The sequence below is a fragment of the Malaclemys terrapin genome, chromosome 9 (assembly GCF_027887155.1).
Source record: "Malaclemys terrapin pileata isolate rMalTer1 chromosome 9, rMalTer1.hap1, whole genome shotgun sequence".
Taxonomy (NCBI): Eukaryota; Metazoa; Chordata; order Testudines; family Emydidae; genus Malaclemys; species Malaclemys terrapin.
Genome location: NC_071513.1, coordinates 104,745,622 through 104,815,412, shown reverse-complemented (window position 1 = coordinate 104,815,412; position 69,791 = coordinate 104,745,622). Strand labels below are relative to the sequence as shown.

The window sequence follows — 69,791 nt, the reverse complement described above, 5'->3', positions numbered from 1 at the left end:
GGGAGTGGGATCAGGGGCCCGAGCCAATGGGAGTGGAGGGTGTTCAGCATTTCATAGGATGGTTTTTGTGTAAGGGAGCTATACTCCGGGCACGTGGCGTTGCTGGAAGGAGAGTTATTTGGTGGCATCTTCATACAATTCTGAGTAATTAAAGACCATCTACAAGGCAAGGTCTTCAGGAACTGTTTACTGAAATGTTTAAAATTACAAGTACAAACTATGGTCTTTATACACCGTGTCTATCTAATCCGCCCTGGTCTAATGACCTAGAGCCGAAATTCAAATCTGTTTCCCTGACCGGAACTCTTTATTTCAAGCTGAACTTCATGGACCAGATTTTTAAAGGCGCCTCTGCCCACTCTCTTTTTAAAATGTGTGTGTGAACCACACCCAAAGACTTTACACTTGGATCCACTATTTTTGCAGGTGCAGTTTGCACTCAGAAGAAGGGAAGCTGTCCTTCAAAAAACTGCTCCTGCATCTCTGTAATGGATCAAAATTCCAAATCCAAACAATCCTGAATCTGCCAGGTTGAAACGACCATTTCCTGTCTTTTGGGGGTTGTGTGTGTGTGTGTGTGTGTGTGTGTTTGTGTTTGTGATTGTTTGGTTTGCAGAGCGCAGTCATGTGTGTTTAATATGTGATGTCCCTTCTGTCTGTAGTGCTGACTCATTAATTGCCAGACAATGAGCAATGGAACCCAGATGTTCCCGTTTGGTGGCCTCCCATCCTTCATGAAGTTTGTACCGTGTGAGAAAAATACAAGAGGAAGTGCCTTTTTAAATGTTTGCATTGCTGCGCACTTTACTTCCCTTGCCACAGACAGGCTCAAAGCCTCTCTCAAACGCTGGGCCTCATCGTCACCCACATCTGACCTTGCAGTGTGTGGCACCAGCAAAGAAGTTCAGGACAATGGGCTGGATGTGGGGAGACGTCAGAAGAGAAGAGAGGCAGAAGAGGGCATTTCTTTCTCTCTAGGAGGGTGTATTAACCCCACGGTGTTTTCCAGTGTCAGAAGCACTGCTCCCCCTCTGTCAGGCTTAGGGTGACCAGACAGCAAGTGTGAAAAATCGGGATGGGGGTGGGGGATAATATATAAGAAAAAGCCTCAAATATCAGGACTGTCCCTATAAAATCGGGACATCTGGTCAGCCTAGTCAGGCTCAGGAACTCACATCAGCGGCAGAGCGACATGAATACACTTGCAGTTCTAAGCATTATTCTTAGGTGGCCACTCCACTGCAGACTGGTACAGCCTGTGAGATTTAGGAACGTTCTGTAAGGTTAATCCTTTGTATTTGTGCAGCTTCTCTCCTGGGGAAACTCAGAGCACTTTACAAACATTAAGTAATTAATACATTAATCTTCACACAATGCCTCTGTGAGGCAGGAGAGAGCTATACCCATTTCTAAGGTTAGTTAAATGGATACCAGAAAATAGTTTGACCAAGGCCGCATGGGAACTCAGTGGCAGAGCTAGGAATAGAATCCAAGTGTTCCCTGCTCTGACCATTAGACCACACTGCCTCTTGTAATACTACACAACAGAGGGCTGGGTTGGTGACTCTGTTTTCTTCCTGATCTTTAGTGATTGGACCCCACTGCTCTGGAAGGCTCCAGAGTCCTTCAGAGGAACAGGTATTTGGCTGACCCAGGAGTAGGTTGGGCTGCTTGGAAGGTGAGTCACTAGCTTACTCGCAGGTTTCACATTTGAAAAAAAGAATCCATTATTTCAATAACCAGCGAATGACGTCTTGGCTTCCATGATCTCTCAAAAGTGTCAGCACCGTAGACCAATGGTGGATGTAATTAAGACTTTAAAAACATGTGCTAAGCTTCTATGCTGCCTTCAGGTAATTCCCCAGAGAATTCTTAGAGAATAGGCTGACCCAGGGGACTCTGTCATTTTTTAATTATTATCATTGCTAAATAAAACAATGTAACTTTGTAACAGGCACAGGTTTATCGCTCCTCTCTCTATGGCCAGGGGCTAAACAACCATATTTAAATACCATGTGGTTTTTAAAAGCTATAGCAGAAAGGTGATGTTAAAGCGCTGGGCTGGCATTTAGGGGCTGAGGGTTAATTCCCTGCTCTGCCATAGACTTCCTGTGTGACCTGTTCCTATTTGTAGTGTTCACTCCTCTAACGATTACAAATTATTTCTTCATTTCCCAGGGATCGTCAGAACAAGCTTTACTGGAGAATACCCCAGGTTAGTCTATGGGATGGCTTTATTGTTAGTAATATGGGGGTTGTAATGGATTATGTTGTTGTACCATCATTTTTTAAAGACATGTATATAACAGAGTGCATAAGAATTTGACCAACACATAACCTCTTGTAAGGTTTCCGCATCACATTTTTAAACAGGAAAGGAATATGATACCAATGCTATACGAATTATGATCTGATAAGTTTTCCTGGCACGTTGTCACATTAACTGTTACTGTCTTTCTTTGACATTAAAATTTGAAACCTTTCTACACAATGGATTTAATCCTGAGACTTGCCCCCTGGGACGACGTTACTATTCGTTATTTCGTCCCTGCATCTTCTCTCAGCAGCTTTTCTCATCGATTCCTAGGACTCTGTTTCACCCCGCGCATGTCAATGGCTGAGCTGGGATTTCCCAGTTGCCAGTAGTCTGGGGGGAGATGCTCTGGGGCTGGTTCCGTTTTCAGGCAGTGTCTTGGGCAGTTTTGTGATCTAAGCACCACAGTGTTGGGACAGTCGCTCTTGCTGCAGTGTCCTGCAGGCCGTCACCAAACACCAGACGGGTTCAAAGGAACTAGAGTCCTGATGAGACCCTGTAAGGGAGCCCCAGGATTCCGAAGGAGCTGAGATTCAATAGGACGGACCAGCTCGTCAGTGGCTGCGGCCTGGTTCTCAGACACGGAGGGATGGGCAAGAATCGGGAGAGGCCTGCACTTTCAGGCTGAGTGCCCACAATCTCTGGGCCCTCACAGTGATTCCTCAGTCCCTTGTAGGGGGCAGGGTGGGATGTCTTGCCCATAACCCGGCAGATCCTCTGAGCCCAGTGGAGATAGACTGATAGAGACCCATCTGGACAGAGGCCTTGCTCCTCCACGTTGGCTACCAACCCCTCAGGCCCCCTACAGACCATGGCAGCAGGGAGCTCCCTCATGTTGACAAGGTCACAGAGGGGTCTCTGCACGGCCTGGGGAAGGCGGGTATGATCCTATGGCAGTGGCACGCCCCTGGCAGAAATCCATTGGGTTTTCATCTCCACTCGCAACACGGCCAGCAGAGCCCCTTGCTGGGGCTTGTCAGGTGGTTTGGTTCATACTGCTCAGCCAGCCAAGGCCCACGTACTGGACAGAGACCCACAGCGCGGGAGAGCAGAGACCTGGGGTAGTTCGGAGGGACAGGCCTGCCCCACTGACACTGGGCTTTGCACTAGTAGTGGGGCTGGCCGCCGGCATGGAGTGCGTGCGTGTGGGCGGGGGTGCGTGCACTGGTGCGTGTGCACATCTCCTTCTCCGATGTCTTGGCTGCAGGCTCGATGAGCGAAACCCAGCTGCCTTCTGGCTGGGGAGCATCCACTTGGAAATTGAGGAGGAGCTGACAATCCCTGAAGATTGGCTGCACATACGGCCAAGCAAGAACTGCTGGCTCCCAGCCTAATTCACTGCAAATGTTCTTCAAATGTGGTTCTAATTTGTACCTCCCTCCCCTCCCTTGGCTCTGGGAGAGCGCTCCGGTCGCCAGCGTGCTGTCAGACTGCAGGGCCGCCTCACATTTCAGCTGGCGGGGGATGGTGCATGGACCAGGAACAATAAATCCTCAGGGCTCACCCAGCTCAAACCAGTGACCGGTGGGCCATCTCCAGACAGGAAATGACAGCTCCTACTGCATGCTGCTCGTTACCAGAAGGACTGGGCACCTCTAAGCATGTGTCCTGATTTGAACATCCACAGGGCCCAATCCGGTGAGACTTTGAGCACCCTCAACTCTTGTCGAGTTCAGGCCCTTTCTTGGTAAACTCTTTGTGGCAGGCTGTAAAGATCCTAGTGGACCACTGGTGCTGTTCAAATAATGGCCAACTCTAGTTCTAGCTGGGCTCAGACATGAGGCATATTCTTTCCATGATTTTGTCCTTTATTTGCATGACTAGTAGGGCGAACACAGGACTGGAAGCCAGGAACTGTGGAGTTCTTATTGTACTTAATTGCTCTGTGCCTCAGTTTCCCCTCCTGTAAAATGGGGCTGAAGACATCTCCCCACTTTGCTTTGTGCCAGTTGGGCACAGCCTGTTCTGCCTCCCACAGCTCCCAGGCAGGTTGGTGGGTGGAGGCTGCACCTTCCTGGGTGCAGCTGATTCTCCTTCCCGTGCTGCGTGTGGAGCCAGCCACGCTGGCCGGTTCAATGGGGACCTTTCCCTGCCTGCTCTCTGCTCCCTTTGGGGCACCGTGCACCCCCAGGCGAGCAGGGCTGGGGCAGCCCCTGCGTTCTCCAGAGCCTGATGCTATCCTAGTGGGGAGAAGGGTTCCTGATCCCTCTCACTACACTCAGCCAGGCAGGATGTCCCCTGAATGGACCCAGGCCAGGCAGGGCATTATTCTCATCCCCATTTCAGAGATGGGTAAACCAAGGTGCATAGGGGGGAGGGATAGCTCAGTGGTTTGAGCATTGGCCTGCTAAACCCAGGGTTGTGAGTTCAATCCTTGAGGGGGCCACTTAGGGATCTGGGGCAAAATCAGTACTTGGTCCTGCTAGTGAAGGCAGGGGGCTGGACTCGATGACCTTTCAAGGTCCCTTCCAGTTCTAGGAGATGGGATATCTCCATTATTCTAGAGGGGCATGACGTCCCCAGGCGAGTCAGTGCCCCAGCTGGGATGCAGCCTGCTCTGGTGACTGCGCTTCTCTTCCTGGCGCTGCCACTGATTGGCTGGGTGACCACAGGGAAGTCACTTCCCTTCTGGTTCCCCTCCCAACCCTTTGTCTTGTCTGTTTACACGGCATTGCAAGCTCTGTGGGGCAGGGGCCGTCTCTCCTGGCGTGATGTACCGTGCGCTGCACACTGGGGCTCGGATTCCTCTAGGCGCTACCATCATGTAACTAATAGTCTCTTGCATCGCAGCCCTGAGCTTCAAGTGCTTCCCGCCAGCCTGGCCTTAGCTCCATGTCAATGTTGCATCATGTGCAATGTCAAAGCTCAGCAGACTTGTCTGAGGTGGGGTTGTGAATTAGTGTCCCCTGTGCTTCAGAACGCACGGCCTGCAGTGTGCTGCTTCCCTGTGCTCTGGGGGCAGGAGGGGCGTGTGTGTCAGGGACAAGCAAACACCACAGAGGTCTCTTGAACACTGCACATGTTCTGGGTGACTCAAAGGGATGTATCACGAGATAATTGTATAATGGTGGTATGGGGGGAGAATTCAGTGTCCGTGTCCCTTGTGCTCACGCCTTACACATGTGGAGGGAGGCAACCTACTTATAGCTCACTAGGCAGCAATGTAAAAGCTGGCTCATACTCTTCATTTGCATCCAGTTCATTTAAAGGAATGAAAAATCATTTCCATTGGGTGGGCTGGCTATCTATCTCTGTATCTCTCTATCTCCAGCCACCCCCTCTATCTATCTCTCTATCTCTCTATCTCTCTATCCCCAGACACCCCCCCCCCCTCTCTCCAGCCACCCCCTGTATCTATCTCTCTATCTCTCTCTCTATCTCTGTATCTATCTATCTATCCATCCCCAGACACCCCCTCTATCTATCTATCTATCTACAGCGCAGTTTGTGAGGCTCTCCCATGATACAATGCACAATAATGGGGGAAGTACCAATGTATGTGATGACACCGGACACCAGAGTCCTTAACTCACACAGCCAAATGCAAAGCTGCTGTGGTTTGCTGGTTTCTGCAATCTTTAGCAGCAAGGTTGGGCAGAGTAGCTCAGACAGAACAGAGCCTCCCCTTTCCTGCAGAACTGTTCAAACCAAAATCTTAGCTCAGACCTCTCTGGGGAGCTGGAGAAGTCTGGGGAGCTTTTCCCCAGTGCAGTCTGCGTAGTGCTGGGTGGCTTGAGACCTAGCGACTCCTGAAACAGCCTCTAAGCTGGAATCAGCTAGACCGCTCAGCTCTGAACAGCTGGCAGAGAGTATCAGCAGTGAGCGCCTTTGTCTTGGGAATTCTCCCGCATTGTTGCCCTGAAGGTGCTGATGTCCCAAGTTGGGTGGTTTGTGCTTCGGTCAGGGTGGCTAAGCGTCCAGCTGTGGGGTGTTGAAACTCGGCCCCTGGACTTGTAATGGGCACATGAGATACACACACTTGAGCACCCCCTTTGCACACTTGTGTTCAGGCCTGTGCTCCACAGGCACATGCCAGAGAAACGCTTCTCCTGCTATTTCCAACCCAGCTGGAAGCAGCAAGGGCCAGACTCTGGTGAGGTTTCCAGCCCAGATTTGCTGACTCGGGAGGTTCGGCTACAGAGTCAAGTCCAAGTGAACTGACCCGAGCAGATGATTACAGGTTTTGGGGTGCAGATAGCTGCTGGCTGAGGGGCCCTGGGCTTTAGGGGGCCCTACAAATAAATTTTCATTTAAAACACAAAATATCGCCTGTCACCTTTTTGCCTTGAGAGCGCCTTGGAAATGGGAGGCCACATAGACCCACCGCTGGCCCCAACGCTAGCCGCAGGGATTTCCCTGAGCCAAGTACTCGGACCTGAGGGTGCTGCCCGGGTGGCTAGATAGAGATGGCGAAGCACAGGTAGCAGGGCTGGCCTTAGGAGGAGAGGGACCCAGCTACCGGATCCGGGGGGACTCCAGATGAATTTGCAGCTGCGGCCAAAGATGCTCAGGATGCCAGGTTCTCCCAGCCCACCGGCCGTGTGGCCTCTGACCACCAGCCCGGGGGGCCCAGCGGCGTGACTCAGTCCAGACAACGGACAAAGCGCAGGGCACAGAGGATGGGGCTCCTGTGCGCTGATCTCCTCTAACAAGACACTGCAGCACACACTTCACTTGATACCTTAGGCTTGTCAGGGGAGAGGGCCAGGGGCGGCGCCAGCCGCTTCCTGCTGGGGGGCTGAGGTGGGCTGGACAGAAAATGGGGGGGGCTTTGCCCCCCCTTGCCACAAGGGCCCACGTCTCTCTGTGGTCCCATTCCCTGCTCCTCCTCAGTTAAGTGCTGGTCCCGCCCCCTCCACTGAGGCCCCGCCCCCTCCACTGAGCCCCCGCCCCCTGGGCAGGTCGGAAGCTGGAGCTGGGCGATACGGGGCGGCTGCTGCGCTGGCTGGGGTCCTGGTGCGGGTGGCTGCGGCTGCTGCTCTCCCATCTCCTCCTCCTCCTCAGTTCCCTGCCGCCCTTCGACCGCTCGCAGCCCATACGAGCTGCCCAGGCAGGGGGACCCGGCTCTGGGCTGGCAGAGCCCTCGGGGAGCATTGACCGTGGGGCCCAGGAGCCCGGGCCAGAGCGAGTCCGTTCAGGCTGCTGGGGGAAGCGGTGCCCTCCGGCGAGTGGGGCCACAGGCTAGGGGCTGCTCTTGGGCCTCCCGGCTCCCCGGCGGGGCTTGCTGGCGCTAGCAGGGTGCTGCCATCACTGCTGGGCAGCCGGAGAGCGCCCACCTCTGGCGGCAGCGCAGAAGGAATGTTTGACCTTTGCACCGGGAGAGGTGGCTATAAGGGGGACGATCTTCCCTATCTCTGCCAGTGTCCATTGTGCCAACCAGTGCTTGTCTGTAAGGTTCTGTGTACGTGTTAGCCTTCACCAGGATCCCTCTCATGCACCCAGCTCCTCCGGACAGCTGTCATTTAACGAACTGTTTGGCCACTCCTCGGGTCCCCTCCTGCCGTTCCACGGGGTGTCAGAGCCCCCTCCTCCCAGTGGTGCTGCAGCTGCACACCCACTGTGTGAGATAGGGTGTCACAAAGACTCACTACGGGGGACAAAGCACTAAGAACTGCCCAGGAATCCTTAAACAAAAAACACCCGTCACCTGATGTCTGAGCGCCTGGCTTGTGAGCTGCAGGGCCTAACAGTGGGTTTACATGGCTTGGGGCTCTCAAGACAACAGGACTAAGAGGGGATATGATAGAGGTCTATAAAATCATGGCTGGTGTGGAGAAAGTAAATCAGGAAGTGTTATTTACTCCTTCTCATAACACAAGAGCTAGGGGTCACCCAATGAAATTAATAGGCGGCAGGTTTAGAACAAACAAATGGAAGTATTTTTTCACTCAACGCACAGTCAACCTGTGGAACTCCTTGCCAGAGGATGTTGTGATGGCCAGGACTATAACAGGGTTATAACAGGGTGTTTGGCACTCTGTCACTGGGAGCAGGTCCCATTGTGGCAAACACCCTTGTCTGCGCGTGGGCAGTAACAGAAGGAAGGAGCGGCGTCGCTGACAGCTATGCTAATGTATTTCCCCAGGGTCCTGGGGCACAGTGGGGTTTCTCTGATCCAGCCTGTGTGTTCAGTTAAATAGGGACATTCATATTTTATAGTCACATAAGGTCTTCCCTCTGAGGATCTCTATGTGCCTTGGGCCCATTAATTAACCCCCCTTATAACACAGACAAGCACCATTATGCCTATTTTAAACCTGACTGAGGTACGGAGCATTTCCATGACCTGTCACAGTCACTCAGCGGAAGTGGGGCAGAGCTGAGGTGGAGAACACTGGGGTCCCGAGGCACCACTCCTTTGTACTAAGCTGTTGACATTGCTAATGCTTTACCCCTCCGTGTTCATGCCACTTGAACGTGCTCGTGCCTCTTGAAAAAATAAAATACTTGACCCATAGTGCCAAGTTTCAGCAGCTCTCACATTTTTTTATGGCTGGGTTAGAAATGCCTGAATATCTGAGTTCTGAATGGAAACCCTGACACAAAGTTAACTCTCATGGTATTGAAATAAAATTGCCTCAGACGAATACAATTCTTCTCCGGTTTCAGGAGGGTCAGGCTCAATTGGCCAGGAGTCTCCTAGAGCGAGTGCAGCTTGGGTGAGCCAGCACCTGCAATAACATCTTTCATGTCATTGTGCTGATGGCAGATACTGCAGGAACGGAAAAGGAAATGAGTAATAAAGGAGCTGGGAGCAGCAAAGTGGAAGGGAAAACTCAGCAAGAGAACTGTGAATTCCCTCCCCACTGACCTGGCTAGAAGGGGATTTGTTAATGATTATTTTGCCAAGTAATTTTAGAGGAGAACCCCCCTCTGCAATATATCCCGTGTATGTGGTTAACTCTTGCAGGCTCACTGCTGTCTGTGGGGTGAGGGTGCATTAAAGATCCCTTCATCCTGGGCAAATCCAGAACCTGGTGATTACATTCTACCTGCCTAAAATTCCCCATGCAGTTTCAATTGGATATAGGAATCTACTTGACTTCCCTGTCCTAAATTATTGCATATTATTGTTGTGTGCTGTGAGCAGACACCCCATTCCACTCTCTGGGTGGCTGCATTTCCATAGTGGGCGATGGAATCAGACTTTCAGAGTATTGGGTTTGGAAATAGTTGGTCCAAAACTGCAGTCTTGCTACCAAAGCCTATGTAATTTCAGCGAGTTTGGATTCCTTTGTAACCCTTCTTGTCCCTCCAATTTGGCCTCTGACAGATTGCTTGGATCCAGAGTCTAAAGAGAGGGATCCATTTTCCATTTTTGGTTGAGATGCTGCCATAATCTCTCAAGAACAGCTGATTGATCCATTAAAATGTCTCCCATTTGGGGATGAGATCTCTAAACAACTTGTGACATTTCAGTATCAGTGGTTTGAGCATTGGCCTGCTAAACCCAGAGTTGTGAGTTCAATCTTTGAGGGGGCTACTTAGGGATCTAGGGCAAAATCAGTACTTGGTCCTGCTAGTGAAGGCAGGGGGGTGACTCGATGACTTTTCACGGTCCCTTCCAGTTCTAGGAGATGGGATATCTCCATATTAAAAAAAAAGTGCCTGTCAAGTGTTCAGATGCCTCTCTCTGTATTAGGCCAAACCCAACAGCCAGAGGTGAAGGCCAGCAATGGGACAGTTTGGATCTGGATCAAAACTCAGTGTGTGGTACCTGCCTTGCATTTACATATGCTAATTGTATGTGTTCATGTCACTTTGACTGGGAGAGCAGGAAAAGGAGAAATCCAGTTAAAACTGTCCTTTCTTTAAATAAACCACTGATCTGGTGCAGCTCTGCTGGGATTGTCCTAGTGAGAGAACAAGACCCCGGGTACAAGGAAACACAGGGCTTGTCCTTTTAAGATCAGAAGGGTTTTTTAATTGACTTTAGCTCTGGTACACTAAGGAAAACATAGAGAAGGGTAATTAAAGTGTAAGAGCAATGCTGGGTTTGCCTTTAATGGCTTGCAGCTGCAAATATTTTTCTGTCTTCCCTGGCCCACTTGTAAGACGTCTGGCTGTATTTCTCATCCTGACCAATTAGATTCCCACGTGTGCTGCAGGAGTGAAAATACAGAAAGTGAATAATCCTTCAGTTCTGCTCCTCATCTCAAAAGTCTTTGAACCTCTCAATATGATGGCTCTGTTCCATTAGAAAACATGTTGTTTCTTCATTCTGCCCCCTCCCACCACTCCCCTACCCCTTCCCTTGTTTAAAAATGTTCTTAACCTTTAGCAAAGGTACCTGGGCACCACCATTCATCTTCAAACCCTTCCAATCAAAGCCAAGGGCTTTTCTTTTCTTTTTTCTTTTATTTTTTTTGCTTAGTTTCACAACAGTTTTCCCTTTTTGTTGTTGGTTTTCTGCCAAAATTTCCACGCTGAAATCAAAAGGACCCATCCATTAATAGACAGCATCTGTAACAAGTACACTAGTGTTTTGTCTCTTTCAAGGTACCCTGTTTTTTTAGTAAACTGGTAGTGACTTGTAACCTCCAAAATGGGGAAAGGGGGAAATCAGTGGCTAAAATCCGAGCGGAGTAGAAGCTACAGTAGCATAGGGGAGTGTGTGTGATAGGGATGATTTTGGTGCCAGGGTGGCTCACAGGGTAACCAGTAGCCTGCGGTTCCTAGGATAGGGTGCTGGGGGTCCGCTGTGACATGAGGGTCTGGTCACCTTTGAGTTCCTCTCTTTCGGGCAGCTGCCCCCTTCTTTGCTCCACCCGACACAGACACGAGTAGCCAGAGAGGGCTACGGAACACCAAGGACCAGCTCATTCTGGGGAACCCAGGACGCAAACGTGTGTGTGTGTGTGGGGGGGTGTGCAGATCATGTGACCCAAAGCCATGGGCAAGGCGAGGACTGACACCCCACTGAACCCCAGGGCAATCCCAGCACAGGCAGCTGCTGCAGCCTCTTCTCCACGCAGCCCACGAGTGTGCGTCTGTCCTAGGCCACAGAGCCCAGCCCTAAGGCGCGGAGGCATGGGGCAGTCTGCGAGCTCCCTTCCGGTCCTGGCCCCTCCCCGCCCCCTTGTGTGCGTAGCTCAGGATTGTGTCTGGCTTGGCTGGCGAGGGAGAAAACAAGACAAATCCCCCTTGGGAAAGGGGTGGGGCACAGCACCCTCCTGTGCTTAGCAGCATCTCCCAGAGGTGCTCCAGCCTGGGAGTGCAGCACTGCCCATCCCAACACAGGGCTCTGCCAGGGCACCGTCAGCCCTCGCCCGGCCAGCCCCCAGGAACCTGCCAGCCTTGTTCATCTCTGCAGTCAGCGGGGCCGGGGCATGTGGCCAGCCCAGAGCAATGGGTTCCTGCTTCAGCAGCCGGGGGCTTCCCGTTCCCATTTGCTGCCACCTCCATATTAAGTTCCCTGGGAAATATATTTCCAGCCACACGCTCCCCTGCCCACCTGCTGCAGGTTTAGGTGGTGCCACCTGCTAAAGTAGCCAGGCTCCAGCGCAGGGCACGAAAGGAAGCAGACACCAGAGAGAAGAGCCGATAGGGCCTCCCTGTGTTTGGAGGGGGTCCAGGCAGCCTCTCTGGCTAGGGCATCTCTGAGCCACATGTCTAGGGCTAGAGGGCAGCGTCTGGCCTATGTCAGGAGAATGACGGGGCGGGAGCAGTAGCAGGCAGCTCTCCAGCCCGTGGGGGGAGCGTGGGTAGGACACCGGGAGACAGGCCATGACAGGGGAAGGTGGGAGGCGTGCTCTGAGCTAAGCTCAGTGCTGGACCATTAATTGAAACATTCCTGACGTATTTGTGTGTGTAAATGGGCCAGATTCCACCCGGAGACTAGGAGACTGCACAGGGGTCACGGGGTGGAATTTGGCACAAACAGTGGGTCTGATCCTGCTCTTATTTACCCCCGGGGTGAAGCAGGAGCAGCTCAGCTGAAGTCAGCGAAGTTGCACTGGTGTAAAATCTGCAGGCGTGAAAATCAGGTTAATTTCTGCTGGTGGGGTTAAATCCCAGGGGGCAGCAGCGATGGGCCCAGACTGTACCACTGGCTCTGAGATCTGAGTCCAAATGAGCCGACGTGAGTTTCAGCTGCTAGCAGGCTGGAGAATGCCCTGAGTTTGGAGGGAGTCCAGACTCACATTCGGATCTGAACACTGCAGCTTGAGTCCATCTCTGTAGAAACCGGCAAACGTCTGACGTACTCCTGGTTAGGCTCAGCACAGCTCAAAGGGGCCGTCTCCCGCCGTCTCAGCCTTGAGAATCTCCTGCAAAGCAGAATGGTGAGTGTCTAATAAATGCCAAGTAAAAGCGGCGTTGAGTGTGAGAGTGCCTTGTCAGTGTCAGGAGCCGGTGATTAATGACCCTCTAATCCCGCTCGAAATACCTGACCAAACCCACTGGAGCCGGGCAGCAGAATAAACCTCGTTAGTCCCATCAGCCCCCTTGCAAAGGTGTGGGCTGCGGCTGCTCCGACCGGTGCTGTGGGCCACTCAGCCCTCTTCCCTCGGGTTTTTAAGCTTGTAGAAGAATGAAGTGCATACAATGGAAAAGGAACTCGGTCTAAAGGAATAGGCTGTGCCATGAATAAACATGCAGGTTCCTGTGTTGGTATTTGGGTGAATGCCTTGCTGAGGGGGTTGAGATGCCCCAGTTACCCCCATTGTGTGAGGGGAGTGACTCTCCGTTTGAAGTCAAGGTGAGGACACGCTGAGGGCAGATGGAACCTGCTCTGTTTGTGAAAGAGTTTTTCTGCTATTTATGCTAAGCAGTGGGAACGCTTCTCAAGCATCGCAGATGATTCTGTAATGAGGCCGGCCTAAATATGCCCGCATTGTTTGTCCAGGACAATTAAAAACTCCCCCTTGCCACATTAGCGCGCTCTTTCTTTCCAGGGAGGCACTTGGAGGCTGAAAGAGGACAATGAGGGGAGAGTGAAAACACCACAAAGACCGACTTTTGTTTTGTGTTCCTTTGAATCTTCTCCAAGAGCCTATTTCAAGGGGTGTCCTTTGTGGGCTTTTCAGCGGTACTGAACCCAGAATCGCCTGTTGTTTAGCAACACAGAAATGGGACCTTAATTGACTCTACTCCTGAGTGAACTTTGTAAATCATTCCTGGCCCAGAGTGGAATTTGGTGAAATAAAACTTGGCTTTGGTAAATCTAGGTAGAGTCATTTCTTTACAGTTCTCTGGCAGGTCCATCCAAGCAGCTGAGAAATACAGTAGGATGCTATAGGACTTTTATTAAACACAGGGTCTGTCATACAGAGCATATCTCAGAAAGGCTCCACAGAGGTAGACAATACTCTGCACCTCCATAGCACCCACTTTCCTGGGCTCTCAATGCCTTTACAAACACGGAAGAATTAAATCCCTGTGAGAGAGTTTCAGACTATTACTCCCAGTTTACAGCTGGGGAAACTGAGGCACAGAGCAGTCGGGTGGGTTGCCTGTGGTCACATGGTAAGAGTGGTGCAGAGCTGGGAACAGGGCCCATGTCTCCTAGATCCTGTCCTGTGGTGGAGGTAGGGTGACCAGGCAGCAAATGTGAAAAATTGGGATGGGGTCGGGGGTAATAGGAGCCTCTATAAGAAAAAGACCCAAAAATCAGGACTGTCCCTATAAAATCAGGACATCTGGAAATTGGAAAGCCTGGGGGAGGAGAGGGATGTGTTTCCTGCTTTGATTTGAGGCGAAGCAAAGAGATATCTGGAGGACGTTTCAGGTGACAGGAAGGGCTGAAGAAGATAAGGTGAGAGCATCAATAGTGACCAGACTGTGAGCAGGGAAAGACAGGAGCCCGGTGCTACAGCCGATGTGTGTGCATGCGTGCATGGGGAACTGTGTTAGCTCACGTGCTAGCTCGCCTGCAGGAAGCTATCCTCTGTCACAGCAACGCTGCATGCTGCTGCAGGTCTTCACTGCACTGTGTGGTACTTGCAAGCATCTAGGTGCAAAAATTACAGTTTGCTGCCCAGGGGAGAGAAAGGAAACATCACCCCCCCCCCCCACTGCCATGTTCCCAGAGGTCCAGACTCAGTTCCACTGACTTTCTTGGGAATCCTGCGGCTCCAAGGAGGATCAGACTGCGGATGTCTGGGCCGGGACTCCAACTCCTGATCCAAACGCTCCTGGACTGTGAGAAAGCTCAGCTCTGGTTGGGACTCTGATGCTCCAGCCCTGGAGTGTCGGTTGGGAATTTCTCCGGCGAGCCAGATACCTCTTGGCATAATCAATGCAGGTGTTTTTCAGCCTCCCTCCCCAGGCGCTGTATTTCCACGTGTTGGGTTATGAGTGATGGCTGCTTGTCACTGGGGGGCTGGCCCTTTGAGGGGAGATGGGGCTCAGCCCCTTCCCAGGGTGGGAAATGGGTCCTGTTGCTCAGTCAGGCCTGAGGGACGGAGAAGGAGCGGCCTGGGCGGGAGAGAGCAAGAGAGATGTGTCAGCAGGGGAGAGCAGGCCGGTTCTCTGAGGCACCAGGGGAGCACCGTACCAGCCAGGTAGGGCTGGGAGCCGCCGGCCACAGCTGGGCAAGGCTTCCGGCTGGAGGGCCTGGGAGGGGCTTGATGACGAGCAGGGAATATGGGAGCTGTGAGGACCCTACTGGGAGGGGTCTGTGATGCTCAGCCAGGGACAAGCCTGTGGGGAGTTTACTGAAGGGCCTTGAGGAGAGGGATTGAGGGCAGGTGCCTGCAGGGTGACCCCAGGCCATGAGGGCTGCTCGGGGGCTGTGACCTGTTACGCTGCCCCTAACAGAAAGAGGGGGGATGTTAAGCAGTTTGGGGCTCCCTCCCCTCCGTTCCTGTCCCAGCCCCTTCCCTGCGCCGTGTCCCCATGAGCGACGGCAGCCATCACTGTTCCAATCATTAAGTCAGGAAGACAGAGCCACCTTCTCTCTGGTCAGCGTAAGCTGGCATGGGGGTGACAGTGTAACGCCCAGGAGCTGAGCCAGTGGGCTGGCAGCCGGAGGACATGGGCGAGAAATGAGCCAGGCCTCATGGTATGAGGACTTCTTTCACCTGCGACACTCAGACACCTTGTGGCTTCAACACTGAAAGTGGTGTTTCCGAGTGGGAGTTGCTTCTCCTTCTGTCTGAGATTTGAGCAGGTTGTTACATCTCGTTCAAATTGAGGTGGGTCAAAACTGGAACCAATTTTCCAAAAGCTCCAACTTCTGCGGGTCGAGATCTGGACCCACCCCTGCTTTGGCTGGTACCACAAAACCCAACCAAACCAGGCTTTTTCAAATCGCCCCCTCTTGGGGTCGTCTCTCTCGGGGATGTTGGTAGCTCCCTAGTGTAGTGTGTTGTACATTATGGCATCAGGTCTTTCCGTTCCTGGTCTCCAAAAGCGCTTAGCGGACGTATTTCTACGTGGTCCCCATTCAGACAGATCCGAGTGCTAGAACAGAGGGAAATACGGCTCTTTACGTTCATTCCCCAGGATTCACTGGGTTAAGGTTTTATTGCAAGGAGAAATTAAATGTGGCAAGAATGTAACAAAGGCCCTCTGTGAATGACTGGCAGTCACTTAACCAGACAACTTGTTTGTATGATACCAGGGGCCGTACATTAGCAGATATAATTTGTAGGCTCCCGAGGAGAGGTTAAGGGCTGGGAGCACAGCTTCCTTTGAGCTGGCTCTGCGACTCCATGTCATCTGCCCCTGTCCTTAATCAAGTTATCATATCAACCAACGCCTCCCGGGCCCCGTCACTCTTTTCAATGAGAAAAATTTGCAGACAAATTTCTAGCAGCAGGAAGTTGGAGCTCTCCTGCCTGGCTGGATGAAAAGTACCTGTAACCTCTGCACGGCCTCCCCGCTCTCTCATGCTGAGAGATCGCTTCAAGTTAGCACCATGCTGCTTCCCTTATTTGATTACGCCTCTCATGCCTTCAGCTGTGCATGCATGTCCATTCACTAGCACGACCAGTGCGTCCTGCGAAGCTAGCCTGAGAGCTAGCCTTTTGTTAGACCCTGCCGATAGCAAGTGGGACATTGCAGATACAGGACGTGCACTTAGATTAGGGCGAGAGCTTGGTACTGAATTGCTCACATTGCTTTAGAGTCTCTTCCTTATAGTTTGTAACGAGGGCTGCTCGTGATATTGATTTTTCACCAGACCTCCCTAACATCAATGGCAAAGGGGGACTGGCAGAGAAACAAAGCCTCCGCTATATACCTTGTTATTTATTATACTCGATGATGCCATTACTATTATCCTGTTACGCTATCTGGGTGTTTTAGTAATTAAGAAATCTCAGCAGTAACTGATTATTATAATCTAGTCCTTTCTGGCCAGCAGACCTGTGCACACACATTCCCCCTCCCCAGCTTACGAGTGCCGGTACCGACAGTTCTCCAGTCATATGTCTGCATTTTGGCTCTTTTCCTCCATAGTTTTTCTTACATTGTCATTCGCTTTAAAAGACGTGACCGAGTACTAACCCCAAAGGCTTTACTCCCACAGGGCCCTGTCAGGCACTTGCAAGTCCCACGGAGATCTTGGGGCCCTGACTCGGTGCCACAAAATTCAGCAGAGTCTTTCCCTTGTTCTGCAAAGGGCTTTGGGCCAGGCCTTTAGTCCTTAGGTCAGGAGGGACATTCTGAATCTCCAACTTGATCTCAGGCAAACTCCCCTGGGACTCATCACTGAGTCAGATCTTCAGGATTCGCCCCTGTCATTTATAATTCACCTTTCACAATTTCCTACATTTCATCATTCATAAAAAGGTGTTCAGGTAAGAAGTGGTTTGGCTGGAGCCCTCTTATCGTAGCTGGGCTTTGAAATGGCTTGTACTGGGCTCAGCTTCATAAATTAATGAATAATCATCGGGGCTCGTTAGAAGTGGGTTTGAAGAGAAAAAATATCCCAAGTGCAGTTATTCCTGTGACTCGGGAAATGGGATCTGAAACGGATATTGATCTGTGAGCTTCCAAACCGGGGAACCAATTGTCTCCCTACTCGTTAGCTTTTGATTGAGAGAGGGGCTCTCAGCGCAAGTTCCCACAAAGCCTTTAAAGGCTGAGAGGAGGGGCTGGTGGGGGAGAGACTGCAGCTTTTCGTTTGTGCAAAAAAGGCATCCCGCCGCATTGTGTGCTGGAATCTCAACAGTTAAAGATCCCTCGGCACAAAGAGCTTCCAGCTGTAATCTGAAAATAAATTTAATTTTGCGGATTCCTTGGCACCGGGCGACAAAAGCTCAGGTATGGAGCCTCGGCGGGGGATGACCTTTCGGAGCTGCAAGCAAACCCGCAGCGAGCTGTCAGCACAAAGGGGCCCTGGAGCCGGACGGACCAATGACTTTGCCTGCCACAGCTACCTGCTGCTCCACTACAATGGAGCCTGAGTCCCCAGGCCTGCCTTCTCCACGGATGAAAAAGGGCCTCAGAGAATAACAAGGCAGGCCTTGTTCCAAGGGGCTTGGGGTGGCCATTTCATCTGCCAAGAATAAGAGATGTGCCCCCCAAAAGCCTAAACATTTTGGAACTGCTTTTGACTGATTGCCTCCCCATTGAGGGTTAGTAACACCTCCCGAGCAGAACTAACTGATTAGAGCCACTCGGACGGGAACAGAGCTAATAACCAGCCCTGGAAATGGAGTGAGAGAAACAGAGATGCCAGAGCTGGGGGCTCATTAACCGGGACCTTGAGAAGGGAAAGAGGGACAAGCTGCTCCACCCCATGGGATACTACTGGGGTTGATGGACCCCTTACCCTGGCAGGGAGAGGGGTCACAGGCATCTGGAGGAAACAGCTTGGGCCACCCCAGGTGAACGGCTTGCTGCTGGGAGAAGCCCATTCCTGCCTCACCTGAACTTCAGGAACGGTGTCTAAGCGTTAGAGCAGGGCCTGGGGGTCAAGACTCCCAGCTCTGCCATTGACTGGGCCGAACCACTTTGCCTGCCTTGTGCCGCAGCTGCTCCATCTGTAAAATGGGCATAGCAATCCTTCGCTCAGTAGGTGCTGTGAGGGGGAGCTGTGGCAACGCACTCCGAGATCCTCCAGTAAAAGGTGTTCTCTGTGAGGGCAAGAGTGGAGTCGTGGTTGAGGTTAAAAGAGGTTAAGATGTGTAAAGATAATTCAGAACAGTACGGCCAGCCCCAAGCACTAAAAATCACAAGTCAGGCCCGTGAAATCACGAGACTGCCTCAAAAATAATCCACGTGGATCCCTTCTGGGGGGTCACTTACCAGCTTTTCTTCACCACCACAAGGGCTGGAAACTTACTTTTTCTTCTTCAAGTAGATGCAGCTGTGTATTCTATGTGGGGGTGCGCGCCCTGTGCACCGGAGCTGGAGAACTTTGCCTAGCAGTCCCCGTGCGGGCAGTGCTCACGGCCTGTGGCCACCGACCCTCCTCTGGCTGTCTAACAGTGGCACCGCCCTGACCCCTCTGTTCCTTCTCACTGCCTGTGGCCTGGTGTTGGAGGCTGGAGCTCTGTGCGGTGTCTTCACCTCACACGTCCGTCTCAGTTTCTGAGAACTCTTTCCCGTACATGGTAGCAGTAGTAGCAGGACCTTAGGTTTAGTTAAGTGCTAGGTTAGTGTTAGAGTTGTTGGCTGCCCGTGTGATGCCCTCACCAGGGTCCAAGCATTGTCGTATAGGGGACCATCCGCAACAGCGACCCCCACGTGAGGTGCTTGTTGTGTCTTGGCGAAGGATGTGGTCAAGAGCAGTGCTCCGGCTGCCAGTCGCTCCCCAAGGGAACCCAGGGGCGAGAGACATGCGGTTGAAGCAGCACCTTCCGGAGCAGGCCAGGAGGCCCGCGTTGGCACCAAGGCCCTGGTCTGATCAGCCGTCACCTCCGGACCTGCTCTGTGTCAGGCTCTGGCGTTTCATCGTCCTCAGGTGTGGCCAGGACAGGATCCCATAAAATGAACCGGGCCCCTTCCAGGGCTTGGGGAGACTCCTCCCACTCTTCTAAGAGGAGAGCTGACCAGTACCATGCTCCCTCTGGCACATGGGATGGAGTAGGTCCGTCCGACCGCTCCCCAGTGCCGTGCCGAGAACAGCGAGGGCCCATACCATTGGCTCTGGCTCCAGCCATGGGGAGTCTGTTGAGGCTGGTACCAATGACATTGGCACCAGCGCCAACTGTCTCCATGCCAGTGGCATGCCAGGCAGCATCGGGCCTGTTTTGCCTCTCAATCCCGGACTCTCCACACGTGGGTCTTCACCAAAAGCATGGTAGTGATGACAGCTTACCTCAGGAAGAGGGGAATTAATATCTTCCCGTATCTGGATGACTGGTTACTGAGGGGAAAGTCCAGAGAGGACATCCTCTATCTTGTCTAGTTCACACTACATCTACTCGATCATCCGAGTCCCATCCTGAAAGATGGGATGTCGACACTGTTTCCAACTTGAAGAATCGAGTTCACTGGGGCCCTGATAGACTCTACGAGTTTGAGAGCATTTCTGCCAACCAACCGATTCCAGGAGATTCGCTGCGTATGTCTGAAGCTGCAGTCCCAACCCTCAGCCACAGCCCGAGTATGCCTGAGGTTGCTAGGCCATATGGCTGCATGTGAACATGTAGTCCAGTGTGCCAGGCGGTGCCTTTGTCCTCTTCAAATGTGGTTGAAGTCTGTCTAGCATGTGTCATCCCTTGGACAAACTGGCCTGTCTTCCCTGCCGATCCTGGCAGAAGGTTCCTGGTGGAAGGACATGGTGGGAAAGGGCTCCATCTCCACTGATCAGAACTCTTGTCACCTGTGCCTGCTAACAGGTTGGGGAGCATATCTGGAGTCACTGACAGTTCACGACCTGTGGTTGGAACAGGAAGCTGTTCTGTCTTTCTCTGCTAGATATATCTCCCTATGTTATTATTATATAACCTATCTCATAGAGCTGGAAGGGACATTGAGTCCAGCCTCCTGCCTTCACTAGCAGGACCAAGTACTGATTTTGCCCCAGATCCCTACATGGTCCCCTCAAGGATTGAACTCACACCCCTGGGTTTAGCAGGCCAATGCTCAAACCACTGAGCTATCCCCTGCCCCCCTCCCCCAGCTCCTTAGACACAGGAATCGAGCTGCCTCTCAGCCATCTCTTTGCGAAGCTGAGCACACCTAGCTCTCTAAGGCCCCCACTGCACAGAATTTTCTCCAGCCCTCAAATCTTTTTTGTGGCATCATCTCTTTCAATGTCCTTTCTAAAATGGGGAGCCCAGCGCTGGCTGCAGGAGAGCAGGATCTGTCTCAGCAATGCCGTACGCAGAGTTGTGATCTCCTCTCTGCTCTGCTCACTGCTCAGCCAGGGGATGGGGAGTGACGCCCTTCAAGGCCAGCATTGGGAGACTCAGGTCCCCCATGACCAGTATCAATGGGCAATGTGACTTTCCTGCACCAAATGGCCAGTGTCTCCATTAGAGCCGGGCAAACCTCCCAACTCCGTCCTTCCTGGGGACCCGCAAACACTTCCTGCCCTCTCTGTCGGCTTTGGGCTCATGCTCCCCATCTTGAGTATTGCACAAACAATCCCCCAGCCCCAAGTGAGACTCAGGGCAAACTGGCAGCGTGGGGTGGGTAGTGGTCAAAACACCAGGCCGCTTTGGGCTTTGGGTGGGCTGATGCAGGGTGTCTGGGATCCTGAAAGAATCCTGGCTGGTCTGTGGCTTTCTCCTGGCTTCCTTAAGGCCTGTCTGAACTGGGTTTCTAGACACTGGTGTAGACCCCCTAGTGCAAACACAATTTGCACTGACACAGATGATTTGCACTAGTGCAGCTTCCCCCCCCGGCTTGAAACTACAGCAGAAGCTAAAATCCCAGTGTCAGCAAGTCCTTAAAGAGCATCTTCCACTCCCTGCAGGCCGAGCCTGCCTGCTGGCACCAGAGACAAGCTGGGTTACTGGCAGGAGCAGCGAGTCAGGGTAGCGGCCAGCTGCAGATGGAGCGTGGTTAGGGGCAGAGGCACTCTGGATCAGGGAACCGGTCTGTCTAGGGTGTCCTGTGCCGGTGGCCAGCCATCGCCTGTCCAGGTTCGCTGGAGGAGTTTATCTAGGTGCCTTTCACTGGGCTGGGTAGAACACTGAGTTTGGAACGAAATGTCAGTCTGGCCGTGGAACATTCTGGGGTGTTCTTTTCTCTCTCTGTGCGCCAGGGAAGTGTGCAGGCAGCCAGAGACATCTGTGTGAAGGCTGCCGTTCGCTAGCAAATGTTGGACCTCAGCCCTACCTCTGTGATAGTCTGAACAAAAATCCCAAGCACCCCCAAAATCCTGAGGGGCTTGGGCTCCAGGTCTGCCTGCCTTGGCTCCATTCCCGTGAAAAGGCATTTTTTGCTGTGCAGTAGAATTCCCTCTGGCTCCCTGTACTCTGCTTCTGTCCAGGAGGGAATTCTAATTTTGTTCTCTGATCTTTTTGGAGATTTTTGCTGCCTGCTGCCCTGCTGATCCCTTTGCATTCTTCTTGCACGGGTGGAAAAGTGCCTTTTTCTGGACTCAGGTCACTGCACTTTAGCAAACAGGCTCACTGCAAAGTTATGAACAGAATTTCCTCCTCCGCTTGTGCTGTTATGAATGGAACCTTCAGCTGCACTCCCTTCCTATTGTCCCAAGGAGATAATTGGAGGCATAAATGAACCAAGGGTATAATGAATTCTTCACCTATTCAGCTGGAGCTCAGAAGCAGAAAGTTATCTGTGCTAGCACTGAAGTGCTGAGGTTGCTACACTCATTCTGGGGAAGCTCAGGAAGGACGACCCTCTTTTGTAGGAGCTCTGAGGGTGAGATTGCAAGCAGCATCTGCAGCTTTATCCTGTATGTGCAAATACAATTTTAAGTGCTGTCAGTCACAGCTGTGAAACAGATTCCATTGGAATCTTCCCCTCAAGAGCCTCTCAGAGACCGAGTCTGAAATGAGGGCAGGAGGCCAGCTAGCATCTTGGAGTTTTCCTGAATAAACCAGATGAGGAAGTGAGACCCTCACACCCAGGGTGAGTGCAGGAAACTCAGCATCAGAGCATAAAAACGGCCATACTGGGTCAGACCAAAGGTCCATCTAGCCCAGTGTCCTGTCTTCCGACAGTGGCCAATGCCAAGTGCCTCAGAGGGAATGAACAGAACAGAACATTGAGCGATTCTCTCCCTGGCGTTCACTCCCAGCTTCTAGCAAACAGAGGCTAGGGACACCATCCCCGCTCATCCTGGCTAACAGCCATTGATGGACCTATCCTCCATGAACTTATCTAGTTCTTTTTTGAACCGTGTTATAGTCTTGGCTTTCACAACATCCTCTGGCAAGGGGTTCCACAGGTTGCCCGTGCATTGTGTGAAGAAATACTTCCTTTTGTTTGTTTTAAACCTGCTGCCTATTAATTTCATTGGGTGACCCCTGGTTCTTGTGTTATGAGAAGGAGTAAATAACTTGTTTACTTTCTCCACAGCCATCATGGTTTTATAGATCAGAGGCCTGGGGGTGCAGCCCACCTCCATGGAGCAGACTGTGGGGGTTCAGTCCCCCTGGGGCTGCTCCCCTAGATTGTAACCTACTCCCATGCAGATGGTCCTGGCCACTGGGTCCCTAGACCTGGAACAGGATAGCACCCAATCCCCATGCTAGTGTCTGTGAAGGGTGAGTCGTAAAATGGCCTATTCTCACACAGCTGGGCGCTGGAATTAATATGGAAGCTTTCTGTGTCCTGGAGTCCACAGGACTGACATATGCGTATTGTGATGTCCCATCTCCTACAGGGCTCCCCATTGACGGCTTGCCCTCCTTCCACCCAGCTCCGGCACGGGGAAGCCCTGCCAGGCCTGGTCGACCCCCATTCTCACCTCCTCCAAGTTTTGTTCAAAGCTCCCTTTTCTGAGAGGGCAATAAGCCCTCATCTTCCCCCACCAAGGAAGCAAACAAAGGCCTTGAAAAGGAATCCTGACCCTAATCAGATACCCTCTCCACTGCCCTGCTCAGCCCACGTGGCGTCCCACAGCATCCCACCCATTGGGTCAGGGCAGGGCCAGCTATGGACCATGTTGTGCCAGGCAGGGGAGAGCTCTTCTGCTCTTGTGTGCCTCCACAGGGGTCTGGCCCAGCGCGGTCCGTGCGCTTGCCTGCAAAGCAGGGTTGGCTGGTTTGTCCCTAGCTGGCCGGCACTGAGAGTCTTGGAGTGTGGCCCACGGAGGAGCGAAGGGAGGACATGGGGAGAGAGAGAACGCTGAGGCTGACTGCTAGGGAACACCTGGTGGGGGGTGGAGCAGCCTCCCAAGGGAAGGGGTGGGAACCCCACGGCTTGGAACATTTAAAACTGGGCTGGAATGTGGCACGGGGCACAGTCCTGCTCTGGCTCCAGGCAGTGGGTTGGAGCGCTCAGCACCTCCTCTCGATTCTCTGGATAAGCGACAACCAGACTCCTGGCCGGACACTCCATGGCTGCCAAGCAGGAATCATGAGGTCCAGCCCCCTATCCGCTCTGTGCTAGCCGGAGCCCAGGCTCTGCAGATCCTCTCTCATGCTGCTGCAGGTGGCCTGCAATCCTGAGACATCTTGTATGGCTTGGCTAAGCTTTCCGCAGCAGCTGCCAAGCTCTCTGTGGGATGCTGCAGCCTTGTGTGATTTTTCCTGGTAGGTGCCTGTGCAGCACCAGGCCTCTGTATTTCCGTGCAACAGCTTCCAGCAGGCTCCAGCTAGAGCCAAGGGGGCAGGTGCCAAACCTGGGTCCCCAGAATGAATGGACATTCTGGAGAACTTGGCCTAAATGGCTTTCCCGGAATTGCACAGCGAGTCAGTGTCAGGAAGAGAAACTGAGTCTTTGGGCTCCCAGTCCTGTGCTCAGTCCACTAGCTGGCCGCGTGAACCACATCCCGTCTCAGGGAGTGCAAGCCGAGTGCTGAGGTTCGAGCCGCCTCTCAGGCTTGGAAGAGCAGAGACCTTCCCCATCACAGGCCAGGCCAGCCCCAGACTCTCTCCTAAAGCCCCGCTGGCCATTGGTGACTCCGGTGCAGCACGCACTGTACTGTAGTGAAACACCCGCGTGCCAGTTTTTCTCTGGGTGAAAAATGACCCGATGTCGAAATGCAGAAATGCGTCTGGAAAACAATCAGCGTGAAGCCTGGCAGCACACAGAGACACCCCGGGAAGTGAGGAGAAGTGGCACAGCAGAGCCATGGAGCTGTCATTCGAATTAATCCTGACCGAAAAGTCCAATAATATTTAATGGGGTGAAACTCCTAGCGGGCTAGAGAAGTTACTGGAAAAGGCTAGAGAATGTAATGGAGGGTGATAGTCTTAACATAGGATTTTTAACCACCCTGGAGCAGGGACAGTCCCTGAACAGGCCGTTTGTTACATTCATCGGCTAGGTGGTTAATGGTTAATTACTCACTGAGGCACATGGGCCATGACACTGACAAGTCCTGCTTGGATTGCATCCCTGGCTCTTTGCCTTGGTCCCAGTGTTCATGGGGATGGAGAAGGCGGCTGGCCAGAAGATTCAATTTCATCAGAGTAACACACTTCCCAGCCCTCGCCAGCCAGGAATGGGCCTGATGGACTAGCCATAATGACTAGAAATAACATTAGAATTGTTTTCTCAGTCCATATGCAACATGGTCCAGGTAAAGCGTGACCCAGTGACTGCCTCCCTTCCATTGGCACCGCACGGCCAGTTAAGGGCACATTGCACGGACCAAATGCACGAGGGCACAAGTACAAACCATGGCCGCAAAGGCACATGCGTTGGCCCTATTCCCACACACAGTGCTCTGGCAGCTCATGGCGTTCCGGCCAAGCGCAAGGCTCAAGGCTTGGGGGTTCATCTCTCTTTCCACATCAAGAGAGTTCTAATACCCCTGGGCTAAAACCAAGCAAACTGGTCCGTGTGTTTTAAATCACCCTGGTGACACCCATCACACTTTTATACCAAGGCTGCTATGTGTGATTCGCACGGAGTCAGCATCAGGCTGGGATCCCCAACCCCTCGCTGTGGGGGTGCAGGGGCATTGCCCAAGAAGCAGCATCCAGTCTCCATGGGACATAAGAACGGCCATACTGGGTCAGACCAAAGGTCCATCTAGCCCAGTATCCTGTCTTCCAACAGTGGCCAATGCCAGGTGCCCCAGGGGGAATGAACAGACCAGGTAATCCTCAAGTGATCCATCCCCTGTCGCTCATTCCCAGCTTCTGGCAAACAGAGACTAGGGACACCATCCCTGCTCATCCTGGCTAATAGCCATCAATGGACCTATCCTCCATGAATTTATCTAGTTCTTCCTTTTTTTAACCTTGTTAAAGTCTTGGCCTTCACAACATCCTCTGGCAAGGAGTTCCACGGGTTGACTATGCGTTGTGTGAAGAAATACTTCCTTCTGTTTGTTTTAAGCCTGCTGCCTATTAATTTCATTGGGTGACCCCTAGTTCGTGTGTTATGAGAAGGAGTAAATAACACTTCCTTATTTACTTTCTCCACACCCGTCATGATTTTATAGATCTCTATCATATCCCCCCTTAGTCGTCCCTTTACCAAGCTGAAACGTCCCAGTGTGATTAATCTCTCCTCGTACGGAAGCCGTTCCATACGACTGTAGGAGGGGCTTCGGGGAGAATGGGAGATGATGGATTCCCTTCCGAGCTCCCTCTAACTAGATTTGATTCCTCTCTGCTCAGGGGAATGGGGGTGGGGGTGATCTGACTGTTGGGTTTCAGCTTTGTAATGCTGGGCTATTAGTAGTGTATAGAATAGGGCACTATCCCTTTAAATAATCTGTGAGCCCTCCAGTGGCGCTCACTGTGTTTTAGACGCCACCGGCTAGGGTTACCATATTTTGTGCCTCCAAATGGAGGACACTCCACGGGGCCCTGGCCCCGCCCCCAGCCCCGCCCATGCCCCCGCCCCAACTCCGCCCCCTCCCCAAAGTCTCCGCCCCCTCCCCTGCTTCCCGCGAATATTTGATTCGCGGGAAGCCTGAAGCAGGTAAGGGGGGGTGTGGGGGGAGGAGGCACGGCCCAGGCTGGCCCCCGGCGGCTCCAGCCTGGGTCGGCTCGGGCCCTGGGGTGCCGGCCCCGGCCCCCGGCTGACCACCCCCGGCCCGCCCAGCACTGCCGGCCCCCGGCGGCCCGGCGCACCCCCCGGCTCCCGGCCCCGCGACCCCGGCCCGGCTCCCGGCCCCGCGGGCATGACCCCGGCCGACCGGCTCCCGGCCCCGCGACCCCGGCCGACCGGCTCCCGGCCCCGTGGGCCCGGACGACCGGCCCCGCGACCCCGGACGACCGGCTCCCGGCCCCCCGGCTCCTGGCCCGGCCCCCGGCCCGGCACCGCACCCCCGGCCCCGCGCCCAGCCCTGCCTGGCCCCCGGCCCGGCACCGCGCGCCCGGCCCGGCTCCCGGCCCGGCTCCTGGCCCGGCACCATGCCCCCAGCCCTGCGACCCCGGCCCTGCACCGGCCCCGGCCCCGCACCGCCGACCTCAGCGAAAGAGTCCCCGGCGGAGCCCTCCCTCCCTCCCGATTTTCCCGGACATGCCCGGCTTTTGGGGATTTCCCCCCGGATGGGGATTTGAACTCCCAAAAGCCGGACATGTCCGGGAAAATCCAGACGTATGGTAACCCCACCACCGGCCAGAGCGGCAGTGCGGATGTAGCTAGGACCTGCCTGTTTTGTTTAGTCAGTAACCACGGTTCTCTGGGACCCTGCTGTGCCCGGGTGGTTTCCTCGTATTATTTTGTTGTGTTAAGAGAAAAAGACATATCACGACCATACCTTTTTTAAAAGTTAAGAAAGGAAAAGAAATGGGCCCCCTGTGAAATGAAGACTTGCCTATTGTGTTCACAGCACAGAGGGGCCCAGCTTTGTAACACAAATGTGCTTTGGACACAGCTTCTTTAGAAGAGATCTGGAAAGTGATGAGCATGGATCGCCCTCAAGGCAGGTGCCGCGATGGAGCAGGGTCACCTGGAGCAAACGCCCTTCTTGGAGCAAGAGCCAGGTTGGTTGTTTTAAATTCAAATAATGTCACACACAAATCACACTTAAAATAAATCACACTCACACACATGCACACCTGCACACCACACCCACACACCCCACTCTCCAGAATCAGATGAGTTCAAACCTTGAAGGAGGATTTAGGGCTTTTGTCTCTGGCCCAGCAAACCAGGTGGTCACACAAGCCGCAAACCAGGAACAATTGCAGAAATTACAATTTCCTGCGCCGGTGCCATGAACAAACAGTGAGCAGTGGGGCAGGGAAAGCCGAGAGCAGGGGCAACCTGAATAGAAAGGGAAGCCAAACAAGACTTTGTCCCAAGTTTTACACTAGGCCTCAGGCCGTCACCAGGGCTAAATATGCTGCTGCTTCTCTGGTGCTCAGTGTTCAAATAAGGGCTCTCATAATACCTTGGCTTAGTCGAGCTTAGCGGGCTGTAACAGGCCCCAACAAGGGCCTTCCTGACCCCCTCTGTAAATGACTTTAGCCAGCAGGCAACAGAATGTCTGCCCCTTCCTTTGGGGGGGGGGTTCCCTACAGGCTTTAATAGCGCCGGTAATGTTTAGACTTCACCAAGAAAACGCAGGGAGCTGTGAACCTGAACCTGAAAACCACCTCATGGTCTAGGTTCCAGGGGGTGCTTTTTATCTTCGCAAACCTTCTATTTATCAATTTCCAGTATTCCATACCAGCCATGCAGAGCCCCAGAGATGAGATCCTTCTGACAGCAGGAGGGGAAGGACAGCACACCCCCTGATACGGTGACCTTTGTAGCAGACCTCAGTTTAAGAGAAAAGGGGAAACAAGGAAAAAACGTTAGCTAGTCAAAGTAAGTCCCACTTTGTGGCCGTCCGCAACTATAGAGCCAGTCGCTGTAACACGGTGCCTATAGCATGCAGCACAGAAATCCGCCAGTCCCCCAGCAACCTCAAATCCTGCAGGAGTGGAAAAAGCCACCACTGCAAACTGACAGCCAAAGCTGGAGGGATTTGTAAATAGTTTCCCAATGATGTAATCCTATAAAGAGAATTAAAGAAACTAAGGGCCGAATTAATTCCCACAGAGAAGAAATACATTTGTGATCTGTGCAAATGACCTAGTTTAATTAAACGTTTTTGGGGGGTGGAAAGGCAAAAAGGCTGTTCTACGCTAAGTAGCAGAGCGCTGCGACACTTACCAGCAGGACCTTGAGAGCAACTAGATTTTTAAATGCTACATAGTATTTCTAAAGTACTGCTATTGCCTCCTTGCGATATCAAAGTGCATTACGTTTGGTCCTATCCTTGAGAGGGGAGGGGATATCCCATTGACCACCACAACCCTTTGAGCCATCCTGTGCCCTGGGGTGTGGCTTGGCGGTGGGTTGGCTGGTTGTTTATTTTTGTGTATTGCCTTTTCCTCACCTACAAACAAATAGGGTTCCAACTTTCTACTCGCACAAAACCGAACACCCTTGCCCCGCCCCTGCCCCGGATCGCCTCCTCTGGCAAAGAGATCCGAGACAGAATCCATTCCGGCACAGCTGAGATGCAATTTGCTGTGAGCATGGTTATCTGGCTTGACGGTAGGGCCAGCACAGCCGAAGGCGAGTTTGGAGTGCAGGTGGTTTGTGGGATTGGGTTCAGTGCTCCCGGCCTTCCAAAGCCAGTGTGTTTAATCTTCTGTAAGTGGAGCAAGGCAAAGCTGCCAATGTCGCTCGCAAAGTGCTAACGCATCATCACTTATTCAGATGCCTGACTTCCTAAGACCCACCAGCTCTGCAGGAGAAATTGCCTTTGAACTCCCTGCTCACTAGATTCCTTGGAAGCTTCCCGGGGAGTTTTGTTTATGATTCATGCAGCCTTATTATTACTTTGAGGCTGGCTGAACAAACACAATGGAGTTCAGTGCGCCCAGTCTGGTGGGGAGCAGAGCCGGCAGCTGAGTAGAAATTCTTGTGCTACCGAAAAAACAGGCAATAGTATATTGCTGAAACAATACTCCGCTGCCTATTGGGACTTAACATCAAAATAGCTCCTCCACCTCTCCCAGGGCACACGAACAGTGTCACGAGTGGAATGGCCGGGTGAAATAACAGGGATGCTCCATAGTGAAACAGAACTTGCTGAACCTGAGAAAGGAGAGATGGCCAAGCCATGTCATAGAATCATAGAAGATCAGGGTTGGAAGGGATCTCAGGAGGTATCTAGTCCAACCCCCTGCTCAAAGCAGGATCAACCCCAACTAAATCACCCCAGCCAGGGCTTTGTCAAGCCGGGCCTTAAAAACCTCTAAGGAAGGCGATTCCACAACCTCCCTAGGTAACCCATTCCAGTGCTTCACCACCCTCCTAGTGATTTTTTTCCCCCTAATCTCCAACCTAGACCTCCCCCACTGCAACTTGAGACCATTACTTCTTGTTCTGTCAAGGAGTCGCCCTGGGGCCAGGGTAGGTTTGTTCCATACAGCATTTTTCCTGGGGTTTTGTCCGGCCTAGACTGGGCCTTCTGCCACTTGCCTTTGAAGAAGATTCTGCACCTATCACTTACAGCAAGTTGTTCCTGACTCAGTCTAAAAATCTTCTCATATTTTCAACCCATTGCCCCATGCTATGGGACTCCTGTAACGAATACAAACTGTGCTGGTCATGCTCCCGTGTCATGCTCCATCCTCCTCTCCTTCCTTGGTGCTGACACCCTCCAGATCTGTGTAGCCTGCTGCCCCAGTCCCTGTGGTCATCGCCTAGCCAAGCTGCACACCCATGTGGCTCCTATATTTGTTTCTCATTCATGGGTCGCTCCATCCCACTGGTTCTTTTCATTTCTCCTGCTTAGGTGCCCCCTTCTGTCTGTCCATGTCTTTCTGGTAATATGATGCCCCAGGTGCTGCCCCAGGTTTGATGGCACCCAAAGCCCTAGAAAGGCGAGGGCCTGTCCCCTCCCTGCCTTTGCATGCAGCCCAGTGTTTCACCTGGCTTGTCAAACTGTTACCTGCACACCTCGGGGCACCCACCTTTACCCTGTTCCTAGGGCTCAGGGCGTAACCTTCTGCGGGTTTGCGGGGCCTTTTACTAGTGAAAGAGCCTTACCCAGTAATATCCTTAACCTCTGTTTATTAACACTCACCAAGCAGAAACACACGCTAAGCATACAGTGCTCTGCTCACCAATCCTGATCAGGCAGGCGGACTTTCCCTGTTGGTCAAACAAGGTCGGTCTTGTCCGGGTTCTGGTTGCTGCATGACACAGTTGTGCATAGGAGTCTAGCAGCTCTGATCTCAGGCTGTGTCTTGGAGGTGAGTTCTTCTTCTTCCTTTCCCTTTCCCTTTTCCTTCCCAGCTGGTCTCCTTCTTGGACCCCAGTTTATATAGTGAAACTTGAGTCCTGCTTAGCTATACTTTAACCCAGGAGTAGGCAACCTATGACACGGGTACTGAAGGCGGCACACGAGCTGATTTTCAGTGGCACTCACACTGCCCGGGTCCTGGCCACCGGTCTGGGGGGCTCTGCATTTTAATTTAATTTTAAATTAAGCTTCTTAAACATTTTAAAAACTTTATTTACTTTACATATAACAATAGTTTAGTTATAGATTATAGACTTCTAGAAAGAGACCTTCTAAAAACGTTAAAATGTATGACTGGCACGCGAAACCTTAAATTAGAGTGAATAAATGAAGACTTGGCACACCACTTCTGAAAGGCTGCCGACCCCTGCTTTAACCAATTATTTTACTAAAATATTACAGAATGATTCTTTGACCAATCCTAGCGTACTGCGACATAATTCTTTACTCAATCATACCCCGCCACCTTAGTCGATTTAAATCTTGTAAAATTAATTATGCAACAGACAGAAACAATCCAAGAACCAGACAGAAACCAGACGGACAAACCATAGAGAAGTAGGGGCCATAAAAGCAAAACAATCAAGAAGTAGAAGTAGATTTCACACCCACAGCTGCTGGTAAGTGATTCTTTGCCAGACAGATGCCGTCAAACAACGTTTTCATTAACCATCTTAAGCTCTGTTTCTTTATCTGGTGCTGGTGGGTACCATGAGGACAGGAGCCTCCTGAACAACCGGATAGCACATTATCTTAATGGAATGTAGATGGAATGAGAGGCTGCGACTTTCTGCTTCTTGGCTCACGGCTGCTGCTCTAATCTACCTGTAGACAAAAGCCTCAGACCTCACTAAACCTTCTCGGAAATAAAACACTGAGCCGGAAAACTCTTAGGGGGTGAAGGCCAAAGTCCTGCTCTGGTTTGGGTGGGTACAGGGGGATACAGCGAGCTCCCAAAGAGGGAGGAATCCTGCCTAGAAGGAAGGCATGTGGCTAGAAGGGGATGCCAGGCCAGGCCCCCAGCTCGCTGGCATGCTGTGGGAGGCAGAATGGACTGGCCAGGGGATAGGCTCAGCTCTAACCTACTCCCAGTGAAGTAAGTAGCAAATCTCCCCCGGCTCACTGGGGGCAGGAGCAGGCAGTGTCTCCTCTCCTAGCGCATCCTGAGCTGCTGGGACCCGGGCTGGCAGGATGGCTTCAGGGCTGGGCGCACGGCTGCCACTGCTCCCCTCCCCACCCCCTTGTGGCCATCTCCGTTGAGGGGCTTCTCTAGAGGAGAGGGTTAGAGTTGTGAGAGTCATCCATGGGGCGTCCCTGGTACAGACCTCCTGGTTGATTTGGGGAGGCAGAAAGGCAGAGGGCCTGTGATTGGTGACGTTCGCTCTGCCGGTCCTGAGCACGGCGTCGACTCAGAGAGCCGCCGGGCACTTCGTAGCCAGCAACACAGCAGGCCGCGCCCGCGCCGGGCTGCCCAGAGCCCTGCTCCTTTCGGACCTTCCAGGCTGCAAGGAGTCGAGCTCCCTGCAGCCCCTGGCTTCAGCCTGGCCCTGCTAGCAGCTGAGCGCAGCAAGGAAACAGACAAACTCCAGTGCTGGCCACAAGCACCAACAGCTGCTTGGAGCCTGATCAAAACCATCAGCCCGGGCTGCGTAACCGCCGGCCCCCATATTGCCAAATCCAAGAAATGCTGGAAGGATGAGAGTCGGCTCCAGAGAATGGGGCCTGAATCGCCTCTCTCAGGGGTGTAGATCAGCAGCAGCTCCACAGACAGACATAGGGTTGCGCTGCGGTACGCGAGAAGCGACTTGGGCCCCGGACAATGAATGGCCACATCCTGGAGACCCTGCAAACGGGCGCAGCGGGCCCCTTTCCCACGAGACGCGTGGTGCCAAAGGGTGGAGCTGAAACGCAGTTATCAGCTGGGACCCAAATGGCTCCTCGCAGGGCAGGCCCAGCGTTCTCGATGGGGCAGATGTAGCCGGGTGCCTCTGAGCAAGTCGCTTTTTACACACACGCTGCCACTCTGGCCTCGTGGGTCGGCGCCGGCTGTGGTAAGGGGGATCTGCAGCCTTAGGCAGAGATAGCCGCAGAAATGTCTAGGGCCAAATTGTGCATTGCAGCAAATGGTTGTTTAATTCCTGGAGTGCCCTGTCTGAGGGAGCAGGCTCTGCCCTACGCTGCGGGGCCCCGACTCAGCTCTCACAGGCCGTTTCCATCTCTCACTGCTGGGCTCTTGTGATCTGAGCCCACGGGGGGGAGATGGCTCAGGAGATCCCAGACAGCCCTGGAGCAGGGTGCGGTGCCAGCGGACAGGCTGCCAGCTCAGCAAGATGATCGCACAGGCTGGGGATGGAGACCTCGGCCTGAGCCACCCTCACTGGTGTGCGCGGGGCCAGGAGCTCTGTGCCGGGGCCTGGCGAGCGCTGCTCCCTGCTGCCATCAGCTGGGTCTTTGGCCAATGGATGGGCCCTTGGGTCTGCCCCAATGCACCCATCCCCCATCCTCAGCTTGGCCTCCAGTCAGAGACATGCCAAAGCCTGGAATGGGTTACAAGCACTGGAATGGGTTCCCTAGGGAGGTGATGGAATCGCCTTCCTTAGAGGTTTTTAAGGTCAGGCTTGACAAAGCCCTGGCTGGGATGATTTAGTTGGGAATTGGTCCTGCTTTGAGTGGGGGGGTTGGACTAGATACCTCCTGAGGTTCCTTCCAACCCTGACATTCTATGATTCTTTTCCAATCTGCCCAGGGCAGCCGCAGTGGGTCTGGAGTCACTGTGGGGTTGGGGCCTTGGAGCATAAACTGACCCACTGACTCCCCTGACTCCAGATTTAGAGCAGAACCTCCATGGTCCCAAGTGCCGCTGTTTCCCGGGGACCCCACGGGGTCGGGGGGGGGGGTCGCTGGTGGGGAGGTGCACGCGAAGGAACGGCGCGGGGGGGACGACACTCCTTTGTGCTGCCCGTCGCTCCGGGCTGACCGGCTGGCGTGCACACAATCCGCTGGGGTTTGCGGGGAGACGCGCTCCCACACGGGGACGACCATGTGCAAATTCCCACCAGTCAGAGTCCCAGTGTTACCCAGGACACGCTCCCTTGCACTGCCTCCTCCCCGACCCAGTGCCGGGGCCCCACAGCGCGCAGAGCCGAGGGAGCAGCCAGGCAGCCCCCCACCCCAGGGTCTCAGCCCTTGGCCTGGCCTCAGCAAGGGGAAACGGTTCGAGGAGACTGCCACCCAGTGGCAGAGGGCAGGAACTGTGCTGGCAGGGACTCCCTCTCCAGCCCCAGGAGGGCCCTAGCAGCATGTCCTGGGGCCCAACCGCGCAGTCCAGCCCTCGGCCAAAACTCGGTGATTGCCTGGGCCTGGCCGTTCCTGTTTCACTCCGGTTTTGCCTCAGGGAGTGAGGACGGCAGGGTTAGGCCCGTTACCGGGTCCATGGCAGGTCTGTTTTCAGTTAAGGGGGGCATTGCTTTTAACAGCAAGAATGATCCCAAATTTGGGTAAGGAGCAGAAAGCCTGTGTGCGCATTGCTTCCCCCTTTGCTCCCCGGTGCCAGTGCCCAGCGGGGCCGGGCCAGGAGCCAGCCCGGTTTACAGCTCCCTGCTGGTTGCTCAGTTAGTTTACTGTAATTGTCATGTGACTGCAGCTTGAGAAACAATGGGAATTGTCTCTTCGTCTCTTTTTCCAGGCTGTGACCCAATGTTGATTTGGTTAATAAAATGGCCCTTTGCCTTATCGTTCACCATTCTGCTGGGTCCCCTCCAGCACACGCACTTTGGCTTCCTAGAGGAGAAGCTACCCTTCAACTCCTTTTAGCCACCGAGTCCCCCCCATCCTCACTCAGCATCAGCACGGAAAGTGACAAAGAAGATGATTAGTGAACAATATTAATGGGTGGAAGATGGTCCTTGTTCATTCAGATTCATTATAGTGACAGCTCTTGTCTTGAAGGGCAATAAAGATCGAGATGGGATGACAGATTCTTTACTTCTCTCCATTATGAAGTCAGTTTGAGAATGTAATAAAAAATCATGCAACTCTTAATGGAGAGAACAGCACTTCCCTTTAAAAATGGTGACACCTTTCTTTTCTTTTCTTTTCTTTTCTTTTCTTTTCTTTTCTTTTCTTTCCAGAGATCTGTTGTAATAGGTGTTTTAATCCTGAAACATCAGCCTGGCTGCCCCACGGGAGCTGGTGTGACACTGATCTCTCCTCTGGAGCGGAGAACTCAAACAGGGGATGCTGTTGTGTGTGGAGAGGGTGAGAGGTGGGTGGGGAGCACAGCAGCTCCCGAGTAGCTTTTAAAATGTGCTGGCCCAGATCCTCAGCCTTTGCGCTGCTATGGAGGTGCGAAGCCCCCTTAAACTGGCAGCCAACCGGGGAGTCTCCTTGCACAGGGCAAAACCTGGGGTGACAGAGCTGGCATCGTCAACTCTAGGCCAACCCCTCACAGTCCCTGGCTTTAGGGGCCTTGTTGGGGGGCGGGAGCAGAGCATGGCTCAAGCATGAACCGCACGCCAGTGATCCTTGCTTGCTGCAACCGCATCACAGGCTGCCCTGAGCTAGAGTAGGCCTGAGGCTGCTCTACATTGTGCCAGGGTTGAACCCCCCACCCCCGGCAGCCCCAGAGATCAGGGAGGTGCAAGGGGGGCTTAACGCTCCTGTGCAAAGCACGGCTCAGCCAGACCTGAGAAATGTGTGGGGGCAAAACCTCCGGTTCAGATGCCCGTAGGCTCTGAGGCAGACAGAACGAGCACCGTGGGGAGTAGCTAACCTGGCTTCCCTCTGCACCGCACTCCGGCTGCTGTCCCGCCAGGGTGGCTGCATATCTCTCGCTGGGCCGGGGCCTGGGCCTGGTGATCAGCACTAGCTGTGAAGTGTTACTGGTGCCGTGTTCTCTACGGCCAGGATAACGCCCAAGCACACGGCTCATCCAATGTGCCCCCCGCCCCGTGGGGAAGGAGCGTGCTCACCACCGCCACAGAGCAGCGTTAATGGCCTGAGCTGGCTTTACTGACAATAAACCCAGGCCGGAGCCCTGCCTGCACGGCTGCCCTTCAGAAATCGTATCTGCTGCTCCACGCTTTCCCTCCTCTCTCCAACTCTGCAAGCCCTCGGTAAACATCCTGTCGCAGCCCGACAGATCGCCTGATAAACGTTACCGGGGAGAGTCAGGGAGAGCGGGCTGGAATATCTCCTGGCTGGGGGGCTGAGGGCCGGGGATCCCAAAGTTCAACAGGAATCCAAGCAAGAGTCTTGAGGGCTCAGCACCTGGGCCAGCGCTCTCCCTGCCCACTGCCGGGGTTCGGCAGAGCTGCTAGGGCCAAAGACAACCCGGTGCTGCTGCAGTATTTGCCAGCCTGACCCCCCCACGGCTCCTGCCCTGTGAGCTTTCTCCCCTTGCATGCAGAGCGAGTGACTTCTCTGTGTATGTCTGCAGGAGCTGGGGGCTTCCCCAGGCGCCGCGGCTTCAGGGCCAGGATTTAGAGCCGGCGCTTCACAGAGAACACTGCAGCCTGGTCAGTGACGGCTCTTCCCAGTGTTTGCAGGGCTCACAGCCAGGTTCTGATTCAGCCCACCAGGATGACATGGGTCGGCTGATCCCATCTGCCCTTCCCAGTGGGGACTGAGCTCAGGCCTGGCTCTCCAGGTGGCCTGCGGGCTGCTGACAAGCGCTGCGGCGGGAGGGCGGAGCCGTGAACGTGTGAATGAGGGCAGTGCCCACCTCCACCGGAGCAGGGAGAGGCTTCCCAAGGGCCTGCACGCTGCTCCCAGGGGCCGGAAGCTGCCCCGGGGGAGCCAGGCCTGGCAGCTCCGCACGGCACTCGGTGGCCTTGGTCTCTCTGGTGCAATGTTCCCTCCAGACTTTGTTACCTGCTGATCAGACTGCGGCCAGGGCAGGAACCTGAGAGTTTGGGAGATTTCTGCTCTGCTCCCCAAAGACCAGGGGTGGGCTATTTACAGACCCGTATGTGTGCACTGAATTCCCTCCCCTCCCCCCTCACACACTCCCTGAATTGCAAGCAGAGGGCCGAGTCCTGCAGCCCTAACAGAACAAAGCTCCCTTTGCTTCAGCTCTGGCTCCGGCTCAGAGATGTAGTGAAGAGCAGGAGTGATGGCAGGATGCCCGGAGACATTCAGCAGGACTTCGGGGCCAGCTCCTGCAAGGTGGTGAGTGACCTCTCTGCAGGAGGGGCCCTCATTCCTCTCGCATCTCATGGGTGACAAATGCAGGCACGTGGACCTAGCCGGTGGCCAGGCTGCTTGATTCACCTGCAGATTAGGGAGATGGCAGCTGCAATCTGCTTCTCACCATCAGACCTTCCTGCTCCTTGGGTTCTGGAGAGGCCGCGATGGCCCCGGTACCACCCTGCCGGTGTGCTACGGCTGAGATTGGTCAGAACTAGGCGGAGAGTAGGTGTCTTGGCGGAAGAGGCTCATTGCCCAGTCCCCATGTGTTTGCTGCGGTCCCTGCAATGTTTGCTGCTTTTAGCCCAGGCAAAGCCCCCCAAAACCCTCCAAGGCCCCAGGATTTCAGAGGAATCAGGGCTCCGTCTCCTCCCACTTCTGGGGGGGAGGAGGGGCAACCCTATGGTCTGGAAGCTGCAGACTGAAGTCAGGGTGTGTGGTGGGACTGGGGAATCCTGTGACGAACCAGCTGGTTGGGATGTGACCACTATCTCCTGCTGCACAGAGTCAGAATCACTCTCATGAGTGTGAGCGTGGTGGGCTGGACCCAGCCTTGGTGGTGTCCTCACTACACCCTATCCCAGGAATCAGTCCTGGGGGAGGAATGGAGCAGTGAAGGTGGGTCCTCCAGGCCTGTCTAGAGAGGCCTCTCCAGAGCAGCCACTTGGAAACTACAGAGGCCTGGTCCTCCCAGGGCTAGAAGGGCTACTGACTGCCAATCACAGCCCGGCAGGCTCAGATAAAAGGCGCTGCAGAGGCAGGGCAGGGCAGTCCCTGGGTGGGACCAGAGGAGTGTTGGTGTAGGTGTGGCAAGGTGCAGCGCTGGCCACAGGCATCTGAGATTAGCCGGGATTTGCAGGGCTCTGGCTGAATGGGCACAGTGGGGTTCGCTGGGAGCGAGGGGCTGAGAGCTCTGGCCCTGAGCTATGGGTGAAGATAAGGGGCCAGGCGGGAAGAGCTCCAGGGAATGCAGTGCAGGGCTGCTGTTCAAAGGGTCCATGGGTTGGAACCCGCAATAGGGGGTGGGCCTGGGTGCCCCTGGCAGCGGCAAAGCACAAACCCCAGAAAGGGGGGTTGAGCCTAACCTAAGCCCCAAGTAGGGGACAGAGCTTGTCTGGAAGCTGGAGCAAAGGGCTGTATTTAAATGGCCTATAGCCAGGTGTGAAGATCCTGTTGAGGGCAGATAGACTGTTCCTTTGTTGGACTCTTTGCTACCCTGGAAGGGGTTTGCTTTGGCCCTGCAATCTGCCCGGAGGGCCAAGCCCCAGAAGACCAGCAGAGGCAGGCAGATGGCCTGCAGGGGCGTCAGGAGCGGGATGAGGAGTGCAATCCCCCCTCCCCCTGAACTGCAAGGTGGTGCTCGAGAGGTGAGTGCCCCCCCACTACAGTGGGACATAGCTCCCGCTCTGCTGCCTGCTGGTTTCTCCTTGACATCGGGCCCTTCAAAGCGGAAGGTTCTGAGATCTGTCCTGAGCAACGGCAGGGCCGGGGCGGGGGGTGAGATCAAGATCTGGAAGGACAGGGTGAGTGGGGGCCTAGCGAGACTGCGGCAGGGCACGGGGACAGACAAGGAACCTAGGGAGCCTCCTGCCAGGGAAATGAGGGAATGCACTACCTGGCCCAGTGCCAGCCTCTCGTGCAGAGATCCCGCTGGGCAGACTGGGCTGGCCCGTACCCCCCCTCCACCTGGCTGGGATCACAGAGGGATGCTGGACAGACACCCAGCAGCCCCAGTGCCCTCGCCACGCTAAAGCAAACAGGTGCAAAGGTGAAGCTGAGAGCGCCCCAAGCCGTGACACGTCTCTCTGCCCTGAATGACTCATACGTATCTCCACTAAATGGGACCTCTGGTCACCCGGCAGCCTGTGGGCAGGGACCTTGTCTCTCTCCCTCCCCAGCTCCAGTCAGCAGCTGCAGGGAGGGGGCAGAGGAGTCCGGAGAGCTGAGAGTTTGGACCCTCTCCTCCATCTCTGGGGTGTGCTCATTCAGTGCCCTGCCCCCGTGTGCGCTCAGAACCTGACTGCAGTGCGAGCTAAGCACCAAGCAGGATGGCGTCCTTGGAGCCCTGCCTCCCAGGCTTGAGCCAAAGCCCGCAGTGCTGGAGTCGGGAGCGGGGGTCGTCCTGGAGCTGAGCCAGGAGATATCTCCAGGTGAAAGATAACGGCAGCGAATGAAAGCAGTGTCTGTCCGACACGCCAGACAGCAAGTTGCTCTGTATAAAAGAGACATTAATACAGGGGAAGTCCTGCTCTAGATGGCCCAAGGAGGTGGCGTCTGGATTAGGTGTAGGTTATGGTTTGGGGCTTGGGTCCAAGGGCTAGGCTGTGGGTTTGGATTAGAAGAAGCAGAAATCTTGTGAATTGCTCTGGTTATATTTCTGCCTTAGTTCATTGTTAGAAGATTTCGGGTATGTCCAGACCAGGACCAGGAAACTGGCTCCTCCTGGTTTTGGATCTGACCTGGAGTCAAAGCTGGGGGTTTGGGCATGAGGATTGGAATCCAAACTCCAAAGGAGTTGAGTGGACTCCGCTGCTCTGTCACTGTTCTGTGCTTGTTTCTCCACACTGCACCTGTGTGGTCCGATGCAGTTCCGCCTCCGGGAAGCGCTGCCATTTCAGGAGGCAGCATTGAGGCAGCGTATTACAGGGGAGATGTGCGCACTTTGATTCCTTTTGCTGGAGACTTTACTTTTGTTTTTTCTTGCTGTGTTGCTTTCCTTGACCTAAAGTGAAAGTCGTCCAGGCTGCAAGTGTATGGAAAAACCCAGTAAAGAGTTGCCTGGATACAGGTTCGGCGCTGAAGTTCCAGTTTGGGCCCATCTCTGAGTTTGACCCTTGTCACTTGAACGGACTTTCTATGCAATATGCTGGCTTAGTGCCTGTGGGGATCAGGTGTCCCTCCAGTGACTGAGATAAGGACCTGCTGCTTAGGTCACAGTTAATTCAGGCTTCTGCTAGTGAAGGTCTCTGAGTTCCATCCTCCCTATTGCCTCCTGGCCTGTCTGGACTCCTGACACTCCAGCGCGGTCGTCTGAGGGAAGAGTAGTTAGCACATCGACTTCATGTGTTTGATCACGTTTCTCTTGAATGGCTGGTCCTTGCAACTATAACGGTCTGCTACTTGTTGGTGGCTTTGGTCCTGTTGGTACCCGTGTGTGTGTGTGAGACTGCCGTTTGTAACACACAGATCTGTATATTCAGTATCAAGAGCGGGCGTTCCTTTTTCCTAGAAGGACAATCCCTGACAAGTGGAGACGATACACTAGAAAGGCTGTTGGAGATGAATGCTTGAGACAAGCTTTGACTGCATGATTCATTCGCCAGCCAATCCATCCTGTCTGAACGACTTCAATTATATCGACTTCCTGTGAAGGCTCAGGTGCGGAATCATTTTCTTACATAAACTCTGTTAATACTTAACGTGTCTACTTCTCACATGAACAATGTAGTAACAGGAATTTAGGAAGCGAGCCCAGTTTCGCACAGAAGAGCTAATGACAAACCGTGATCGATGGTTACAAGATGTGCCATGGGGGTTCTGCCTTCCTGCTAATCCCGGAACATGTACTTGGTCATTTGTATTGGAGCCAGGCCTGGCAAACCTCTGAGCGGGGGGGTAGGCTTGCTTACAGGCCTGGCATTGGGGGAGGCGGGGGGAGGGAATAGACAGTTTAACCCTTAGATCAATGGCTTGAATTACGAAGGGCCCTGAACTGGATTACCGGGCCCAGCCACACCTCTCCTGACCTCTGGGGGAAGTTCCAACCTGCCTCCCCATGTGGCTGCGGACTGAGAGCTGGGCCTGCCGGCTGGTGTGGTTCACTGACATGTGCGATGCGATTGGCAGTCTGCCTCCAGCCCCCAGCACTGCTAACGGAGCAGAAGCCGGGGAGTGAGAATCGCTGGAGCCCGATTTCCCCCTTGCCTTGCACCATATGGAGTCATTTACCCCAGTGCGCAGGGGTGTAGAGCCCTGCTGTCCCCGCTAGGCAGTGGTTTACCCCTGCGCTGGGTTCCTGGTTCCCTGGTGATACTGTAACACAAGGTGCAGGGCGGTGGACGCTGGACTCTAGTCGTCACTTACAGGGGCACTGTCCGGTCAGATTTCACACCTGTGTAACCCTCCCCAAGGGGCTGCAGGTGCAGGAAATCTGTCCATGCAAGAGCAGCATTCACGTCAGTACGGCTGTTGGCGTAGCAGTGGAGTGTGCTGTGTCACAGACCCTCCCCCCAGACCCTCACCTCCCTGCAGCCCGGGGGGACCCGCAGACAGGCTTCCACCGGGCTCCAGGCAGGCAGAGGGGACGAGTCGGTGGTCGCGCCCCGCTGTGCTCTCCGAGGGGAAAGAGATGCTCAGGGTCCCTATGTCTCACTCCGTTTAGGCCCAAACCTGCGTTACTGATGCCTACAAAGCTCCCACTCCTAGGCCAGTGGGAAGGAAGCCCCCAGCCGCAGGGGCCGGGAGCCGGCTGGCACAGACAAGAGGCAGTGCTGGGGAGGTATTTCTGCCCTGGACCTCAGGCTTAGGGCTCAAGCCCTCCCTGCCCTCACAGCGCGGAGACCGGTGTACCACTGCTCTGTGAGAGGGGCTGGGTGGGTCACCTCTTGGCAAGGCTCAGGCTCCCGTGTGGCATCTCCAGGTGCAAAGGAGCGCCAGGCGTGTGTCGACAGATGGGGCTGCTGGCGGGTGTGGACGCCGGGATCTCTGCAAGGCTGGGAGTTTCCTTCTGATCTTCCTCTGGAGGGGCCGGGGGTGGGAATGCAGTGCGCACCCTGTGCAGCTCAGCCGGGGCAACCGCTTGTTGCAGGTCCCAGGGTGGATCCAGAGGGAATGAAGCTCTAGTTGTGGGGAGGACAGGCCCCCCTGCATGGCTTCTCTGGCTGCCCTCCCGGCTGGTTTGTGCTAACATTCCTCAGCATCTGAGCTGCACCCACCCCCTTTCCCCAGAGGTGTAGCCGTGCCAGAGCCCAATGGCAGCTATCCAAGGGGATCGCCCTTGTCCCTGGAGAGAGCGTGCCATGGAGAGTCGCCCATCCCCTGGGCCGCAGCCCAGCCTCTGCCTCCTCCCCGAGGAGCACTAGAAGGGGAGCTGCTCTGAGGAAGGACGTTCCCAGTGGGAGATCAGCCCTGGGCTTGTCTCCGCTTGCAGAAGCAGAGGGTTTTCCCACACCTCTGCAGCTCCGCTGTGCACTTTGGCTCAGTCAGGGGAACTGTCTGAAATACCAGTTTATGGTGCAACCAGCAAGGAACGGAGCCTGCCAGGCCTAGGAAGTCTGCTTTGGTTGGATTTGTTTTCACTCAAACACACGTCACCCTTGTAAATCATAAGCCCCTTTCCCCAGTCCCGCTGCAGGGCAGCAGCAGAGTGAAATCCCAGTGTCCTGCACCAAATGCGACTTGCAAAGAACTGCCGACTGGGGTCCCCATTGTTCAGGACTGGAGCCCCGGCCCAACGCTCAGCTGGGCCCCAGTGGCTGCCCTCTGCAGTGCCAACAGGCCTGCCCCCGGGCTGTCCTTCGCTCCAACCCTTCACGGGGAAGTTCTTCAAACAGGTTTGGCTGTAAACACTTCTCCCCTCTGCCCTGGGAGTGGAGGGGCAGAGCCTCCAGCCAGGGCCACCCGGGGAAGGGGGGGGGGGCAAGTGGGGCAATTTGCCCCGGGCCCCGCAGGGGCCCCCCACGAGAGTATTCGGCGGGTCTTCGGCGGCAGGTCCTTCAGTGCCGCTGAACACACCCGGAGCAAGTGAAGGACCCGCTGCCGAAGACCCAGAGCTCCTTCCGCTCCGGGTCTTCGGCGGCGGGTCCTTCACTCCAGGACCTGCCGCCAAAGTGCCCCGAAGACTCAGAGCAGAAGGACCCGCGCCGCCAAAGACCCCAGGCCCCCTGAATCCTCTGGGCGGCCCTGCCTCCAGCGGCTTCCTCAACTCACCCTGGGGGTTGAGATCGCTCAAGGAACATGCAGCCCTCCCGCGTAGCCGCTGGGCGCTCCCTGCAGGAGTGTAGCTTTGGGCCCTCAGCTGGGGGGACGTTCTAGGCCACAGGGCACCAGCGGGCGGCGTGGACTGTAGCTGGGCTGGGAGTCAGGGCCCAGCCTGCTCTCACCCACTGGGATTACGCCCCTGGCAGCAGTGGAAGCCCCCCCGTGCCCCAGGCTGGCGCAAGCAGAGCCCGGTGCTGCCAGGCTGGTACCTTTCACCAGCCCCACCCTCCCCTCAGCCCTTAAACCAGGGCCTGGGCTGCAGGGCCTGCATGAGCCGCACAGACACCAGGAGCTCTGCAAACACCCCGCAAAGATCAGCTCTTTGGGGGCTCAATTCTGAGCAGGATCCAGCATCCAGTGCGCTCAGAGGGTGCTCAGCCCCCTGCAGAATCAGGCCCAGCAGCATCAGCCAGAGCCCAGGTCACTCAGCACCCCCTCTCCCCACAGGATCGGGCCCAGTGACCCGGCTGGAGCAGGCTCTCCTTCAGAGGCTGCCAGGTGCTAGGACCGGAGCAGCGGCGGATGGACAGGGCGCTGGGTGAAGGTGTGTGTCAGACGTGCCCCCGAGCGTCCCCCACACTCCGGGATTCCCCCCCCCCCGCCACGGCATCAGGGGAGTCACTCTGTTCTCATGGCCTCAGGTTCCAGAGCTGGCAGGAGCGAGTCCACCCTGCCAGCAGCAGCCCCTGCCCCCAGCTGGCACCGGGCTCGTGCGGCTCTCAGAGCTCGGGCTGTGAGCCCGGCAGCCACGGGGAGCAAGGAGCGGTTCCGCTCTGTGCGCAGGGAGCGTGCGGAGAGTGAGCTGGCTGCAGTGGCAGGTCCCCGGGCAGCGAGCGAGCGTGGTGTGGCCAGGCTGCTGAGAGGCAGGTGCCCTGGGGGGATGAGTACGCAGGGAGAGCCCCGGGCATTGGGCACCCTTCCCTCGCAGTGCTGCTGCGGGCAAAGGCCCACCAACTGGGCCAGCCCCTGTGGACATGGGCCCCTGAGGGACAGTATGGGTGCATGGGGGAGCAGCACCCCTGGGCCCCTGCACACTGTGTTCTCCTCAGCATCCCAGCCAGGGGGCAGCCCGGGACTCCTACACGTGCAGCTGAGAAGCAAATGTTGGTCCCTGTTTGCAGCTGCTGCCTACAAACATCATAATCCTAATCACCAGCTCGGCGGGGAAGGGCCCCTCCCCAGCCTCCGCCTGGGGCTTATCCTCACGCCACGAGCCCCTCAGGCTGCTGGCTGGACTGAGGCCTGTCCTATGAGCTGGCTGAGTTTACTGCAGGAGTTGGCTCCGGCTACCCAATCCCCCGGAGTGTCTGTGATACCTGGGGAACTCCCAGCTGGGTCTGGCAGCTGCTGTCCCACGCTGGCCAGGATAGCCTCTTGGCGAAGCACTAATGGGGACCCTTGCCTGGGTTCCTGTGGCCCATGTCCCAGACCAGGGAAGCGAAATCCAGGTGAGTGCTTAGCACAGGGGGAATCCAGCCACCTGGGGCAGGTGGGTATTATCACGGGGGGCCTTGTTGAGCTCAGTGGCCAGGAGAGGAAACATCTTCAAAACAGGGTGTGATTCTGGGCGCCCACCTTGAGCCCTGATTTTCCCGGTTACTCCGCGTCTCAGATGGTGGTGTGGGTGCTTGGCACCTGTGGAAATCACATCAAGGTGCCGAATAACAGTCACCCCGAATGACCCGCCACTCTTCAAACTTTGGGCTTTAATCCATAAGGGGGCAGGATGAACTTAGGGTCAGCATGCAGAAATAGACTGACCCCCCTGCCTGCAAACTGAAGGCTGATTCTAAAGGCACTTCTGCACGGGATTAGGGCCGTCCAGTGCAGCCGTCCTGGCGTATTAGTACGGATTACTCACTAGAGTAACAGTTTGTGGGACCAGACCCTCAGTTTGCTGGACCAACTTCAACCCTAGGGTAACTCAGCTGACATCAGTAGAGTTCGCTAGGCATGAATTTGGCCCATCAGATAGGTTTTAGGGGCCTGATCTTGCAAACCCAAAATAGACCTTGCTCAGGTTACCAGTCCCAGGGACAGCTCTGGCAAGGGAGGGTTTCCAAGATCTGGCCCAAATTCTCTTTATGTTTGAATATTTAAACACCGTCCTGGTTGAGTTTTGCCTGGTCTTTAACTTCAGGACGAGGTGTGCTACATGATCTCCCATAGCCCATCACAGTCTTTTTAAAAACATTTTTCAAATTGCTCTCGTCATTTAACTAAATATTTCCGCCGAGGAGAAGGGAACTGCTCAGTTGAAGAGGACAGAACTATTAATGACAATCCATCATTGGATCTGCATAAATTCAATTCCAATCCAGCTGGAGTCACAGCTGGTGCGTCGTGGTTCCCAGATAAGGGATGGGGTGAGGAACGTGTGTATCTATGAACAGTTTATAAAAGTTAAATTGGACTGGATTCCTTTCTCGTTTACATCAGTGTAAATCAGGCAGCATCCTACTGAAGTCAGTGGAGTTACCCCACTGTTAGTGAGAACAGAATTAATCCAATGTGTTTAAACATCTGTCTTTGGAAACCAAATACTGATGTCTTAAAAGCCAGACACAGAACTGTTTGTAGCCTTGTCAGTTACACAAACAAGCTGTTCCTTTCTGGTGCTCTTTGTTACTAAATACCTGTGATTCCATCACCGTTGTTAAGTGATTTTTTTTTCTCATGGTTTAAACAAGAAGGTAGAGCCAGCTAAACTGAGCAAGGCAGCAGATAACATGCCTTCAATACACACGCTACAATAATTGCTAGCAAGGATAAATAGGAAATGTGCATTAAAAAGAGCCGAATATCTATTTTTACTCTTCCCTATAAAGTATTTTTTAAACTGAAACTTAAGGGCTGAATTCTGTCCCAGTTTTCTCCCAATGAAACCCCATTTGCTGTCCGTGAGGTGGTAAGGGATGTAAATGGGGGTAGAATTTCTATTTGAAAATGTTAACTCATCCAGGACCGAAGCCTACAACAGGGGCTTGCATGTCCCCTCGGCGCTGCGCATTGACGAACTACCCTGGACGTCAGGGAGCTCTGTAGTATAGAACTGGGCTACGTGAAGGCCTGGAGTTGTGCCTGATGGGGAATGCAGAACTGACCCCTCCCTCTAGTACCCCTCCATCGCTTTCCATGGTGCACTTGAGGAAGTGACTAGCAGCCAGATGAGGAAATGGGGCAACAGCCCAGATCCCAGAGGAGAGGAGCATTGTGTTTGTATTGTACAAATTTGGCACTTAACTGCTTCAGTGAAGTGTGCACAGGAAAAATGTGTAGACAGCCAGACAGGTTATTAGTATTGCGGAGAGACAAGGTGGGGGAGGGAATATCTTTTATTGGACCAACTTCTGTTAGTGGAAGGGAGAAGCTTTCCAGCTCCACAGAGCTCTCCCTACTAGACAGAATGGGAAACGACTGCACTTAGATCTTGTGTGTTCGTGGGGATGTTGAGTTGCAGTGCCTGAGAACAGCTCAAGGAGTCTAAGGGCTTTGTCTGCCTAGTCCTTGGAAAGGAGACAGAAAAGCAGTGCCTGCATCTTTGTTAGGAAGCCCTGCAGAGATTGACCCTGTGCACCGGTCCTCCCCCCTTCCCTGGCAGCAGCTCCAAGGAGCTCTCTCTGAGGGGGGAGCAGAGCCTGATGAGGGCATGTGTATGGAAAGGGGGGCTACAGGTATGATCTGTCTGGTCTCGCAGTCCTTCTGGCTTTCATTTCCCCAACACCTGGATGCAGTCAAGCACCTGGCCAATCCAGACAAAATCCGACGTGTCTTTGTGGTGGGATTTGGAAGGAATTCCCTGCAGATCCTGGCACGGTTTAAAGCTGTCCGCTTTGAGTTAGGACTTGTTAAGGAGGGTTATGTGAGCTGAAATCCGAGCCTGCCATTTGCCTCTATCTGGGGCTCACATCTTGCCGGGAAATGGGGCATGACCAAGTCAAAGGGGTCGCTTGCTGCTGGTATTTCTCAGCTGCCCAGTCCCAGCGCTACTCCCCTACCCACATGTTTTCTGTGTTAGGGCTCAGGCAGAGCGGAGCCTTATCAAAGCCACGTGCACGGTGTTAATCAGGGAGCTCAGCCGGACTCGGTTCTGGCAAGTTAGCCCTGGGGAAGGGGCTGCACCTTTAAGCTCTCCCTCGAGGAAAGCGTGGATCTCGTTTAATTTAGTAGGTGCAGCTATGGCTTTCCAAGCTCCCGCTGAGTAATATCAGCGACCAGACCCCCTCCGCCAACTTTTGGGGTGGGGGGGAGAGAGCGGGGGGTTTGTAAACTTTTCCTACTGTTATGGAGTGGATTCTGTAGCTTGGTTTATTTCAGTGGAGAGCTACATCTGACTCACACCAGGTTAGGACCCCAAAGAAGCAGGCCTAACGCACGCCTGGCAGCCGTGCTTGCCATTTCAACTTGGAATTTAGGCTTGATGGGCAGGATCAATCCATCTCCCCTCGGCTCTGTAATCTGGTAACAGAACAACACTGAGCAGCCGAACAACCCAGCGCTTCCCGGGGCGCTGCAAGGGGCATCTGATCAGCTTCATGAAAAGGAACTGAACTGCTGCTAATGAAGTGAGAGCTTTGTGCACGGGCTGCATCGTCCTTCTGTCTGACCGGGCGGAGATAACAGCTACACAGCGCCTGCCTCAGCGTTGTGGGCAGGGAAACCCCTGGGCTCACGCAGCAAGCAGGGGCTCCCAGACACGAGTCAGCCAGTTTATTATTGTCAAATAACTTCTCCAAGGAAGTGAGGCATTTATTGTATTGTAAGAGCATTCAGACAGGATCTTTGGTGTCACATTAAAAAAGGGGGAGGGGGGCGCAAGGGAGCTCTCATGGAAAACACGAGTGGCCCACCCAGCGGAGGGGCTATAGTACAGAGGCACAATCCAATATGAACAGGTAATGATACAGCCAGGGTACGGGGGCCCCGCGCGCAGCCCGCCGCACGTGGGCCTGTCAGTCTGTCGTCTGGCCGGGACAGTCCAGAGTCCCGCTCACCAGGGCCGCCACACAGAGTCCGCTGTGAGCGAAGGCCCGCCGGCGGGGCCCCCAGAGCCCGGCCCGCCGTTGGGATACAATGGCACCACGGCCCCGCCAGGCGCGAAGGTGTTGGGGATGAGAAAGGCGAACTGGCCGTCCGAGGCAGGCACCAGCTGGAAGCCACCGTACACCTTGGTGGCCTCCCCCGCCGGGCTCCCCAACTTGCAAGGCATCCCGCTGAGCGGCACCACTCCGCCGCCTGGGGGCGCTGCCCCTGCGGGGATCTGCACCAGCGGCTGCCCGAAGGAGGCGTGTGGAGCCCCGGGTGGGGGCAGTGGCGGTGGCTGCGCCGGGTAGTTCATGGCGTTGATCTGGGTCATGCAGCTGGCCAGGTGACCTAGGAGACGGGTGCGCACCTCGGTGTTCACCCCCTCGCAGGTGGAGAGGAAGCGGGTCACCTCGTTCATGCACTCGCTGAAGCCGGCCCGGTACTTGCCCAGCACCGTGGGATCTGTGCTGAGAGCAGCTGCGGGGCAGGAGGGAGAGACATAGGTCAGTGCCTGTGGGGCAAGCAGAGCAAGGCATGCCCTCTCCTCGGGCACAGGTAGGCCCCCTCCCTGCTGCCCCCCTCCAACAGCAGCCCAGCTCCGTCCCCTCCCCAATATCTCACCCTATAGTGCGCACACATGGGGTCCTATATCCCACCGCTGCCTCCTTCAGCCTGGTTTGCAGGACTCCCTCCCACCCCAGCCGCTGCCGCCCATCGCCTGACCCTACACCTGCTTCAGAGCTGGGGTTTCCTTGTAAGGTCCTTGCTCAGCCCCCACCCCGGTGCGGTACCGGGACTCGGGCAAGGTGCCGATAAACGGATTTCCCCTCGCACCCCCCATTTCCTCCCCTTCCCCCCGCAGCCCCCGGCCCTTCTCCCGCCTTTCGCGGCCGTGCAGGCAGCGCCGAGCGTGGGAACGGCCCGCAGCCAGGGCAGGGGGAGGCTGGAGCCGCAGCGCACCGCGGCACTCACCCGTCATCTGGGCGCGCTGCAGGCTCCGGAGATGCTTCACGGTCATCTCCAGGATATCGGCCTTCTCCAGCTTGGAGTGCCGCGAGCTCTGCGGGGAGAGAGACATGAGAGCTCCCGGCGAGCCTGCGGGGGGCCCCCCGCACCCGCCGCCGCCCCCGCGGCACAGCCCCACTCACGTCTTTCTTGAGCGCGTCCAGGATGAGGGTTTTCAGCTGGCTCAAGCTCTCGTTGATCCTCGCCCGCCGCCGCTTCTCCATGATGGGCTTGGAGGACTGCACGGAAAGCGGGGGAGGGAGCAGTGAGTGCCACGGCTGAGCCCCCCCCAGCCCCGCAGCGACCCCCGGCCCCGGCCCCAGCCCCGGCGCGGCCGCCTTTACCTTGCGGTGCTCGGACGCGGTCTTGGGTTTGTCCGGCGTCGCGCTGACGCTGGCCGGGGTCGCCGCGACCGGGGAGGAGTTTTTCTCCATCATGTCAGCGGGCATCTTCCCGCAGCGCCGTGCACCGCCCCGGGCTGGACGCGACCCTGCCGCAGGCGCTCGGGCTGCAGCCCCGGGTCAGGCGAGGCGGCTGCCGGCGGAGCGAGTCCCCCGGTGTCCCTGGCCGCCGCTATTTATAGCCCGGGCTGCACGCGAACGGCTCGTGTGAAACTTCCCAAACTTTCTTTCCCACAGTAACTTTCAGCCAATGGGAGCCGGGGACACGCGGCCCCGCTCGTGGACGGCGCCCACCCATTGGTTGCCAGGCGCAGCGACCGGCGGCCAATGGCGCACGCCTGGGCCTGGGGCACCGGAGGCTACAGTGTCAATCAAAGGCGTTTAACCCTTTCTGTGCCCGGCTTCTGCTATTGTATGTCCTTGCGGGTCTGTGTCTCTTCCGCCGGGGTGGCGGAGAGTTTGGGGCCCTTCCTGTCCTGTGTCCGAGAAGGAGTTGCACGAACGCCCGGTTAATAAGCAGGTTAATTAGCAACCTGCAAAATGACCCCCTCGGGCAAGTCACGGATTTTCTTGGCCGAGCCAGTTCCAGTATTAGGTTTCGTTCGTTGTCGCGGCAGGAGGGTGCGTGGCTGTTGTGTCTGTTCAGAGCTGTCCTGCAAAGCTACTGATGGGCCTTTCCTCCCAGCGCTGCAGGGGTCTTCTACGAAGAAAAACGAAGACCCCTCATTTAGTGCCATTAAAAGATACCAGACTTGAGACCCCCTTCTTTTCTGGAGAGGGATAGAGAGAGGAAAACAGCAAATTCTGTATTTTAAAAAACGTCCCTTTTAGTTGGCCCTATATGGCTCGCTTTTAAAGTAAATGCTAAGTAGTTTGATTGTCATTGTTTATGTATTTAATTTTAAAACCGTTGGAAACAACAAAACACTGAAAGTAAATTTAACAGCTCGGCACCACCCTGATTTCTTTGGGAACTTGTGAGAGAAGTTCTAGACTGTGAAGCGGATCACCCTGTTTTCTAGGTTCCAGCGCCAGAAGGAACTGCTGTGCTCCCAGTCTGACCTCCTACAGCACTGCCCCAAATCATTCCCACAGCAGATCTGTTAGAAAAATCCCAACCTTGATTTAAAAGCTGTCTGTGATGGAGAATCCACCTCAGCCCTTGGTACGTTGTTCCAATGGTTAATAATAATCACTGTTAAAAATGTACGTCTTATATTCAATCTGAATGTGTCTAGCTTCAGCCATTGGACTGTGTTAGATTTATCTGACCTAGACTGAAAATCGCATCATTAACTATTTGTTCCCCCAAGTAGGCTCTTAATGACTGTAACCAAGTCTCCCTCTGTGTTCTCTTGAAGATTGCTCTCCCTGAGTCTATTACTAGAAGGCAGGTTTACTAATCCTTTCATCATTCTTGCAGCTCTTTTTTGAACCCCCTCCAATTTTTCAACATCCTTCTCGAATTGGGGACACCAGATCTGGACACAGTTTTCCAGTAGTGGTCACACCGGTGCCCAATACAGAGGGCAAATAACCTCCTTGCTGCTACTTGAGATTCCCGTTTGTGCACCCAGCCCAACAGGGTCACATTTGCTGTTGTAGCCACAGTGCTGCAGTGGACGCTCATGTCCCGCTGGTTATCCACCACGACCCATCCCCAAATCTTTTTCAGAGTCACTGCTTCCCAGGGTCGAGTCCCCCATCCTGTAAGTGTGGCCTGCGTTCTTTGTTCCTAGATGGATGTATTTACATTTAGTCATACTAAAATGCATATTGTTTGTTTGCATCCAGTTCCCTGACCTGTCCTCCCCCTTATTTACTACTCCTAAGATTGTGTAATCTGAAAACTTTTATCAGTTAAAGTATCATCACGTGTTAGCGTTCACACACGGGACCCTGCACATTGTATTGGGAAGGTACAAGTATGATAAAAGCACTGGAGGGACGTTGCTGATCCCCAAAAGGTCTCTGCTTTGACACTGAGGGGGCATATTTAGCACCAGGTCTGAGCAAAGCTGAAATAACTGTCTAGTGGGAAAGCAGAAGTAGCCTGTTCCACTTTAAATTATTTTTTTAGGGTGTGAGGGACTTTTTTGCCTAATTGAAAGAGAAAAGCACCATCATAACTACATCCGTTGCAATCCTCTTTCTTCTTTTGAGTTGCATGAGGCTAAGAGAGGGGAAATCTCTAGGAGGGGCCTCTGAATCTCGGCCTCCATTCTAGCTCTCCCATGCCCTGGCCACACAGCCGAGCCTGCAAGACTGCTGGTGCAAGAGGTTTGCAGTAAAGTGACTATAGCCCCATTGCTGTCTATAGTGTGTAATGCCTGCATCTGCAACTTTCGCTCCAGGCATCCGAAGAAGTGGGTTTTTTACCCACGAAAGCTTATGCCCAAAGAAATCTGTTCGTCTTTAAGGTGCCACCGGACGCCTTGTTTTTACAGCCCAAAGCTGCCCTGAGAAATCTCCCCGGGGGCTCGTGGGGGCGTCTTTCACCCCAGGCCTGCCCATGCTCCACCACTTGCTAGTCGAGCCCCGGCCGGCTCCCGGGGAGGGTGCCCGGAGCTGGCTGCGGTGAGGAGGGGAAGGATGAAGCTGGCGAGGCTGGTAGCCAGATAACGCGCCCGGAGCTGGGCGGAGAGAGACTCGAAACCCCACCGACACTGGCCGCGGGTCAGCGAACGCGGCTTTGCCGTGACCCGAGCCTGGCCCGGCTGGGGCGGGAGCAGCGGGCGCTGGTGACAGGAGCCGGCCGGCGCTGCGAGCCGGGGGCTGGAGCACGTGCCGGGATGGTTTATGGCCGCGGCGGCTGAGGTCTGGCCGGGCGCGGGGGGAGCCAGGAAGGTAAATAGCAGCAGCTGCGTGCGAGCCTGGGAAAACCACTCCCCCTGCGCGCCAGCCGGGCCTGGCCGGGAGCCAGGGCTGGCGGGGGTAGGCCGGTTCTCCCCAGCGCCCGGGCGAGGTGCCGCGCCGTGCGCCCCGGGTCGGGGCTGGCCACACCCGCGCTCCCCCAAGCGGGTCGGGCCGGCCTGGGGCGCAGTCGGGGGTGCAGCGGGGCGGCCCCTGCGGAGGCGCACGGGGGAGCCCTGGGGAAGCCGCTGCCCGGGCGCGTCCCGGGGAATCCCGGCGGGAGCCGGCTCCTGCGAGCCGCCAGCCCCAGCGCAGCCCGCCCCGCCTGCGGCCGCCGGTCGGGAACTGCGGGGCGGCGCCGGCCCAGCTGCTGCCGCGGGGCGGACACGTGGCGAGCGGCCGGTCTGCTCTGGGGCCCCGGGCTCCCTCCCTCCCGTGCTGCGGCGGGGCCAGATTGGCCGTGGGGGGAGCTGCCCCGGGGCCGCCCCTGTGGGATCGGCTCCGCTCCCCGCCGGGCCCCTGGGGAGCCAGGCAGGGGCGCCTGCAACCCCCCGCCCCCATGCATCCCTAGTGCTGGGGGCAGGGCACTCCACTCCCTCCATTTACACGGGGGATGAAATGGAGCCAGTTCTCCTCGCTGCTGCGCTGGGTTTTATACCCGGGCAGAGCCGTGGTGTCCGAGCACGCTGGGGTGAGCAGGCGGTGCAGCGGGGTAAGGTGCCGAGGGAGGTGGTAAAGGGGTAGGTGTAGGGCTGGGCTGGTAGTTTTGCGGAAGAGCAGGAAGGTGTCAAGCATCCCAGCAAGACCCCTAGGGAATGCTCCCGTTTCGGTACTCCTGTCAGTCCGAGTTTCTAATCTCGTGTTAGAGATTGAAATGAGCGTTAAACATGTGTCCCGCGTTCACTGAATGTGTGTCTCGGACACCAGTGCGTTTACGGAACGTTTCATCCAACGGTGGGGACTTATTTATTTGTTTTAAAGTTTTGCGCATTTTGGCCCTTGGACTCGCAAAGTGCTGGGCCCTGGCAGTCCCTGAGAGGAAAGTGCGGAGCTCCTCACAGCATCAGGCCTGGGGAGGGGAACTGTTTCTGTAACCTGAGAGCCTGTCCCCCCAACAGACACAGCACTGTTCCTTGCATGCAAACAGAGCTGTAAGACCATAGCAATGAACTTAAAACAACTTCTGTATGGGCAAGAAACTGGGATATCAAAAAGTAAATGCTGTTTGCCTTCAGAGGCAGCCTAGGTACTGTAGACATTCTTATATTTCAGGTAATTAGCTTAGCCAAATGCATGCCATAATAAAAGACCGATGCCAATATTTACCCGTTCAAGGCTCATCTGCCCTGAAGAAGTGAGTGCAGATTAGGTGGGTAGCCAAAGCTTTCTGTCATTTAAAATGAGGGTTGCGTTTACTAATGTCTGCCCTGAGGCTCGTCTGTGGGAAACATCTTCACACGCTGCAAGCAGACTGGGCCCTATCATGTTTTCGGGCAATAATGAACAATGCCTCTGTTGTTGATGTGGAGTGACAGGCTCGCGTGCGCACACACAGATTGTGAACGGCAGAGGACTTGGATACTGGTGGCAAAAAAAGGTTGCCTAAATGCTGCCCTTTTTGGGTAAAGATTTATGAGCAGCTGAATCCAGGAGGGCTCCACTCATCTGTGTTGCTTGTGCTTCTCGTTGCTCGTATATTTGGGGGTGAAGTGATCTCCGAGCGGGAAATAAATGCCACACAGACACTACCATTACTCTAATGACTTCAGACTTTACACAGGTGTAACTCAGGAGACTCAGGCCTGGAGTGTTCGGAGCTAGATGGGCTCGTTAATGTCAAGAGGGAGAAGTGGCTCCTTTGGTGGTGAACTGGTGTGGTCCTTTTTTGGCACTGGGAAAACTCCGAGAACTGTCTCTCCCTGACAGGCAGCGGTGAATACGGCCAATCGCTAGCCTGCGTTTTCTCTCACAACGAATGTTCGTTTTGGCAGCTTTGCTACTTCAAATGCTTTAATGTTGACTTTCAAATCATAAAACAAGCAAATGCAGAGGCACACGCTGGGAGACGTCTGTCCCTCTGCTTTGATCGGGCTGTTGTCCCTTTGCAGTACCTAAATCTGGCTGGGACATTTTGTGGGGTCAGTTTAAAAAAAATTGCTGAAGGACTTGCCTTTCCCCCCCCCCTCCCCGCCCCCCCGCTTGACTGACTTTCTCACACTCTGATTCCCATAGTCTGCCAGCTAAGTTTGAGTCACCCTGCCAAGAGCAAGACTTGGCCTATTCAAAGGCTTTAAAAAAAAAAAAAAAAGTACACACAGCAATGTTTTTCCTACTCCTCCAGTACCTGATCCGCACCTGTACGGGGCTGATCCCACACGTATCACCTGATCTTGTCTTTTCAGAGAGCGTGAGAAAAATAAAGTTCAGGAAAGAAGAGACATGTTTGCAGATCTCACCAGAGGAAAAGCTCTGATCCCTGCAGAGACTTGTGTACACAGCATCACAGCTTAAAAAAAAGTGTCATGTTTTAAACTACAGAAAAGTACAAATCTAGATTTTCTTTTTGATCCTTGCTTCAGTGAGAAGTCTTCGGATTTAAAAACAAATAGAATCCTTCAGTGTATTAAATTTAATTCCAGATGAGCAATATTTGACATAAGCTTCAATTAGTTAGAGACTTTGACAAATTAATAAAGAACAGACCAAGAGGGTGAACCAGAGGTGTAACTGCTAATGATTCTTTTCTTTCTACTCCTTATGGAGATGTCCCATTTGATGGAATAGTGAGTGATAATCTCAATGTGGAATTTTTTTTAACTAGCCTATAGAATTCTACAGTGGGGACAAAATTCTCTATTCTATTTATAGGATTATTTGAAAATTCTGTAGAAAAGATATCACTCTTCAATTCTATATATTCAGAGTGTAGTTTCTGTATAACTCAATTAGTTTCATTATTTTTATGGGATTATTTTATAGGATTTTTTCATAGGGATGAAAAATAACTTGTTCCATTGGGTTTTAAACAGTGTCTGGGGAGGGGGCATGCACTGGTATAAATGACTTGGTTCAAGACCTTGACCCATCTTGCACTGTGAAATGCCGTATGTGTAATAATTGTGATCACAGATAAGGAGGGGATGGATACTACTTCCCTAGGTAAATGCTCTTCAATTTAGTTAGCATGTGGGCTGAATGTTTCAGTACAAGCTCAACTGTTCAAGGAATGAATTAAGATAGTTGGAAGCAGGGATTTTAATGACACTAGAGATGTGGTGGAACTCAGTGCATCAGTACATCCCTGGACTACACGATATCTTAACATCGAATGTGTCTGCAGGACTGTTTACAACGGTGCTGGGCGCTGACCCGAATGAAGAGAGGTGGGCTAAAACAGGATGCCACCTGCTGGAAATGTGGGAGGAAAAGGGGAGATTGCTATGTCTCTGCGGCAGACCTTTGAGCGAGAAGCTGGGGACTGAATACATTTCACTCTGGGCAATCTCATTTCTAGAGACCCAAACGTGTTCAGGGACTTTGGGACCTAGGGAATCTAAACAGAATATGGAAAACAAATCGCATTTAAGAGCTCGGGTAATTACTAAAAAAGATTATGCAGGCTGGGAACTGGTAATTGAACCCTGAGCCTTTCACCTCTCGGTCACTGAGTGAAACCCTGCCCAGGTCACGACTGGAAGCTGTTACCCTTCCGCTGGCTGGTATGTGGCCGAGGTGACTGCACTTCTGTTTTAGTGGACAAGGCCCCACATCGCAGCTGTCTCTGATTGGCAGTCTCTGCCAGATGGCACGAGCAGGCCCAATAGCAGCCTAAAATGGGGGGTGGCCTCATGTGCAAATTATTCACAAAGTGCTTTGATAAGTGTGAGCGGATTCGGTCTCCGTCGCTGTGCACCAAAGAGCAGCAACTGTCAGACCGAGGCTCTGGTCCCCCTGCTGGTTTGCTGTCCCTTAGACATAGAGGTGTTCCCTTAGAAATCACCAGTGAGGCCCTGTGGTGAGATTTTTAAGGCCAAAAAGGATGATTGTGATTATCTAGTCTGACGTGCTGCATAACACGGGCCAGAGAACCGCACCCAGTAATCCCTGCAGCGAGCCCATAACTTCTGTTGAGCCAGCGCCCAGGGCATTGCTAGAGCCAAGCACTATTCGTGCTGGTAGTTCGGGGAGGTGGTCACCATGACAACCCTTGGGCTGTGTTCTGCAGGAAGGTGCTCAAGGCCCCGTTTTCCCCGTGGCAGGACGCTGCTCCATGAGCCAGACCTGGCAGCATATCCCTCGTTCTTCCAGAGGGGAAGCGGGGTCAGTTTGCCTAGCCGCGTGAGCAGGGCTGCCAACTTTCGAATTCCAGAAAACTGAAGACCTTTGCCCTGCCCCCGTCCTGCCCCTTCCCTGAAGCCCCCCCCACCTGCTCACTCCAGCCCCCCTCCCCCCTCGTTTGGCCACCCTAGCTGCAGGAGACTTCCCGTGCCCGCGGGCCCCTGGCCCAGGGGGCTGCAGTGTTGCCGTGCCCAGTGTGAAGTTTGGGCCCCAGAGCAAAGGGGCTGGAGGCTGGCCGCCTGGCACTGGGGGGCTCTGCTCTGCCTGGGCCCTGGGCTGCTGGCTGAGTTTCATTGTCTGGTTTTATTGCCTTTTTATTTTCTCTCTCTGATTTATGATGGTGCCCGGGAGGACTCCACTCTTCCAGGGGCTGCTTAAATCACCCAGCCGGGAAAGCAGGAGGGTGGGCTGGAGGGGGAAAAGATGGGGGGGGGGTGGAGGAGAGAGGATGGGGAGGGATAAAGGCCAAGGATGAGAGCAGGGTGGGGATGAGAGGGGGCAGTGAAGGAGAAAGGAGTGGGCGTGGGGGGTATGTGGGTGGATGGGGATGAAGGGGGAGGCAGAAGGCTACAGATGCATGAGGATACAGGGGGCACAGGGATGTATAGGGACATAATGGGAGTGCAGCAGTGTATGGAGGTGATTGGGGTGCAGGGCTGTGGGGGGTGAGGGACAGGGATGAGATGGGGGAGGGATGCAGTGAGGGGGATTGGGACAGGGTGGGATGCAGTGAGGGGGGATGCAGGGCTGGGGGGAGGAGTTGCACAGCATCCGGGGCTGCTGGGGCCAGTGGCGGACTCAGGAGGACTATCCCGGCCAGGGGTGGGGGCGATGTTGCCCGGCCGGGCCCGGCCCTGACTCCCCAAGGTGGCTGGGCCGGGCTGGGTGCTGGGTTCGTCTCATTCTCCTCCCTGCCAGCAGCCCCATTCCCAGCACTCTGAGACGGGGATACGCACCTCGAACTCCTGGGTGCTGGCCATGGGGCGACAGACGCTGCTCGCCATGGGGCACGTGCCACAGCTCAAGCCGAGGCGTGCGAGAAGGCCGGGCAGCAGTGGGAGAGGCGCATGCCAAGACCCCACAACAGCCGCCTGCCGAGTGCTCACGAGTCGCGCTAGTTGGTTCCCTGCCCTGCCCTGGCCAAGGGAGCTGCGCCTGTGGGCGGGGGGTGGGGCAGCACGTGGACCCCCTGGCCGCCCCTAAGCTGAGGAGCTGGACGGTGCAGAGGCTAGCAAGGAGCCTGCCAGCCCCGCTGTGCACTGCCGCCAACCAGACAGTCAACGGCCCGGCCAGCGGTGCGCGGGTTTCCACTGTGATCCATGATCTTATGGAAGCTGTGGCAGACGGGAGGTGGTCAGCAGAGGGCCCTGCCACCTGGCCTCAGCGGCTGCCGCTGGCCTGTGGGAAGCAGTTGTCTGCTGCAGCTGTGGCTATTCCCTGAGCCCCACGGTCGTGAGGGGGAGCAGGGCCCCTTCACGCTGCTCTGGGCCGTGTCATTTGCCCCGGCTTCCAACCCAACTTGGGGAGGAAGAGTCTGGAGAAGCCGAGCTAGCTGCCAACCCTGCCCCGCCAGCTCCTGCCTGGCCTCTCCCTGCTGTACGGAGCCCCACAGAGTGGCCTTCCTGGGGAGTGGGGACGGACTCCTCTCTGGGCCCCGGATGCAGGATGGGCCCCTCGTGAATGGTGACTATGGCAGAGCAGCAGCTGGGAGCTGGGAATCGTACTGGGGGGGTTCCATGGAACGTGAGGCAAGGCTGGCGAGATGTTTCGGGGGGGGAGGGGTGGGATTAACCTGCTCCGCAGTCCCATAACGCACATACGTGGCTGGATACTGTGGCTGTATCTGGCTCTCTAATTAGCTTCCCTAATTAGCAGGGGGACCGATGCCCATGTGCCCTAGCTTCACCTCTTCTACCTTCTACTAGCCTTTCTCCTGTGTGTCCGTGGGCCCTTGGCTGGGGGGTTACCTCCGAAGCAGCTGACCCCTCCCTCTTTCTGTGAGGAGCAGGAGAGAGTGACCAGATGCCCCAGCATTAGGGGCTTTGTCTTATATAGGCAACCAACCCCCCCACCCCAACTTTTCACACTTGCTATCTGGTCACCCTTGCGCAGGGTCATCGCTGTACAATGATTGTGAGGGCCCGGAGTGGTCCTTACAATGTATATTTGTGCCTCGTCTGGTCGATAGGGAAGAGACTTCAGCGCTGGAGCCGAGTAGCACCACTGACGTGACCAAGGGCAGGAGCTTAAAAAGCACTTTGCTGAACCAGACATCGTTATCTCACACAGAGGGGCGCTGCCTCTCAGCCCCGCGGGCTGCTCGGTCTTGTGTCTCTGAAGAGTTTGGTAGCCAGGAACAGAAAACCTGGATGTGAGGGAAAGAAAGATCTCTGTCAAGCTGCTTGATTCAATTCCCGTGGGCTGTCTGCAAGCTCCTGGCCTGCACAAAGCAGGAAATACTGAATGAGAACATACAGTTGACCCTTACATGGCAAGCGCTAAACAAATCCATCTCTTCAGCAGTGAGCAGTCCCTGGGGTGCAGAGAAGGGATGTGCCCAGACAGCTGCGAAATGCTGCACATGTAGGAGGGACAGGAAACTCCTTCCTGACCATCTCACAGAGGTCAGTTTATACTCTGAATTAGACCCCTTCACATAACACACAAACCAGGGGTCACCCAAGGAAATTAATAGGCAGCAGGTTTAAAACAAACAAAAGGAAGTATTTCTTCACACAAGGCACAGTCAACCTGTGGAACTTGTTGCCAAGAGATGTTGTGAGGGCCAGAAGTATAACTGGGTTCAAAAAACAACTAGGTAAGTTAATGGAGGATAGGCCCATCAATGGCTGTTAGCCAGGAGGGTCAGGGCCACAACCTAAGTTCCCTCTAAGCTGCGCAGCCATGCAGTAGGCTATAGAGAGCCACGCAGGCGCACAGCCACTGGGGCCCGGTGGGGAGGGGAGTAAGTTGGGGTGTGCAGGGCTGCTGCGGGCCTCTCCCACAGCCCCGGAGCTCCTGTCGCCGGGGAGAGGCGCCTTCTCCCCGGCCCTGGAGCTCCTGATGGCGGGAAGAAGGCTGGGGGGAGTCCTCTGGATCCAGCCCTGGGGCAGCCTGCACCCCAAACTTCTCATCCCTAGCCCCACCCCAGAGCCTGCACCCCTAGCTGGAGCCCTCACCCCTCCCCACACCCCAATGCTCTGTCCCAGCCCTGAGCCCCCTCCCACATCCTGAAGCCTTCATCCACAACCCCATCTCAGAGCCCTCACCTCTAGCCGGAACCCTCACCTTCACAGCCCAGCCCTCTGCCCCATCCCTGAACCCTCTCCCATACCCCAAACCCCTCATCCCCGGCCCCACCCCAGAGCCTGCATCCCCAGCCAGAATCCTCACCCTCCTGCCCACTAAGCCCGACCCTCTGCCCTAGCCCTGGACCCCCCTCCCACATCCCAAACCCCTTATCCTGGCCCACCCCAGAGCCTGCATCCCCAGCCAGAGTCCTCACCCCACCACACCCCAATCCTCTGCTCTTGTCCTGAGCCCCCTCCCACACTCTGAACCCCTCAGGCCCACCCCCGCCACACATCACCTCAATATTGGTGCACATAACAAAATTCATTCTGCACATGGATATAAAAAATTGGAACATTGGCCACACCCCAATGTTCTGGGGGTCCCTAAACCTCTGACTGCCAGAGGCTGGGACTGGACGACAGATGATGCATCACTCGATACTTGCCCTGTTCTATTCATTCCCTCTGACGCATCTGGCATTGGCCACTGTTCAAAGACAGGATATTGGGCTAGATGGAGAATCGGTCTGACCCGGTCTGGCTGTTCTTATGTTCTTAGATCATAGCTTTGGCTGAAATAGCTACGACTATTATTATTGGACATAAAATTATACAATCTTTTCGGTAACACAGTCTTCCTCTTGCCCAGTGAGTGCTCCAGTCTAGTCTTCTGAACTCGGGTGTTTAGCTGAAATATTTCCCTTTCTGAAAGGAAACCAGGCCTGGGAGCTGGGACTAAGGGTAGAACCAGGGGCCTACTGATTTTTGGGTGCTAAATATGAACCAGCTTGCAGGTGCCAGCTTTCCAGAACGTGCAGAGCACCCGAAACCGGTTTTCAGTTTTGAAGATTTTGGAGCCCTGATCTTTAGATTTAGTTCTTTCAAATGTGCCTGTAATTGATTTTCAAAACTAGGATTTAAACAATTCAGACACAGCAGACCTCTTAGGCGCTGCTCTCACTAATCCTCCCAAACGTGTGTGTGAATGTCAGTTCCTCCAATATAGAAAAGTCTCTCTTCTGTGCTCCACGCAGGAGAAAAAGGAAATTCAGTCATTTTCCCAATGCGGGTGGGACAGTGTCCGTCAGGGAAAGCTGATTTTACTTATTAAAAGCAAAGAAAGCCTTGCACCACCTGGAGCGTCTGGTCCGTGACGACCTCTAGTCCCTGTGCGCAATTCCAGGCGCTCACCATTACTGTCCTTGTCTGCTCTCTCTTCATTGGTTTTTCTCACCCATTTGTTGCAGCTTGTTTAACCCTGGGGCCCCAGCCCTGGAACACGTTTCCCATGGGTGGATGTATACGCTGGCACACATTTCATAGACTAGAAAGCCAGAGGAGACCATTAGATCATCTACTCTGACCCTCCGGTATAACACGGGCCATTACATTTCATCCCATTACCCCTAGATTGAGTCTAATGACTTGGGTTGGACTAAAGTATTTCAGCGCTCAGGAGATTAACCTGTGTGCGCCACAGGCGGAGAACAGGAGAGACCAAGGTGTCACCAATGGCTGAGGCCCCTGCAATGGGAGGGAATTGATTATGTGAGATATGCCCAGATGATGCCAGCAGGTGAACCACACCCCTGCACTGCAGAGGAAAGCGAAAAACCTTCAAGGTCCCTGCCAATCTGAGCAGGGGGTGGGTGGGATTTCTTCCCAGCTCGAGATCTGGAGTTTGCATCTGACCCTGAGCATGTGAGCAAGGTGCACCAGCCAGGGAGCTAAGCAATCCAACTGGAGAATCTGTGTGTTAGCTCTTTGGGGAAAGGTTCTTCACTTAGTATGCACTAGTGCAGTACCTAGCGCATGTGGCCCCAATCCTGAGTGTGCCACCTAGGACCTACCTACCCAATCCAAATAATAACTCATATTCGCTGTCACATTTACATTTCCAGGTCATTCATAAAGAGAAGAAAGGGGATTGGTTTTGCTAGTGCATTTTGGCTTTCTATAAAATGTGCCAACTGATCAGAGTTATCAAATATTATTTATGAAACGGTGTCACCAAGGGTAGAGAAATGTGTAAATTGGATGGTGTCATTTCTATCCTGGGAATAACAAGCTAAAGGAGACACCGCTGAGTAAATGCAGACAGAGGCATCTGGAAAAAACTTGTGATTCTTAAAGCAGATCTCCCCATTACAATAAAGTACTCCTGAGGGCATTCTGCACCAAAACATTACAAATTCTGTACACAGTATTTTAAAATTCTGCAAGTTTTATTTGTCAATAAATAAATGCAGAGGCTCCAACATGGCAGGGGGGAGCACAGGCCACTGGCTGTATGAAGGTGGGAGATCATCCTGCAGACCTCCCACCCCCGGGACACGGACTCAGCGGTGAGGCTGCACCCAACCCTGATGCAGCACAAGGCCTGGGCCTGCCCCAGAAACACCCTGGGGCCCTGCCCCTCTGCGCCAGGTGCACCAGGTGTGGAGCACGCAGGCTCAACCAGGCAGGAGCCAAGTGTGGAGAGGCTCAGTGTGTGGGGATCCAGGTGTGGGGTGAGAGGATTCTGTGTGGGACAATCTGGGTGCAGGCAGCTCAGTGGGGGGTCTAGGTGAGGGGGATCTGGATGCACAGAGGCTTGTTGGGGGGTTCCAGATGCAGGGGCAATGGGACTCTGCGATGGGTGTGAGGGTCTCAGCAGTGGGGTCTGGGTGCTGGGGGAGTGGGGCTTGGTGGGGGTCTGGGTGCAGCTAGTTGGGAGTCAGTGGCATGGGGGTCTGGATGTGGGGGCTCAGGGTGGTGCAGGAGGGTGGGATTATCAGGGTGGGGGTTTGAGTGCAGGGAGCTCAGTGGGGGGTCGTGTGGCTGCAGGGGAGGGGGTCCAGCGGCAGGGGGGCTCCAGATGCAAGGGTTGAGGTTCAGTGGGGTGGGGTTTGGGTATGGAGGGCTAGGGGGGTTCTGGATGTACCGGGTGAGGCTTGGCAAGGGTGTCTGGGTATGGGAGGTCCAGATGCATGGGGTGGATGCGGGAGCAACTCCCCATACAGTGACCCCTCCTCACACAGCGGAGAAGCGATGGGGGCAGGAGGCAGGGGAGGATGCGGAGCTTCCTGCAGCTGTGGGCGGTTTCTGTGGGTGGGTCTGACACAGTCCCAGACAGTCCTTGCAGGGGAAGAGAAAGTTCTGTCCTCTCCTGCCTCCAGCCCAGCCAGGACTAGTAGCTGATCCTGGCTCAGGGTAGGAGCCACTGGGGTTTCCCCAGCCTCGCGGTGATTAACCTCTCCACCAGCTGCTCCAGGTGTGTGAAACGATGTGCCTGCTCTGCTAGGGAGTGGTGCGTGACTGCTCTTGCAGCTTCCATTTGCTTCCCTGTCAGAAAGTCATTTTTCTGTGGGAAAGCCAAGAAACCTGCGGGAGACATGAATTCTGCGCACGCGCAGTGGTGCAGAATCCCCCCAGGAGTAAATAAAGACAATTCATGCTCAACGGCTGGAATTCATGCTGGTGTAGAGGGGCCAGCACAAAGAGCCGCTTAAGACTCATCATGCACCATGTAAATCCTGCTGTGGTCAGCTTGGGCACTTGACCAGAATTCTCTTGGTTATATAAGAGAGGGGGAGCTGGCAGGACATTCTCTTTGAGGGCTCCGGGGCTCTGCCTAGAGCCTTTATTGCTTTAAACTGAGCTAACGGGAGCGCTGCCTTAGCCCGTCAGCCCCAGGATATTAGAGTGACAAGGTGGGTGAGGTCGCGTCTTTGATTGGATCAGCTTCTTCCAGTGAAAGAGACACGATTTGGAGCGAACATAAGGCTCCCCAGACCTGAGGAGGAGGTCTGGCTAAGCGCGAAAGCGTCTCTCTTTCACCAGAAGAAGTCGGTCCAATAAACGATATTACCCCCCACCCCTGCACCGTGTCTGTCTAATGGAATAGAAATAAACTCACACCACAGAGGCTACTAACAGCCACTGCTGGTGCCGACCAGGGCTAGAAGCAAGTCAGTGATCTAGATGGGAAAAGGCTCTTAGCTTATTCCCTGTCTGTTTGTTTCTAGGCCACATGCGTCAGGTGTCGAGCAGGGTTCCAGTTGTGGAGGTGGTTTTGAGATATGGCAGGAGACACTGGGCTCGGGTCACTGGCTCGTTGCTGTTCACACAGGCCATTGCACCGCCGTTGGAGAAGGACCAAATGGGCCTGCGTTAGAACCCAAGGGATCCAACAAGGGTATGAACTCTCCAAGCCTTATTTCCAATACTCCCCATGGGCCTATTTTAAAGGAACAGTGAGTCATTTCCATCTGTCTCTTCCCAGGCTGATCAGATTTATTTAGTTATTTATTTTAGTAAAATATATGGACTTTTCAAACCTTTCACCGGCCTCGTCACAATCCTTTTTTGGCCTAGAGCTGGACTGCGGCTGCATCGATTGTTCAGAGCTCAGAGACCTGCGTTTTGTAAAGAGGGTATCTGCCTCCTTTGTGATGTAATGGGTGACATGGCCAGTAATTTCACACTCAGATTCCTAAAGTGACACATTTAGGCATCTGGATAAGAGACCTGAGTCGCAAAGATGCTGAGGCCCTGCCGCTCGCATTGATGTCGCTGGGCACTGTGAGGGCCTAGAGGCCACTTTATTAAGGTGCCTAGGTTTAGGGTAATAAGTTTGAAACTTTTGTCTGGTGGTTTCTGGCACGTTCTTCTCTTTTAATCACGTGTGGGTCTACGTGCTCTCTGAGCTCTTAGGAGATCAACAAGGGAGCAGCCATTCAGTGAAAGCGTTCATAGAAAAGTGCATTTTCACATTTTGCCTGTATAAAAACATGACAGGCCACCTCAAATATTATGCACTGCACTTCTGGGTGCCTGCCCACATTTCTGTCTGATGATCGTCCCAGGATCTGCTGATAGGGCCATCCATCAGCAACCGGCAGGACCACTACACAGGAATTACACCTTGGCAATGTAAGAAACTTGCAAAGGTTTGTAAATCATGACTGTGACGGAACACACCCCTGCATTCACACCCTGCACACTATTGTAATAATCTTTGTACAAAGAATGCCTTGTCAGGTATCGTCCTGATCAAATATGTGTGGCACCACTGCATGTGAAGTTACAAGTTCCCCTCTATGGTGTTGTTAACACATGTTCCAACCCCACAGCCCTGCCCAAATGAAAGTTGGCAAACATGGCTGTCCTAAACAAAGGAATGTGTGCTTTGCTTAATTTGCATTTAAGCAGTAAACAGAGTCATCAAGCAGGATGGGAAGACAAAGGACGTTCTAACAGGTGAAAAAAACAGCAGGGTTTTCCTTCTACATAGACTCTGTGGCTCCTGGTTCTCAGCTAGAAATGTTTTTCAAGAGAGGGACTGCAACTGTAAAAAGGAGGGACAAACACCCCAAGCCACTGCTCTCTCCCCGCCCATTGCATTCACTGCACCTAAAGTGACAAAGGAAGCATTCGTTGGACTTTGGCAGAGGGGTGCTGACCTAAAGAGTCTGGTCAGTACGACTGCTAAAAGCATGTGGTGAGAAAGCTTTGCTTTCAATCGAACTTAGTTTGTTAAGTTAGGTACCAGTTGCGTTTTATCTTTATTTTTCTTGTAACCATTTCTGACTTTTATGCATCATTACTTGTACCCACTAAAAATCTCTCTCTTTGTAATTAATAAACTCGTTTAACTGTTTTATCTAATGTGGTGTGTTCAAGTTGAAGTGTCTGGGTAACTCCATTTGGGGGAACAAGTTGTTTGCATATAGTTCCCTTAAAGGAACATTCGTACTGTCCAGGAGCGGGCTGGGCAGTACAGGACATTGTTTCTGGGGGAAACTGGGACTGGGAGTGTGCTGGGGTGATCCTATGGTAATCTTTAAGGCTGGTAAGAGCCAAGGTCTGGCTGGCTGGCTGCAGCACACAGACACATAGCTGGAGGCTGTTTGCGAGCAGCAAGGCTTGGTAAAGGGCAGGGGGAACACAGCTATTCCTTAGTCTGGCTCGTGCCCTGGTATGTCCCGATGACTGAGTAGGGAGGGAGTATAAAAGGTGAGCTTATGGTGCAACAAGAATTCACTGCTGTGACTGGCAAATACTTTCTATGAAAACGAATTGTCACTGTCTGTGCAAGGGAACTATATTTTCCCATTAGAGATTATTTCTACCAATGGAAGAGCTTGGGGAAGCTGTGATCGTGGTTATTAACATCCTCCTCATTATGCTTCATGTTATTTTATGTTAATTAGTTTAAAATTTATTGAACTGTACTTGAGAAAAGAAGACTTCTGTACCGTCTACACTACGGTAAGTAAGGGATGTATGGTGCAGCATGAGGTTGCTATAGAACATAACCTTCCATCACCCAGATGTTGACCATATTTGAAGTGGTAAGTAGAAGTACGATATTTTGATAAATACACAGTTAATTTATACTTGCCATTTTACCCTGAGAGCATCTTCTGTTTTCTGGATGAGTTAGTGATACAGTTAGCTTAACGCATTCATGTTTACATGTAGATTTTATCCTAATCCTAGTTTCCCAGAATCAGACAGTTATTTTTAATTTAGTATCCCAAGGCAACAAGATAATGAGAGCCCTGCCCGCTAGACATAGGTCTAGAGATTGTAAATTTCTTGGGGTAGGGACCTTGTCTTCCTACATGCTTGTAGGACACCTACACATACTGTTGGTGCTACACAGATAATTATTAATAATGCACCAAACAATAGGGATATTATTTTTATTTAACATACAGCCAAATTCTGCACTGCTTTTCTAATTTCCAGTCCCTTTTGAGTCAATCCAGTTGCACCAGATTTAAGTCACTAAAGAATGTGAATTATATCTGTCAATAATGTGCACACACACGCATGCAGGCAGAACTTTGCTGTTTGTTCATTTGCTTAGTCTAATATTTCTCACAGCACTCCTGTCTCCTCTTGCTTCACTACAAAGATGTAAATATTAGAGTTAAGTGGTATCAGATTACATATGAGCGTTTATTTAATGCTGCAAAATAGATGGGTGTATGCAGAGCACACTACAAAGTATCATAAATCGTTAAATTTAAACTACGCCTGACATACAAAATCAGTGAGCAACGTACATTTTATGATGCAGTGTCCTTGAATTATTTTGCCCTTTTTTGAGTTCCCTCACCTGCTAATTCCCAGTATCTGACCATCAGTAAGAGATCGCCCAGTCATTGTGTGACTTAGCAAAGTGCCACTCCACACACTGGGCTAGTGTTGGAAAAGCCGTATACCCTTTTGCATTTTCTTGATGTGTGTATGTGCAAAGTTGGACATATATGTGCAAGTCCGAAGTTGTGTGTGCACATTGGTATTTGTGTTCACACTTGAAAACAGGGTCAGTTTTTCCCCTAGTCCTCAGTAAAGCAAAAAAAGGTGCAACTGTTTTACAATCCAGTGTCAGGAACCAGCATGTCACAGATTCCAGCAATTCAGAATATGATTCCCTCCCCTTACAGGAAGACGCTATATTGTAAATAAATTAAAAAGGGGTCTTTAATTCTTTGACTCAGGTTTTAATTATTCACTATAATGATTCAATATATTTGCATATGCAACATTTAATTGGTATAGATTCCAATAGGCTGGGAGTTTTCAAACAGTAGGTTTTTATTTGATAAGAAAGCTGAGAAATTGTATAAAAAATTGCACTTATTTCCGTATTTATCCAAAACAATTAAAAACAGCCTATAACTGAGATAAAATTTCAAGGACCCAGTCCAGCTGCCTTTGAAGTCAGTCAGTGGCAAAACTCTCACTGACTTCTTTGAGTGCAGGATTGGGCCCAAATATTTGTCAGTTACAGAACCGAGAATGTAAAGACAAAAACTCCCTAAGGCCTAAATAAACCAATCAGTAGATCAGCAACTACATTAGTGCCAATAAGACATTGTAACTGATTCCTTCCCCATGATCAGGTGCCTAATGCACAACAGGTAAATAACAGGCTATTGTACACTCTTTTTAAGAGGGGAAGCCAAATTTAAACTCTTTTAGTGAAATCCTGGCCCCACCAAAGTTAACGACAAAACTCTCATTAACTTCAGCGGGGCCAAGACTTCCCCCTTTGTGCTTGCACACCCTCTAGCTAAGGCTGAAATGCACTGGATTCTGGCAGGAGTACAAAGCAGTACAGGAAGTGAAATTCACGTCTCCTCCTGGGGCTGGCAGCCCTTGTGCTGTTTCTGTTCCAGCCTGAGGACTGAAATAGCTCCCCCAGCCCCTTGGCGTCAGTTGTGTGGGGAGCCGGGGGCCACACGACCTATGTAAATGTCAGCGTTCAGCACGTAGGGGTGAGCAGGTCTTCCTGCTCTGTGGCCAACTGGCATTCCCCCTGCACAACCTCCATCAGGGCTGAGGGTGTAGAGACCCTTGCATTGGCCTTCCGCGTTGCAGGGGACTTTCACCCTGCCTAAATCAGTTCAGGCCACTGTTGTCTATCAACTGTGCCACTGCCCAGTGCAGTATAGTAGGCACCTGCTCTTCGGTTGTTACTGCTGGAATAATCTTGGGCTGCTCCTGTCCTTTCATAGGCTCATATCTTTATTGGCGGCTGTTAAAGCCAAACCTCCAAACAGCAATAATGTGACTACAAAGCATTTATAGGGGAAAGTACGTGGGAATAAGGGAGATACTGAGATCCCAACCAATTCTAGGGCAATCAAAGTCTGATGTGTCTTTAAAGTGCACAAGTCAGATTTAAATGAACACCTGGGACGTGAGCCAGCGTATAGAAACGGTACACAGCAAACTCTGCCGTGCCATGCCATGGCCTTTCGAAATCGCCACTGAACGCATCCTGCAGAACAAAGCTTTATTCAAGTAGCTGATAAAGAGGAGAGAATCAATCCAGCAGAGTTACGCCAGAAGAGAATTTGGCCCATCACCCATCTTACAGTAATGGTCCTGCTGCATGTTGGTCCGTTGCTGTAGAATACTATAGGATTGTTTTCAATGGTGGGGAAGAGCTTTCTTTCACTTACTGCAACAACCCCTGAGTGCAATGGGATTGCACTGGTGTAACCAAGAGGAGAATTTGGCAAATGCTTTCCACAAAGGTTTACTGTGCCCGTAGCCACTGGAGTCACTGGATATTCACTCCTGCCATGTGATGGGGACAACATCAGTAGCCCTGCCAGGGTCCCTCCGCAGCTCTCCTGTGTGGCAGACCTTACTGCATGCTCCAAAGCAGAATAAAACCGAAAATATCAGACTTGCTCATTTTCCAAGCTCTGGTAAAACAGTCTTTTCACATGACAGCGAATTACTGCCAGGACCCTGCTTGCCACGCCCCAGAAGAGGATTAGCAATGGTAAAAAAGCCCACTCTGTTTGCATTAAATACATATGGAGTTTGTAAACACCTTTTCAATAAAGTTTATGGCACCTGTGACTTTTACAGCGCAAGACTTGGCAGTAAATAGATCATATATGACGCTATCCACCCCCACAGAGCATGGTTTGTTTTAAAAATGAGCTAGAGAGGGACCCGTGGAAACTATGCAGGACAACCTGGGTAGAGCCCTGTGTGGATACAAAATTGGTATCTGTATCCAATCTGTGATCCACAAACAGGGTCCACGGATAGCCTCAGATTTTCAGGGTTCTAGACATGGGGAATCCTGCCAAAATATATCCCCAGGCATTCGCTTCTATAAAGATGCCAGTTCATTCTGACAGCTTTCACCCTCCCCTCTCCCCTCCCATTTTATACAACTTCCATGAACATTTGCAAGAATGTTCATGAGGAGCGAAAGGCTCACTGCTTAGCTAGGCTCAGGCCAGCTTGCAAACTTTCAGATGTTTCCTCCTCCTGTACGTCATTTGTTAATGGCTGACAATGTGTTGCATTTATTATATACCAGTGTACATTTTTAAGTTTCACCCATCCAATCAGGGAGAAGAGGCAATACCATGTGATATAGGTGACCTATCACACCCTCCAAATAATAGAGTCAAGGTAAAATAGTGTGTAAACAACTCAGAGGCTGAAATACGCCGGCATAAAATGTTCAAACCATTTAGAACAACGAAGCCATTGTAAAAATTTGAGTCGGTTGGTGCATAGTTTGTGAACAGGAAACAAAAATACCGACATTTATGAAATTATTGGCTATGAATAACCCAGCAGATCTGAAGTGAATGATTTACGCAGGGCCGGTGCTACCA

The 69,791-nt window shown here is 53.6% G+C and overlaps 1 protein-coding gene and 2 long non-coding RNA genes across 4 annotated transcripts; 1 reads left to right on the top strand and 2 right to left on the bottom strand.

Annotated features, from left to right (window-relative positions):
- Positions 1-10,291: 10,291 nt before the first annotated feature.
- Positions 10,292-12,547, bottom strand: LOC128842679 (uncharacterized). The gene is made up of 3 exons (XR_008446089.1): positions 12,457-12,547; positions 10,605-10,740; positions 10,292-10,416 (listed from the first exon to the last, which is right to left on the bottom strand). It is a non-coding gene; the product is annotated as an uncharacterized LOC128842679 (long non-coding RNA).
- LOC128842680 (uncharacterized) lies at positions 12,543-40,127 on the top strand. Its single transcript, XR_008446090.1, has 3 exons — positions 12,543-12,597; positions 27,132-27,240; positions 39,979-40,127. It is a non-coding gene; the product is annotated as an uncharacterized LOC128842680 (long non-coding RNA).
- A 7,314-nt stretch (positions 40,128-47,441) lies between these two features.
- On the bottom strand, positions 47,442-49,323 carry HES1 (hes family bHLH transcription factor 1). Of its 2 annotated transcripts, XM_054039630.1 has the most exons (4): positions 49,103-49,323; positions 48,902-48,997; positions 48,726-48,813; positions 47,442-48,230 (listed from the first exon to the last, which is right to left on the bottom strand). In XM_054039630.1, the coding sequence occupies exons 1-4, from the start codon at positions 49,205-49,207 to the stop codon at positions 47,719-47,721; spliced, it is 801 nt and encodes a 266-aa protein (XP_053895605.1). In that variant the 5' UTR covers positions 49,208-49,323; the 3' UTR covers positions 47,442-47,718. The 2 variants fall into 2 exon arrangements, with proteins under 2 accessions (XP_053895605.1, XP_053895603.1); XM_054039628.1 differs by having other exon boundaries at positions 48,726-48,997.
- Between the last annotated feature and the right edge of the window lie 20,468 nt (positions 49,324-69,791).

Excerpts from the sequence above, each read along its gene's own strand:
- HES1 (XM_054039628.1), bottom strand. The coding sequence starts at position 49,207 with ATGCCCGCTGACATGATGGAGAAAAACTCCTCCCCGGTCGCGGCGACC. Across the intron at positions 48,998-49,102 it reads CCGCGTCCGAGCACCGCAAG|TCCTCCAAGCCCATCATGGA; the intron begins GTAAAGGCGGCC and ends CTTTCCGTGCAG. Across the intron at positions 48,231-48,725 it reads GCAGCGCGCCCAGATGACGG|CTGCTCTCAGCACAGATCCC; the intron begins GTGAGTGCCGCG and ends CCTGCCCCGCAG.